This window comes from Castor canadensis, chromosome 3 (assembly GCF_047511655.1).
Source record: "Castor canadensis chromosome 3, mCasCan1.hap1v2, whole genome shotgun sequence".
Taxonomy (NCBI): domain Eukaryota; kingdom Metazoa; phylum Chordata; class Mammalia; order Rodentia; family Castoridae; genus Castor; species Castor canadensis.
Genome location: NC_133388.1, coordinates 133,484,105 through 133,546,608, shown reverse-complemented (window position 1 = coordinate 133,546,608; position 62,504 = coordinate 133,484,105). Strand labels below are relative to the sequence as shown.

Genomic DNA, 62,504 nt, shown 5'->3' with positions numbered 1-62,504 from the left:
TATTAATAGATTGAAGTTTTATATATGTATGTATATATATACATATATATGTGTGTGTGTGAGTTTTTGTAAGTATGAAAGATACCTTTGTTGTACAGGACCCTGGATTCAACCCCCAGCACCACAAAACCAAAGGGAGATAGACTAGGACTGAACCCTACAACTGGATACCTTCTAGTGTCCCAGGCTGTCTTTGAAAAGTGCACTAGGTGCATCTGTCAGTGAATTCTTCCCAGTGCTCCCACTCTCACTTCTGTCATCCAACTTGCTGGAAGACTGAGGGTGCTACTCCTGAGTTAAAATCCCTTAGCCTTTGTTCATGGAAAGGACAAGTTAAAAGCTAAGAAATGACTTGATTGGGAATCAAGTAAGGGTTTTTCAATCTTTTCTAGTCTACTGAACAAAAATGAGTGATCTTCTAGAGAAATCAAGACTCAGTGGAAATTGAAAGGCTTTTTAAAGATGGGAAATCACATACTAGTTGAAAAAGGCATTTAAATATCCTAATTTTTCATGTCATACTGTGATATGCAAATATGTGAAAAGGTCTTGTCCTCAGCAATTGCTAACTAGATATTTAAACATGGTTGAAAATGTCAAAGGATCAGATAGCCAATTTATTTCTTAGAATACTTTAGATTGAGGAAATATTCCTAGAAGATGGTATATTATCATCCAGACATTCATTGTTTTATTCCAAAAAGCATTTACTAAGCAGCTTTGCTGTGCCAGATTCCGGGAGGGCTCTGGAAGAAAAATAATTATCCAAAGATCAAGAAAGGCAGGCACAGAGTCTAAGGAAGAACATGGAGTGTCTAGAGTGGGGAGGTAGATGTATGAGTGACAGGAAGATATGAAGGAACTTTTTTCTTATAGAACAAAAAGAGACAAACCATTTTGGTGGGGATGGAACTGGTTAGGCAGATATCAGTAAGTTCTTGAAACTAGAAGGCATTTTAATATTAAGGTCATGGTGTTAAGGCGCTGGATTTTGAACAGGCTAGCATTAAGACTGCTTTGCTACCTGGATGAATTTTTAAGATTTTTCTTTTATAAATTTGCTAAAGATTCAACCCAGGGCTTCTCCCATGCTAAGCATGCACTCTGCCTTAGAGCTAAATACACCCCAAGTCCTAGGAAGAATTTAAGGGAAAGCAGAAAGACCATTATTTCTACTTATTTAGAAATAGTTACTGAAGTCTGAACTATGGTAGTGAAGAAAAGGATTTGAGAAGAGAGAGTAGAATTGAGAAATATTTCAATGATAAAATCAGCAGATTTTATTGATCAGACCTGATGAGTTGAGAAGATGCTAGACTAAATGTAAGGAAGGGTATATGTGGCTTTGATTCATTGTAATGTTTCTCATTCAATTGAATGAGAAAGAGAAACTAATAAGGTCCCAAGTCACTTTTCATGTCACTTTACCAAGTGCTCTACTAATTTGAAGTCATGTGATAACTACCCCTCAAAAACAGGCTTAGAGATGAGCAGCTATGCTTCACAAAATATGCTGACTTCTTCAAAACCATCCAATTAGTACCAAAGAGAGGAAAAAGGAAGATCCAGAACATCCTTCTAGAGCCATCCTCCTTCCACACAGTAGTGGGGAGTTGTTTCCTTGCCAGGACAGAGACACACACTATTTCTGCCCTGGTGATGGTGGTTCCTGCCTTCTTGCACAGATGATCGTCACCAACCATAGGCATTGCTGATCATGATTAGCATGAACATTCTTGTTATAGTGTATCACCTGAGGGCTCAACTAAGATATGTGTTATGCCTTCTTTTGCCTTTTGCCACATAAAGTCCACAAATGAATAGGAATTATCAGCCCCAGGAGCAGATGAACTCCTGTAACTTGCCTAGGATCTGTCACACCATATGCAATGGCAAACACCTTGTAAACGAAATCTATAAGTTGTGTTTGTTGGGTTTCTTCCACATGGAAAATACCTGAGAGTAACAATTTATAAGGAACAAAGGTTTATTTTCATTCATTGTTTCAGAGATTTCAGTTCATGGTTGCTTTGGGCCTGTGATTGTTCAGTACATCATGACAGGAATGTGTGGTGGAGGAGGCCTGTTCATCTCATGGTAGAAGGAAAGCAAAGGTAAAGAGGAAGGAGCTAGGGTCTCAATAGTCCCTTAAAGAGCATGTTCCCATTGACCTTACTTCCTCCCAGTAGGCCCCACTTCCTAAACGTTCTACCACCTCCAGTAGCACCACAGGTTGGTAATCACACTTTCAACACAGAAGCCTTGGGGGTGCATTCCAGATGCAAAGTATAGCAGTCTGCTAGGTCACTCTAAATTATCCAGATTAACCTGTGGCTAAAATAAGAACCTATAAATGGAAAAACCCGTACCTTTCCTAGGTGACTTAGCTAAAGGAATCCTCTAAAGGAGAATGCAGGAGAAAGGAGAAGGAGGAAAGAGAAAGTAAGTGTGTGTCTTTGGAAAACAGAGACAGAATAGTGGAGCAGGAGTAGAGAGGGAAGGGGCAGGTCTCAGGGGAAGAAAAGATAAAATCTTCTGGTTGGTATATTAATATCCACTGAATTCAGTCAAATGTCAATAGATGACATCCATATGACATAGAAATATAATGATAAAGCAAAGTAACTTCAAATGCTCCCACATCCCCAAACACACCCCAAATTGTCTAACTTAGGTAAGGACAGCATGGCATTTCCTCTGATGAGCATGATACCAGCTAGACTTACTGGTGTTACTGGAGCATTGTGAAAGGTGAGGTGAGTATCTGTACCTTTACTCACCAAATTGAAGCAATAGACTGACAAGTATACTACATTTCACTTCTCTGTCAAATTGTTTTCACTAACATGCAATTTCAGACTAACATATTTCCTCTTATAAGCAAAGGGAGAAATAGACTTGGCCCTAGTGAGGGAATTACAGGACTTTTTTTTCAATCAGATGTAAAGGATCCCTTGTGTCAAAAAAAATGACAGGAAAGTAGAAAGGAAAGATAACCACTTCTAACAGTTACATTATAAAAGCAAGCACATGAACATGAGCTTGAAAACACAGATGTTTTGTTTAGCAGAGTATCACTGAGCCCCAAAGTTTTTAGAGGGAGAATAACTTTAATTTATAAAGAGTGTTTCTGCTTCTCACTATTTGTTAGGGAGAGCATTTGATAAAGAATGTGGGAATTGTGAGCATATGCATGGATCAATAATGGGTCAGTAATGACATTTGTGTTTCACTGCAGAGGATACCAGATTTAATTAAATTAAAAAGAATAGAGATTGAAATATTTTAAGATCAGAACTGGGGCTCCAACATCTGATTTTCTGTTTTTACTGAATCTTTGTGAGTCCAAGTCTCTGATGTGGAGGAACTGGGGGAGGAATAAGAGGATGAGGAGTTTCTAGAATTGCACACCTTTGCTCTGTAGTCATTCATTTGATGGGCCAGAGGACAGGCAGGTTCACAGAGATGATGATGTGCAGTCATATCTCTTTCTTCCTCCTCTCCCTTCTTCATGACATAACATTCTTGGGAGCCAATACTTTCAAACATTGGGAGCTCTACATATTTGCAGAGAAGTTTCTTGCACACTTACAGAAGGTTTCACAAAGTTAAAGCATGTATATGTGGTAGAATCACGTGACATTTCTTCATTGCACAAATGCAACTTACTCGTTTGAGTAAGTGCCTTAACTGGGACAGAACCTGGCTTCAAGGAAAATATTCATAGAAGGAGATGTTTTGCATTAAGTGTAATATACATCCCCAGTGTCAGCACGATGGAGCATTCTGTGGTGTAGCTGAAATGTACAGGATGAGGGGCTGGAGGTGTAGCTTATTGGTAGAGTTCATGCTTACTGAAAAAAGTTCTAAAAAAGGAAAAGAAAGTACACAGTATGATAGTACTCCATTTTGAAGGGCAGTGATCTGGAGTCATGCATTTAGCCACTCTGAATTGATTTAGCCCCTAAAGAAATGGAAATAACCATAATACTGCCAAAGGGTTACCAAAAGACTCAAATTAGTCTTTACACAATGTAATCATACTACAAGTATTCAACTTCCTCAATTTTAAAATGACTTGAATAAGATGATTTCTAAAGTCTACCCTTGATTCCAACTTCTATGAGTCCATAGTTCCATGAAGGAGAGATTTAAGTGATCATTCTTATTGGCTAAATCAGACCATTTCTGTTTTTTTAAAATACTCAAAAAATACCACTTTATACAATACATATTTGCAAATATAAGAATTAGACCCCTCCTTTTTAGTCTTTATTTTCAATACATTTACATAATATTTGTAAACATTAGCCACATCACTTATAAATCCTCATTGTCCATTTGACTCTCTAAACCACTGCACCCTAGCAGTCACTCTGTGTTGGCAGTGGTCCACAAATAGACCTGCAGATGGGTCAAGATACCTACTTCCTCTGCCTCAGGAGGGCTTGGCAGGGGTAGGACAGCTAGAGTCCCTGAATATCCTAAATATATATCATCAGTGTTCTTAATTTCTTAGTGTGCCATAACTTGCAAAAGTTTGAGAATCATGGTCTAGACTAAATAGAGTTATCAAATAATTTCCATTCATGGTGGCTACACATAAATCGAATAAAGTATTATGGCATATGGATTCAGATGCTTTTCCTTCTAAACTTTACCAGTTTATCAGTGATCACTTGGGACTTTAGTGATTGCTACAGAATCAGGTTCACAAGTCTGAAGTTGTATTTCGTTTGTATATTCATTTGAGTTTTAAAATGCTATTTTGAGGTAGAATGGACATATACAAAACAAGTCATTTTATAAATTCTGAGGCACTGTGGAAAAGATGATCTCTTACAAGTGTAATGTGTCAGTGGTATCAAATTATATTACAAGTAATCAGATACCCAGAAATCAAGTATACTCTAATGATACTGACTTCATGATATGATGTCTTCACTGGATACACTTCTGTTTGGACAACTGCTGAAAGGAACATAGATACTGGGCAGCTGAGGTCATTTCCAATGAGGCTCTCAACTACATATAGGTGAGGCGTACTTCATCACACCAAGGACATCAACATCCCTACTGCAAGGTTACAGTACTCAAGGAAGTTCCTTTTTCATCACTATCAGGTTACTAAATGTTAAGACTCATAGCCCACCTAACTTACTGTGCTTCCAGAACTCCTTCCCCATCATCTGCCACAGTGCACCCAACCAACACCCTTCTCTGAGTAGCTCCAAGGTATGGCCTTGAAATAAGAGAGGGGGAAGAAAAGGGGCTTTCCTCCTCCCATTTCTGACAAATGGAAGTCTGAAACGGCAGTGCCCTGCCACAGCCAGTCACCACTGGGACATGGTTATTTTTGCCATTTACTAGACCTTTTAAAAAGCCTGATAACCTTCCATAGTGAATTTTACCCATTCATTCACTGATACACATAAGTACAAGGGCAAATAATTAATATGGGGGAGGGAAAAAGCCAATTCCCAACCAGGAATTAAATCACTACAAACTACGGATCCATTTAGGACAGCAAATAACCCTGTCTGAGCTGAATCAACCCAAACCAAAGGTCACATAGTGTTCAGTAATTGCATATATGGAGTTTAAAATGTATGTATATATATTTCCATATATAAAAAATCTGCAGCAACACGATGTTGCTAAAGTGGTAAGGGTTCTCATCTTCAACATTTACCTAGAAAGCAGCTGGCTCCTGATGCTGGTTTATGGCAGTAATAAAAGCAACAAGAAGCAAGTTTAAGTAAAAGTGCTCAAGGGATAAATAAGAAAAAAGGTGTACAGAGTTTGGAGGTGGGATTATCAAAGGAAATGAACAATGTTTCCTTAATGCTTTTCAGAATTTTCAGACCCAAGACATGATGTTTAGGACACACACCAAATGCTGTAGTCCTTTCTTATAGTCGAAACAAAACAAGTGATAAAAAAAAAATTTGCCTCTTCCTTTCTGTACTTTCAAGAAAATGCACAGAATAAGAGTTATTGAGATGCGCCATCTTGGGAGAAATTAAAATCAGGACATGAAGTGAGGCCGTGTGCTGTCAAGTCTCCAGGTTAGGGTTTCACAGCCAGTGTCCATGACCAGCAGGATGTGCTCAAACTGGACCACTTCCCATCTCTCATCACTGCACTTCAACCATCAGACCAGGTTTCATCCTGCCACAGACCTTCACAAATCATTGGCTCAATTGTAAGTATGGGGCCCTACTTCATCACTCCAACTATATTTTTGTCATAGTGTGGCACCTTGGGAGCTGTATGAAAAACAATGTAGATTCCATGTCCACAATAGCTTCAAACAACTGAAAATCCGTTGGCTTGGGCATGCTTCTGAATAATGCTTCCCAACACTCTGTATTGAAACAAGATTTCACTGCACCAGTGGCTTGCATCAGGCACTCACATGTGGTCCGAACTAGTTTCTGTGCTCCTTCATCCACATCTCCAACAAAAAAAAGTCTCATTCAGGTCCCCAGGATAACCATTGCAGTAAAGAGTGATATCCACATTAACAATGTCACCTTCTTGCAAAGGCCATCTATCTAGAATTCCATGGCAGGTGACTTCATTCACTGAGGTACAACAAGACTTTGGAAAATTATAATAATTCAGGGAAGAAGGATAGCAATTTCTTCCAATGCATGCCAGTGGACAATGTGGTCTCAATTTACAAGTATATCGATAACCTGCCCATGGGTCAGTGTTAATGTCACCTTCCACAGCCCAGGAAGACACCTCTTGCTTTGCCTTTTCATTTTTTGCTTTCTTATGTAGTAACTTGTAAGTGGCTCAACTTCCTTTAAAACATTCCTCCGGTCAGAAAAACAAGCCCTGGATGCCCAGCTTGAGGCAGGTGGGACACTGGAGCTTGGCCTCACTGCTGCAGCCGTCTGTCTCACACACTTGCATCTCCACAACTGCCATGCTGCCTGCTGCCTGCCTGAAGAGACTATAAATTCTTAAAAAATAGAGAATCCTTGAATTTTAAGAGTTTGAAGTTTTAAAAAATCCTTGCAATTCAAGTGAAGCCAGAATTCCTATTTTCAACTAAAATAAACTATTTCCAAGAGTGAGAAAGAAAAAGGAGAATGTCTACAATAGGCAGAAAGATAAGGGGGTTTTACTTTATTTGTTGGATTCTTCTTTTCTTTTGTGGTGCTGGGGATCAAACTAAAGCCTTCACACATGCTAGGCAAACACTCTATCACAGAGCTATATCCTGCCCAGATTTTTTTGTTGTATGTTTTGTTTTGTAGTGTTTGTTTTTTTGAGACAAGGTCGTCTTAGGTAGCCCAGGCTGGCTTCAAATTCTCAATTCTCCTACCTCAGACCCCCAAGTACTAATAAGTTTTTCTTGCAAATAAACGTGTGCCAATATTCCTGTACAAGAGTTGTTTTTGTTATGTCTTCGTATTAAACTTTGCATTTGGATAAGAAAATAGTAGACTATCCTGTCAATATTTTCTGAAAAAAAAAAAAAAAGAAAAAAAAATATTTTCTGAAAATATTGAATATTTCAGAACCTTCACATTGACAGAATTTTCACATCTTTTGATGTGAAAAACAAAATGTTACCATTTAACCTCTTTTCCACCCTTTGACTCTGAGCCACTGCTTGTTTTTTTTTTTTTCAGTGCTATGAGTCTCTTGTAAGCATCATGTGTTTCAGTCTTGCTGTTTAACCCAGTTTGCTGTTCTATGTCTTTTCCCTTTTGCAGCATTCAGTATTCTTTCTTTGTTCTGTACATTGAATGTTTTGATTATGACATGTCTAGGGGTTGTTTCTTTTTTGGTCCTGATGGTTTAGTGTTCTGTAAGCTTCCTGTACCTGGATGACTCTCTTTTTCTCTAGGTTGGGGAAGTTTTCAGCTATTATTTTATTGAATAGATTGTCTGTGCTTTTAGTTTGTATTTCTTCTCCTTCTATACCTATGGTTCATAGTTTGGTCTTTTCATGGTGTCCCAGAGGTCTTGCATGTTCCATTCATATTTTCTTAGCATTTTTTCATGATCTTTTACTGTTTGGTCTAATTCCTCTACTATGTCTTCTGTTCCTGGTACTGTATTTTCAACTTGCTCCACTTGGTTCACCAAGCTTTCAATTGAGATTTTTATTTGGGATATTGAGCTGTTTATTTCAGGTTGATTATTTTTTAGGATTTCTATATCTTTATTGATTTTTCTCTTTCATATTCTCACAGTCTTCTTAATTTCATTCATCTGTTTGTATTCTCTTTGAGATCATTTATTTGTTTAATCACATCCTCTCTGAGATCAGACACTAGCTTTTGTGTCTCTTCTTTGAGCTCATTAATCATTCTTACTATTACTTTTTGGAATTCAAGATTTGATATTTACTCTTCACAGTTGTTTAAATCCTTAGGGTGGAGTTGGCTTTTGAGGGCGAGCTGTTGCCTTGCTGCTTCAAGATTTTGTATTGAGATTTACACATCTGGGGTTGTTTTGGGTTCAGGGTTTCCAAACCCTTATGCCCCTATGTTTGGGGTTTTATGTTGAGCTCTGATGTGTTTTCCTATCTCTAGATGGTGGGGTAGAGGCTCGATAGTATTCTCTTCTGCTTCTTACTCTCGTGGGGCTGGATTCTATTTAGGGTAGGGAGGTTTAGCTGTTAAACCTACTACATTTGTGAAACTGCAGCCTTGAAATTACAGCAATCCCTCAAGAAGGTCAGTTATTACTACTGTTCCAGTGTTTTGGTTGTGTATTAGAGAAAGGATGTTATCTTCGAGGTCCTGAAAGGATAAAGGTAGTAGGGGTTGTGGTGGGAGGGAGACAGAGGGAAAGGTCTAGTGGGTTATATGAGGTGAGAACTTTATGGAGCAGGAAGGAATGGTAGCTTGGGTATTAGAAGAGTATGATTAAGAAGACTGGGATGTGATGAAAAGTGTCAGTAGATGTTGAAATGGGTGAGAAGAGGGGATAACAATAAAACAAGGTTGGACAGATGGACAGACAGAAATGGATACAACAAAATTGCAGGATTGACCTGGGGTTCAGTTTAACCACTAGCAGTGTGGGTAATGAAAGATGATTGTGGGTGTGTGGACAGTAAAGGGAGAAATCAAGAGCTAGAGAGAGGTTGTGGTTGTCGTTAGATGGAAAGTGTGAGTTGGGGAGGATGATAGAAAGGGGGAGAGGATGAAATGGTTGAAGGTTGAAGACTGAAATGCTGTCCTCTCATGATGACCCAGAGTGGGAAGAGCTTGAGAGAAAATTGGGGTGCAAGAATGTGTAGCTGCTGTTTGAATACACAGCACAAGAAGATATAGGTAGACAAATATAAAATCTACATTGCAGTCTTCACAGCAACAAACACAAATTTTACATTAAAAGATGGTAAATTTTCTAATGTTCTTCAGAGCAACTTATGTTTCTCTCCCTACCCCCCCACTTCGTGACTGAGTCTTTCACTACACCAGAAGGCAGTCTAATTGGATACCTGGCTCTGGAGCCATGACTCATGTTGGGGAGGAGAGGGTGTTTGGAGACCTTAGCTGGGTCTCTTGACAATTTGCCAGTCTTATGCCATCACCTGTTGCAGCTTTCCCCTCTTCCTGCTCTTCCTGTCTATAGGTGTGCCCAGAGACAGGATTTTGCTAGGTGTCCTCACTGACAGAAGACTGGTGCCAGCAGTTCCTTAGGGGCTTTCAGTGCCAAGGGCCCTGTGTTCCCCCAGCCCAGGGAAGGTCCTTGTTCAAAGGCACCCATGTGGAGCACGTCAGCTTTTTCTCTGAGATTTCCAGAAACTTTCCTCAGAGAGGCATGCTGGAAACCGTACCCCAGACACCATGCAAGGTTCTTGTGATGCACTTACTGCTTTCCCTCCATCAGTGGAGGAGTTGGTGGTCTGTGAGGATGAAGCAGAGACTCCCAGATGGTGCAATAGAGAGTACTAGGCTTCTGTGCACCATGGGAAAGTAGTCCTCCTGGAGCACCCAAAGTAGTAAAGCGTGGAGCATGGGGTCTGCTTGCGCTTGTTAGTGGGTTCCCTGTGCCAGTGCCTGTGGGGCAATGGAGCCAGCCAGTGTGTGCCTTCCAGCACCTGCAGGGCCCAGTTCCTGCTTGTGCATGGCTGCGGACTTCCAGGTGCTGAGCAGAGCAGCCACTGCAGTATGGGAAAACAAAGCCAGCGGGGGTGTGGAGCAGTGGGGCCCTGAGGTCTGCTTGTGCAGGGGTGCGTATTTTCCAGGCATTTCAAGGTGTGGGGTGTTGAGCTCTGGAGCAGTGAGGAGTGTGGAGCTCAGAGCCTCTTTGCATGCCACAAAGGGAGGCTTACTGCGCAGACTGAGGGGGACTGGAACCCAGGAGACACCAAGGGCGGGATGGGGGGGGTCAGGAGTACTGACCTGCGAGTATTTTTTGTAGTTGGTTGTTTCTCTCTTTGCGAATACACAGAAAACTCTGTTTCTCACAGGTTATAGGACCTGGTGGGTATCCATTGGGGTCCCCAGTTAGGCAGGGTCCCCAGCTTTTCGGGTTAGTTAGGCGCCACGGAGATTTAGGGCTATCAATAATCCACTATCTTGCCCCATCCACAGATAAACATGTGCCAACATTCCTGTGCAAGAGTTGTTTTTGTATTAAACATTAGAACTTTGCATTTAGATAATAAAATAGTAGACTGTTTTATCAATATTTTCTGAAAATAACATGTAGATTACATTTGGGAGTATAGACATTTTTACTATGTTGATTCTACCAATCCATGAGCATGGGAAATTTCTCCACTTTCTATAGTCTTCCTTAATCTCTTTCTTCAGAAGTTTATAGTTTTCCTTGTAGAGGTCATTCATATCCTTTGTTAAGTTTACTCCTAGGTATTTGATTTTTTTTAAGACTATTGTAAATGGAATTGTTTTCATATATTCTTTCTCAGTTTGTTAATTATTAGTGTATAGAAATGCTAATGATTTTTCTATGTTGATTTTATATCCTGCTACCTTGCTATAGCTGTTGATGGTGTCTAGGAGCTTTTGAGTAGAGTTTTTTGGGTCTTTAAGGTATAGGATCATGTCATCTGCAAATAGGGATATTTTGACAGTTTCTTTACCTATTTGTATTCCTTTTATTCCTTCTTCTTGCCTAATTGCTCTGCCTAGGAATTCTAGTACTATGTTGAATAAGAGTGGAGATAGTGGGCATCCTTGTCTACTTCCTGATTTTAGAGGGAATGGTTTCAGTTTTTCTCCATTAAGTATAATGCTGGCTGTAGGTTTGTCAAATATAGCTTTTATAATGTTGAGGTACTTTCCTTCTATTCCTAGTTTTCTTAGAGCTTTTATCATGAATGGTGTTGGATCTTATCAGAGGCTTTTTCTGCATCTATTGAGATGATCAAGTGGTTTTTGTCTTTGCTTCTTTAATGTGGTTTATTACGTTTATTAATTTTCATATGTTGAACCACCCCTGCATTCCTGGGATGAAGCCTACTTGGTGTTGGTGAATGATCTTTTTGGTGTGTTGTTGAATTCGGTTTGCCATTATTTTGTTGAGGATTTTTGCATCAATGTTCATTAAGGAGATTGGCCCATAGTTCTCCTTTTTGGAGATGTCTTTGCCTGGTTTTGGGATAAGTGTAATACTGACTTCATAAAATGTGTTAGTCAGTTTTCCTTCCCTTTCTATTTCATAGAACAGTTTAAGGAGGGTTTGTATCAGTTCTTCTTTAAAGGTCTGATAGAATTCAGCAGATAATCCATCAGGTCCTGGACTCTTCTTTTTGGGGAGACTCTTGATTGCTGCTTCAATTTCATTTTGTGTTATAGATCTATTCAGGTGATTAATTTCCTCTTGGTTCAGTTTTGGATGATCATATGTATCTAGAAATCTGTCCATTTCTTTAAGATTTTCGAATTTATTTGAGTATAGGTTCTCGAAGTAGTCTTGATGATTTCCTGTACTTCCATGGTGTTTGTTGTTATCTCCCCTTTTGCATTCCTGATTCTACTAATTTGGGTTTTTTTCTCTCCTCATTTTAGTCAGGTTTGCCAGGGGTCTGTTGATCTTGTTTATTTTTTCAAAGAACCAACTTTTTGTTTTATTAATTCTTTGTATGGTTTATTTGGTTTCTATTTCATTGATTTCAGCTTCTATTTTTAGTATTTCTCTTCTTCTATTTGTTTTGTGATTTCCTTGTTCTTGTTTTTCTAGGAGTTTGAGATGTATCATTAGGTCACTGATTTGAGATCTTTCAGTCTTTTTAATATATGCACTCATGGCCATAAACTTTCCTCTCAGGACTGCCTTTTCTGTGTCCCATAGGTTCTGGTAGGTTATGTTTTCATTTTCATTGACTTCCAGGAACTTTTTAATATCCTCTTTTATTTCATCAATGACCCATTGTTCATTAAGCAATGGGTTATTCATTTCCAGCTGTTTGCATGTTTTTGTCTTTATTTTTATTGTTGAGTTCTAGTTTTATTGCATTGTGATCAGATTGAATGCATGGTATAATTTCTATTTTCTTATATTTGCTGAGGCTTTCTTTGTGCCCTAGGATATGATCTAGTTTGGAGAATGTTCCATGGGCTACTGAGAAGAATGTGTATTGTGTAGAAATTGGATGAAATGTTCTGTAGACATCGACTATGTCCATTTGATCTATGGTATATTTTAGATCTAGGATTTATTTTATTGCTTTTTGTTTGGATGACCTATCTATTGATGATAATGAGATGTTAAAGTCTCCCATGACCACTGTGTTGGAGTTAATATATGCTTTTAGGTCCTTCAGGGTATGTTTGATGAAATTGGGTACATTGACGTTGGATGTATATAGGTTGATAATTGTTATTTCCTTTTGGTGTATTTCCCCTTTTATTAGTATGGAATGTCCTTCTTTATCTCATTTGATCAACGTAGATTTGAAGTCTACTTTGTCAGAGATAAGTATTGCTATTCCTGCCCGTTTTGGGGGGCCATTGACTTGGTAAATCTTCCAGCCTTTCATCCTAACCCTATGCTTATTTCTGTCAGTGAGATGGGTCTCCTGTAAGCAACAAATTGTTGGATCTTCCTTTTTAATCCATTTCCTCAAACGGTGCCTTTTATGGGGGAATTAAATCCATTAACATTAAGTGTTAGTACTGATAGGTATATGGTGATTCCTGTCATTTAGTTGTCTTAGTTGTTTGAAGGTTTGATTGTGTGTACCTAAGTTGAGATTACTGTGTACTTTCTTGCTTTTTCTTTTCCTTTAGTTTGGTGCTGCCTGTCCTTTCTTGGTTATGTTGGGTTTCACTTTCTGTGTGCAGAGTCCCTTGAAGAATCTTTTGTAGTGATTGCTTTGTGGTCACATATTGTTTTAGTTTCTGCTTATCATGGAAGACTTTTATTGCTCCACCTATTTTGAATGATAGTTTTGCTGTGTAGAGTATCCTGGGGTTGAAGTTATTTTCACTCAGTGCCAGGAAGATCTCATCCCAAGCTCTTCTTGCTTTTAATGTACTGTTGAGAAGTCTGCTGTGATTTTGATGGGTTTACCTTTGTATGTTACTTGTTTTTTCTCTTTTACAGCCTTCAATATTCTTTCCCTAGTTTCTGAACTTGTTGTTTTGATGATGATATGTCGTGGGGTAGTTCTATTTTGATCTGGTCTGTTTGGTGTTCTTGAGGCCTCTTGCATCTATATGGGAATAGCTTTCTCTAAATTTGGGAAATTTTCTGTTATTATTTTGTTGAATATATTACACATTTCCTTTGCTTGCACCTCTTCTCCTTCTTCAATGCCCATGATTCTCAGGTTTGGTCTTTTGATGGAGTCAGTGAGTTCTTTCATTTTCTTTTCACAGGTCTTGAGTCATTGAACTAATAGTTCTTCAGGTTTTCCTTTAATTACCATTTCATCTTCGTGTTCTGAGATTCTGTCTTCTGTTTGTTCTATTCTGCTGGATTGGCCTTCCGTTTTGTTTTGCAATTCTGTTTCGTTCTTTTTTCTGAGGTTTTCCATATCCTGGGTCGTTTCCTCTTTAATGTTGACTATTTTTGTCCTAAGTTCATGTATCTCTTTATTAATCATGTTCTTTGTTTCACTTTGGTGTTATTCAATGCTTCTATGGTTTCCTTTATTTCTTCTTTTGCTTTTTCTAATTCTCTATTTTTGTTGTCTTGGAATTTCTTGAGTGTCTCCTGTACATTTTGGTTGACCATATCCAGTATCATCTCTATAAAATTCTCATTGAGTACCTGTAGTATTTCTTCTTTTTGATGATTCTTGTGGGCGTCATTGGGTTCTTTGTCTTCATTTTGTTCATTTTGTTGGAGTCTGGGTCTGAGTATCTGTTTTCTTCATTTCCCTCTGGTTCCTGTACTAATTTTTTGCTGTGGGTAAACTGGTTTCCCTGTTTTTTCTGTCTTCCCGTCATTGCTCTTGCTGGTGTTATTGTCCCTGTACTGTGTGCAATTAAGTATTTTCTGGCTTGTAATAATAGCACTAGTGATATTTAGAATGGAAGGGTGAGAGGATATGGAAAGCAAAGAAGTTAAAGGAATAGGGAAAAACAAATAAACAAGTAGAAAAAAACAAACAAACAAACAAACAAGTTTCAAATATATAAATAGGGAGAGACAGTGTACTAATCAACCGTAAGCTGAAAAGGCATTAGAGAGACAGAGAGAGGATTGAAAATAAAAAATAAAAATAAAAAAATAAAATATAAATAAATGAAAAAAAAATATAAAAATCTCCAAGTTCAAATGCAATAAAGTTTCAGTCTTAATAATTTTGGTGTTCATCCCTCAGCATCCATTCCTGGCGATGGTGCCTCAGATGTTCTGTAGTTGTCTCATCAAAGGGGAAAAATAAAATAAAACAAAACCACACAAAGCAAAATAAAAACCCCACAAAGTGTCCCAAGTTCAAATGCAATACAGTTTCAGTAACTTTTTCAGCATGCAGGTGTAGTTTGGTAGTTGTCTCATCAAAGGTAAGGAGAGAGAAAAGAAAAAGAAAAAAAAAAAAGTCTGGAGACAGTTCTGTGAATGGCTATCTGAGACTGTGGCTTACCTGCCCGCTGCTGTCAGTCTGCTGTTGCTGGTGGTGTTATTTATGCAGATCTCAGGGGTGAGCTTAGCACTCACCTGGCCTCCAGGCTTTGTTTACTCAGAGTTCTCCTGTGCATGAGCCTCTGCTACAAGCTTTCCCCTTTCCAAGCACACTGGGGGAGGTGACACTGCACCCGCTTTCTCTGGCCTGCATGTTTATTTATAGCTCACGTGGGAAGTGGGTCTTTCCCCCTCTCCTGTGGAGTTTTCCTCCCTCTGCCACTTATACAAGCTCTCCTGCTCCTGGTTGCTGGGCATGTGCCGCTGCTCCTTCCTTCTCCACCAGGCTTCTTTATTTACAGTTCTGAGAGATTCCCCTCCCCCCCTCTTCGGTGCTCAGGGCTCCCTGCCCTCTTTGCTATGTGTCTTTATTGTTCTTATTGCTTATTACTCAGTTTCTCTTTTTTTCTCTGGGTGGGGGTCGGTCTGTCCAGGGGGCTATGCTGATCTGGCCCAGGGTTGTCTGTGGGAGTACTGTGTACCACTTAGCTCACCTTGTGGTCCGTGTCTTCCCAAGCCATCTGGGCACCGGCGTCTGGTGGTGGCCCAAGGGTCCTCCTTGTTTCTCCATTTAACATGAAGTGGAGATGCTCTGCGCAGGCTGGAGGTGTGGAGGGGTCAAAATTTTGCCTCTTCTCAGTGGTTTTTCCTGTAAGGTGAATCTCCAGCATCTTTCCAAGATTTTTCTTTAGGAGGCACGCTTTCTGCTTCCTCCCTCTAGCCGCCATCTTGGAATCAGGTCTCCTCTTCTTTTTAAAGAGACTTCAACAGATTTCGGTATTCCATGTTCATACTGTGTTGGAAGTACATCAACCATATTCATCATCTTTTACCCTCCCCCTTCCACTAGTGCCCTCCCCTTACCATGACCTGTTTTACATCCTGTCTTTCATTGTTTAAGTGTCTGTTTGTTGTTCAGTGGGGGTTTTGCCTTAGTATTTTACATGTAAATATTCTGCTATTGTGCTTAGTCAGTCTAACCCCCTCCACTGCTCTTCTATACCTTTTCCTAGTGACCCTGTATTGTTCAACAGTTTTCAGTGTGTTTCTTGTTCCTACATTGATGTATTTCATTATTATTCACTGTCTATCAGTTTTCTTCTTTTCCTCCTCCCTTAATATCCTCTAAGAGTCCCATTTTTGGAAATGTGTTCTGTATGTAATTCTATGTATATATGGTAATACTTGCATTTGCACTGGATCTGTCTTTCATATATAAGATGAAACATGTGACCTTTCTCTTTCTGAATTTGGCTAACTTCACTCAAGATGATGATGTTCTCCAATTTCATTCATTTACCTGGTAATCACAAGATTTCATTCTTCTTCGTGGCTGAATAATATTCCATTATATATGAGTACATATATATAATTTTCACAATCTATTCATCAGTTACATGGTATTGCTGTTTCTATATCTTGTCTATTGTGAATAATGATGCAATAAACATAGGTGTACAAGTGCTTTTATTGTATCTTGACTTACATTCCTTCAGATATATGCCTAGGAATGGTGTTGCTGGATCATATGGCAGTTCTATTTTTAGTTTTTTGAGAAGCCTCCACACTGTTTTCCATAGTGGTTGTACTAATTTATATTCCCACCAACAGTGTATGAGCATTCCTTTTTTCCCACATCTTCACCAGCATTTGTTGTTTGTGTTCTTGATGATAGCCACTGTAACAGGAGTGAGGTGGAATCTTAACGTGGTTTTGATTTGCATTTCATTTATGGTCAGGGTTGTTAGGCATTTCTTCATGTGTTTTTTAGCCATTTGTACTGCTTCCTTTGAAAAAGCTCTGTTCTGTTCATTTGCCCATTTTGTCATTAGGTCACTGATTCTCTTGGAATTCAGTTTTTTTGAGCTCCATGTACATTCTGCTTACTAATCTCTTGTCAGATATACAGTTGGCAAAGATTTTCTCCCATTCTGTGTCTGGCTGCCTCTTCAGTCTGGTGACTATTTCCTTTGCTGTGCAGGAGGAGTTTAGTTTCCTACAGTCCCATGTGTCAATCTTTTCTCTTCATTGCTGAGCCTTGGAGTTCTAGTTAGGAAGTTTTGCCCATGCCTATATGGTCCAGTGTTTTCTCTGCTGTTTCCTTCCCTAGTTTCAAAGTATTAGGCCTTATATTATCAGGCCTTATACTAAGGTCTTTGATCCACTTTGAATTGATACTTGTATTGGTGAAAGACATGAATCTTGTTTCAGTCTTATATGTGCAGATATCCAGTTTTTCCTGCAATATATTTTTAAATATGGAATGCTTCATGAATTTGCGTGTCATTGTTGTGCAGGGGCCGTGCTAATCTTCTCTGTTTTGTTCCAATTTTAGTATATGTGCTGCCGAAGCAAGCACTGCAGTATTTTTTGAAGAGTCTGTTTGTCTCCATTTATAAATTTGAGCAACTTTATCAAAATACAAGTGGGTATAGCTATATAGATTTATGTCTGGGTCTTCAATTCTGTTGGTCTTCCTGTTTCTATGCCAGTGCCATGATGTTTTTATTGCTATGGTTCTGTAGTGTAGTTGAACTCAGGTTTTGTAACCTCCAGTGTTGCACTTTGTGCTTACTATTACCTTGGATATTTGCAGTCTTTTGTGTTTCCATATGAATGTTAGGGTTGATTTTCAATCTCTGTGATGAATGTCATTGGGATTTTGATGGGGATTGCACAGAACATATAGATTGCCTTTGGCAGTAGAGCAATTTTCATGATATTAATTCTGTCAATCCATGAGGATGGGAGATCTTTCCATCTTCTGATGTCTTCTTCAATTTCTTTCTTCAGTGGTTTATACTTTTCATTGTAGAGGTCTTTCACTTCCTTTAAGTTTATTCATATGTGTATATGTGAATATATATATAAAAATATAAATAAATAAATATATATATTTATATATTTAAAATATATATATATATATTTATTTTATTTTTTTTTTGGCGGTTCTGGGGCTTGAAATCAGGGCCTCCATTTTGAGCCACTCCACCAGCCCTTTTTGTGTTAGGTATTTTCAAGAGAGGGTCTCACGAACTATTTCCCTGGCTGGCTTTGGACCTTGATCTTCCTGATCTTTGTCTACAGAGTAGCTAGGATTACAGGCATGAGGCACCAGTGCCTGGCTGAGGCTATTGTAAATGGAATTGTTTTCCTAAATTCTTTCTCAGTATGTCCACTGTTGGTATATTAAAAAGCTATTGATTTTGTATCCTACTACTTTGCTGAAAGTGTTTATGATGTCTCAGATTTTTCAGTGACTTTTTACAGGTCTTTTAGGTATAAGATCATGTCATCTGCAAATAGGGATTATTTGACTTTTGTTTCCTATTTGAATTCCATTTATTTCTTCTTCCTGTCTTATTTCTCTGGCTTTTAATTCCAAAATTATGTTGAATAAGAGTGGAGAGTGGACACCCTTTTCTTGTTCCTAACTTCAGAGGAAATGGTTTCAGTTTATCCCCACTTAGGATGATGTTGGCTATAGGCTTGTTATAGATAGCTTTTATTGTGTTGAGGTACATTCCTTCCATTCCTGGTTTCATCAGCGCTTCTATCAAGAAAGGATTTTGAATTTTGTCAAAGACTTTTTCTACATCTATTGAGATGATCATGTGGTTTTTGTTCTTGCTTCTGTTTATATGCTGTATCACATTTATTGATTTATGTATGTTTAATCATACCTGCATCCTTGAAATGAAAGTGACTTGATCATGGTGAATAATCTTTTTGATGTGTTGTTGAATTCAGTTTGCCAGTATTTTGTGGAGAATTTTTGCATCTATGTTCATTAAGGTAAGTGGCCTATAATTCTTTGTGTGTGTGTGTGTGTGTCCTTGTCTGGTTTGGGGATAAGTGTAATACTGGCTGTGTAGAATGAGTGTGTTGGTGTTCCTTCCTTTTCTATTTCATGGAATATTTGAAGGAGTGTTGATATTAGTTCTTCGTTAAAGGTGTGGTAGAATTTAGCAATAAATCCATTGAGTTCTGCTTTTCTTTTTTGGGAGACACTTTATTGCTGCTTTAATTTCATTGCTTTTTATATATTTGTTTATGGAGTTTATATCCACTTGTTTCAATTTTGGTTGGACATATTTATATAAAAATTTATCTATTTCTTCTAGATTTGCCACTTTATTTAAATATAGTTTTTTGAATTATGCCCTAATGATCCACTGGATTTCACTGGTATTTGTTGTGATATCCCCTATTCATCTCCAATTTAATTTTTTAAATCATCTTTTTCATCCTCCTTTTAGTAACATTCTCAAAGGATTTATCAATTTTATTTAGCTTTTCAAAGAACCAACTTTTTGTTGTTTCTTTGTACAGTTCATTTGGTCTCTATTTCATTATTTTCAGTCCTTATTTTTATTACCTTTCTTTTTCTATTGGTTTTAGGTGTAGCTTGTTCTTGTTTTTTTAGGAATTTGAGATGCAGTATACTTTTAATCCAAAAATATGATCTATTTTAGAGAAAGTTACATGGGCTACTGAGAAGAATGTGCATTGTATTGCTATTAGATGAAATACTCTGTAGATATCTATTGAGTTTATTTGGTCTATGGTGCCATTTAATTATGAACTCTCTTCATCGATTTTTTTCTGGATGACCTATCTGTTTGTGTCACTGTAGCAGTGAAGTCTCCCATTATGATTGTGTTGGGGTCTATCTGTGTTTTTGAGTCCAGTAGTATATGTGTAACGAGGTTGGGTGCACCAACATTGTATACATATAAGTTAACAATTCTTATTTCCTCTTGATGTATTGTTCCTTTTATTACTATGAAGTGACTTTCTATATCTTTTCTGACTCATTTAGGTGTATTAAATTTACACATAGCTACTCCTTCCTGTTTTCATGGTCATTTGCTTGGTAAATCTTTTTCTACCCTTTCACCCTAAGCCAATGTTTGTTTCTGTCAGTGAGAAAGGTAAACAACAAATTGTCAGGTTCTGCTTTTTAATCCAGCTCATCAATCTAGTCTTTTGATGGGGGAGTTGAGACCATTAACAGTCAGTGTTAAAATGGAGAGGAATATGGTAATTCCTGCAATTTTTGTTGCTTTTGAGTTGTGTATATGTGTGTGTTTGTGTTTGTGTATGTGTGTATGCAACTGGTTGATTCTTTGCTTCTATACAGTTGCTTATCTGCTCATCTCATGAGATTTAATTATTCCCATCCTGTCATGGTTATGTTTATCTTCATCTTCTGTGTGTAAGATTCCTTTAGTATCTTCTGGATAATCAAAAAGGGAAAAATGTTAGTGTCTGAATTTCTTCCTTGCCGTGGAGTGGAGTGGATTTCTTCCGTGGTCCATGAGTACACTGGAAGCTCCCCTGCATTACTGGTCAAGTTTTAGTCTGCAGTTTTCATATGTCCCCTCTGGGTGGCACCCTCCCAAGCCATGCAAGTCTGAGTCCATTTAGGCAGAGGTTTTCTCTCAGTCCCTGCCCCTCCTTGGGAAAGTTATACTGGACTAAGTGGAAAGCAGTGTACCCTTCCCTGCCAGGCAGGTTTAGGGGACCCTTCTCTTGTTGTTTAGCCAAATGCTCCTCTTAGTGGGTGCTGACAGTTTCAGCTTGCTTAGTTAGGAGGCCTCTGGGAAATGGTCACAGGGGACTGAGCAGGAAGCAGCTGCCCCTTTCCCCTGCTGGGCAAGTCTGAGAGCTTTAGCTCAGGTCATTAGGCCAAAAGCTCTTCTCTGATGGGCGCATTCAGATTCAGCTCGCTACTAAGCTTCTCAGAGGTGGTCGAATGAGTTATTTCTCACAGGCTGGGTTCAGGCTTGGCTAGCCTGCACCCACACCATCTTCCTTGCATAGAGAAGTTCAGGCTTAGCCTCAAGCCACAGCACCCCTTCCTCACCAGGCAGGGTGGGAGATTTCACTCAGTTTATTAGGCCAAAAGATTAATAAGCTGGCATGGTACAGTTAGATGCCCACAAACTGAGCTGGGCAGTGAGGTACCCCTTGGAACTGAAAGTGGTTAGCTCACTTGAATGGTTTGTGGGCACCTCTCTCTGGTATTGGCAGGTTGGCAGGTTGGCAGTCTGTGGTTGTTCCCTTTCTCCGCAGTCTGGGACTCCCCTGGCTTTTGGAAGTCTTGCAGTCCTGTGTGTGGATTTTTAGTACTTGTGAAAAACACAAAATGGATTATCATTCCATAATCATTCTATTTTGCTCTTGCAGTCTAAAAAAGCTGTCTTTTTCACATAATGACCACTAGCTAGCTGGTCACATTTGTGCTGAAGATGTGAGTGTGTCCACACTTGATCAGAGGCCTCAGAGATTGCTATGCCCAATGATCAGCTGAAATCCTTTTCTGTTAAAGATGAACATTGCCCTGGTACCACTTTTAAGTCACATTGTATTTATTTTCCTGCTTAAGAACTGCATAGGCTAGTTTTAAATATTTTAAACACCTCTAATAAGCTATAGAAATTGCTAAGACTAGAAGTACTCTGGTTAATGATCAAAATGATGTGGTCAGAGGAAAAGCAAGCGTTATTAAATATGAATGCAATCCTTACCAACATAAAATTAAACCATTTTTCTCAATAAAAAAGGCTAGTCCAAAAAAGGTCTCCTTCTATAAAGATTTATCATTTTCCAATCAGGGTAAAAGGAACATAGAGTAATTTACTAATTTTATTTTATGCTATGTGCCTGCCTTAAAGATATCTTACTAAAAACTGGTATCTGACACAACAGAATGACATTTGTAGAATGTAATATCAGAGTGACAGTACTGAGTTTGATTGTTACAGACCATTAAACTCTTTGTGTACTAAATGGTTACATCTTAATTATGTATATAGAACATTGGTCCAATAACATAAAAATAGAGAACAGCATCTAGAAATTTATCTCATTCAATGTTCAGAAATAAAAAGGCTGATATTCTTTCCATTATTTTCTGTAGGCAAGTCCTTGTTCAAACTGAAATCCGATGGCAATTAAATTCTGGGGTGTTTTTCAAGTTACTGCATAAAGAGGATGCTGAAGGCCATCGCTATATGGAATACTGCAACACAAGGACTCTTTTGCTCACCAATTCTGGTGCACTTCCAAAATATTCCCAACAGTCCAGTTTTATTTCTGTCCAGGAGGCTGGGTTCAAAGGATCTGATGTAAGCACATGTGCATATAAGCAGCAAGATTACAGTCAACAGAATCTGAAATTTGAAAATGGCAGACACAGTGAGGCCAGCAATGCCCCCCATATCACCCTTCTACCGCAGGCAGAAAAGGTGTCTAATTACCAATATTTTGATCTTTGCTCAGTGGGGAGCAGAGAAACCACTGTGCATTTTTAGGAAGAAAGGAATTCATTACAGGAAATTAGGTGTGCACAAAAGATCCAGAAGGGCTGGACAAATGGTCTTCATGAAGGATTATTAGAACACAGAAGATCCATCCTTCCAGAGAAGCTAGTACTTCTACAACCAACTGGACATTGGGCAAAGGCTGTAACAAGTCTAGTGACCACAGGACACTCTACTCTCAATACCCAGAAGCTGGAAATTCGATGTCTCCAAGACCTGCTTGTTGGCATGACAACTGAATAGAAATGGCCTACGCCTCATCCCATCTTCCAAAACTCACTAAAGTGTGTCAATTCTTAACCAGATTCCTATCTGCATGGTAGTCTGGGAAATAATTTTTTTTTTAAAAATTAACTTTGTAGTCTCCGCTGTTCAAGAAAGAACAGAAAAGTGGCAATGCACAACAAAGGCCGATCAACCATATCTAACACATTTAGATTTGTGTTGTCCTGTGCATTTCTTTTCCTGTGTTAGCCCTCAGGATGGAGGGAAGCCCTGTCCAAAGTTCAGGCTTTGGACTGGCTGCACTGCAGAGGATAAAGGAAGCTAGTGTGTAGGGGAGTAGGGGTGGGAATGTTCAGTTGGGCAGTGCCTATCAAGAACTGTGTGATCTAGGATCTGACTATACCTCCAAGCTCACAAGTTAGCCTGCTACTGTTTCATAGGTGCTGGAGAGAAGAGACTCTAGAGTCAGAAATGTTGCACCCCCAAGAGCCCATCACAGATGCCTGCACACACAGTGGGTCACATCTCAGGAGAGGAGTGCTATTTTCTAATAAGCACAAATAAGCCTGCTCTTTGACAGTCCTAAAGGTTTCCAACTGCAAAAACAACCCTAGGGACAGGCCTGGCAAAGAGTGGTCAGGGACTTGCTTTGTTGGCACACCCTAAAGGAACATGCAGAGGAGTGTCTCTCCTAATCTCCTTCTTTCCCTGTCCTGTCCACCTCCTTCTGTTTCAGGCTCAGGTGCAGTGGTGGTAATTATGGATGCTTTTCGGGGGAGCATGGATTTATTTTGGGGTAGAGGTGACTTCTATACATAGGAAAGAAATTGCCTTAATTTTACTAAGGGAGGTGGCAGGTTTTTAAGGACTTGTATTCTCCTGACTGACTCCCAGAGTTGCTGTCCAGCTACTTGACTCCTCTCTAGGGTGACCTATGGCCCAAGTGTCTATGTGACTATGGTTTCTTGGGGTATGAGACTTGCAGTACCATAATGAACACAGTTGATCATGCTACACCTTTAGTACTTGCAAGGATGCTCAAACCACAGGGCTGTGTTCACTATACCACAGAACCAGATCTGTCCCCCTCCCATTTTATCCACTTTGAAATTCACTTCTAAGTATGGGTATAAATGCAAAATTTGGTTAAGGGCTTACTTAAAGATAGAATTTTCCCTCTTAAACAATCAATACCTAATTCAGTTATACTACGTGTGACTATGTATTATGTTTTAAGCCCACAAAATATTCTAGACCAAAACTCAGTTCTTACTGTGTCTGAGAGACCTCAAAAGGGAGCCCTCTCTGAAAGCAGGAAAGAAAGGGATAGGAGAAAGGGCTTCCTCATGCTTTCCCCTGCTCTGATCTACAGAGCCCTTGGTTGTTCCAAAGACTATCCTCTTGTCATATGAAGATCAGAATGAAACCATCTATATATAAGTTACAGTGACTTAAGAGAAGCTATAAGCAACCTGAGAATTTGAAGAGTTCATAAGCTTGTGCTTCCTTCCCAGCATACCACAAGGCAGCCTCGCTATCATCTATACAGAGTGCAATAAGCCAAGGGGCAGAACCCTATGATGCAAATCCATTTCCTTCCATTAAACTGAAGTTTTAGGGCTGATGAAGGCATATGAAGGGTCCTCCCCACCAAAAGGCTCATGTATTAAAGGCTTTGCCCCCTGCCGGTGGATACAGTCATTAAGCAGTGGTTGGATCCTGAATCCTCTGACCTATTAATGGTTAATCCACTTATGCATTCATAATTTGCTGGCATTATTGGGAGGCAATGGAATCTTTTGGAGACGGGACCTAGGATGGAGAAGGTAGGTCACCTTCCTCCCTTAACTTGTTTTCTCAGGTGTTTGACACAGCAATGAAAAGTGACCAATACACTTGGCTTTTTTTAAAGTCATGTTGACAGCAAAGGAAATGCTTCTTGCATAATGTCTTCTTGCCTGTGTGTGGACAGAAAGTGGACTTTTAAAATTCTGTCTATTAAATCATGACCTTTCTACTAGTGGCAATCAAAGAAAACATCTATAGGTTCTTAGAGTTGTTTCTAGTTTCACTGTGGTAACTGAGCATGAACAACCACGTCACGTTCCAGGGATGTGTCTCTGGCTTTCAGTAGGGAAATCCTCTGCAGGTATCTGTGTAACAGATTGAATGTGCTATAACACAGCTGATGCTGGGGATAAACCTGAAATGAGAGAAGGGGGCACATAGCCTAGAAGGAGGCAAGAGAATGTCTGGAATCCAGGAAGAACTCTAAAGAATATGTGGTACAGGAAGTACCACCTATCTTTCCCACCTTATCAGTGGTAGAGCACTAAAGGCTGAGCAGGCATGATAGCTGGAGTCCTCCAGTCCGTTTCTAAAGATGTGCCATGGGCTTGATTGAGATTCGAGAACGGGGACCGTGTCAGGAAAGGAGGAAATGCATATCTCTGGCCCATTTGAATGGTCATTCTGGCAACTGCAAAGGTCAGTGCTGTCTCAGCATGGACTTTGAACATGTTTGAACTGTTCTTTGGTGTCTGCTGTGTGTAGATGTGATGGTTAGATAATTAACAGATACACATCAAGATGCTGCCCAAAGAGAGGAGAGGTATAAGACATTAGGATCAAGAGCATAGACTTTGGTTGCACATCACATGTGTCACATCTGTAAAGTGGAGTCAGTGCTGTTATTGATAAGGCTTCGGCATGGCAGCAATGGCCAGCATAGTGCTGGTACTTGTGGGCAGTCCCTTTCCTCCACCAGGTCCTCATTCGTTATCACCCTATTTAACTTCTCCGCAGCCTTGTGTGCTCGTACCTTCTTAAAGCTGCCTGCTCCATTGGATTCCATGACTCCTGCTCTTTTCTGATGCTTCCCATTCTTCTCTGAGTGCAATTTCTAATCTCCTTAGCTTCTTTTCTCTTAGGTCTCAGTGTTCCCAGGGCCTGTCTTCAGCCTACATCTCTTCTCAATTTGGATGATCTTCCCTATTCACTTAGCCTTTCTCATGCCACTTTCAGGATTATGACTACTAACCTGCATCCCTAGTCCAAACCTCCTGCGCATCCTATGTCCAGTGGCTTATGGCACATGTATGCTGGGATGTCCCAAAGGCATTTCAAATTCACCCATACAGAATGGGAGTCATCTTTCTCCCTCCAGCTCGTTTCTCCTCCATCTGTCATCATCATACAAGGATAAAACTCAGGAGTCATCCTACTTTGGCATTTCTCCCCATGCTTTAGATCATATGTGTTAGGAGGCTGGCTAAGTCTGCATTCTCAATGTGCTTTCAGTCAGCCCCTCCTGTCACTGTCTCATCATGCTTTGCTTCATGAGTGCATTAGCATAGGCAGGAAGGATGAAATACTAGGGCTACTTCCTAGACTGCATCCCTTCCAGGAGGCAGAATCATAAAATCCCTGGAGGTCCATATCTGGAACAATAATTGACATAATCGGTCACTCCTGAGTCAATGATTAATATAATGGCCCATATGTGGGCAGCCTCTGAGGGGCAGCCAGTTCACTTGGGTCAGACCACAAGAGGAGGGCCCTGATTTCATACCATTCAGTAACTCCGCCCTATTGGATAAAATCTCAAGCCCCGGATGGCTTCCTTATCCAACATCTGGCCTACCCGTGGAGTGTACTGTCCCTTGTTTGGGTAGTTGTTTCTCATTCCAATCTGGATGTATTTATGCTTTAGTAATTAATCACTCCTTACTGTCTCCTCTTTGTGGTTCTTTTGTTGTGTGGCTCTTCTGCTGTACCCAGAGAACTGTCCTTATCTTAGACGCTGTACCCAAGGACAGAGGGACATCTGGAGTGCCAGTAACAATTGCCTCTTAGGTTGTCTATGTGCCCACATGAGGTCTCTCTCCACTCTACCCATCACTGCCAAAGCCAGCTTTTTGGTGAGGAAGTCAGTATGTCATGGTCCCCCAGGATGACAATACACAAGTTATGAAACCTTAGAGTCCTCTTCTATTTGCCGCATCCCTGCACTTTTCCAACAACTCACCCACCTATTTACTTGTAGGACATGAAGGTTCTCCACTAGCATGCTGTTTAGATTCTACCACATTGTTTTAAGCCGTTCGTATGGGCGTTTTCTTCACAAGGCAAATTCCCTCACACCAGGGATCTTGTTTTGTTCATCTTTGGCCCCTAGAATCCACTAGGGTAGATAAAGATATGGTACATGCACAAGGCACGGAATAAAAGAACAGAAATAAGTTCTTTATTCAGAGTAGGCCCTCTGCCCCAGCTGCGGACTTTTTAAGAGACCCACTCCTCTGGGGTTTCAGCACTTCTCGCCCTGATAGAGGGTGCAAGTGAAGGGCAGCATGGTGGCCAGCTTGCTGGCTGGGCTGGGTGGCTGCTCCCACACCTGCGCTCTTGGCTGCTCCAATCCTGGCGCTTCTCTGTGTGCGGGTGTTTGGAGAGGAAAAGCTCGGGTGACAGGCTATGGGTAGAAGGAAGAGTTCTGCTGGAGTTGCAGTCTCATTCACTGATTTCTCAGTGGCGGGATGAGGTGGCAACGGCAGGCGACTCGACTCCCAACTATCTTGCATCTCCTTAGTCCCCATCTCCTGCTGCTCCACTGTCAGCCAGGCAGACCCTGGACAGACGCACTAGTGAGTAGCTGTGGCTTGTGCGCAGTGGTGGCACGTGGCGATTTGTCCCTGGCAGTTCTGTTCCCCCCGGGGATGTATGTGTGTGTGTGTGTGTGTGTGTGTGTGTGTGTGTGTGTCCGCATGCGCAAGGGGTATCCCTGAGATTCCACATCTGCTCCCTGTTGGAATCCGTGTGTCCATTCGAGACTGCGATGCAAGGCCGGTGCTAGCTCAGACAGGGTCTCCAACGCCGGAATTTTCCGGGGCGCACTGGGGCTGGTGGGGTTCCCTGAGAAAAAGCCATGGTGAGCCTGGGCGCGCAAGCTTGTGAGTCTCTGGCAGGCCAGGAATCTGGGAGCAGGTCCCGCCCAGCACAGCCTAGGGACGCTGGGGCGGCCACCCCTGGCCTTCTAGCTCCCTCGCCTTTCCCCCTTATCGTCCTTCCTTTTTTTTTTCCCCAGCAGCATCACAAAAAGCCGCCGCAGAATGAAACCCAATGCAGCGAAGCCTGACTCCTTGCCATCTGGTGCACATGGCTCTGGGCAGGAGCACTGGGGCTCCCCACGATTAGGGACTGGGGCTTATTCCCGGGACCCACCTGTGTTCGACTCTCGCTGAATTCAGACTGGACGCTGGATCCCACGAGCGGTTCCAATACGTGTGTGTGTGTGTGTCCGCACAGCACTCCAGGACTCACGTTCATGGAGAGCTTTTGGCTCGTGGGGGTCGGTGGGCTCCTCGCGCGCTTTGCGCCAGCATCATTTTGGTTGTGGCTTTCCCAGCCATCTGCAAAGCAAATTGATTTTCAGTTGCGCTTGACTCAGAGTGCTGGGAATTTGCGTGGGCCATAACCTCGAATGCCCCTGGTATTTGTAATTGAATAGTTCTTTGGGCCCTGGGTTATTTTTAGGGTTGGGAATAAAGACTCAAGCACCTTGACTTTATTTTTGCTTTTGCGTTTGGATTTGAGTAGGAGCAGTCCGATTCACATCTAGTCGGGCACAAGTGTTAGCACACAAGTGTGCACACACATTTCTACACACGTTCTTCTCCTCCCCCCACACACACATTGGGATTGGGAATGCATTGTGTGTTTGTAAAAAACAAACCTTTCCTTGTTCCTTTGGGCATTTCCTATTTTGAGGAATGGAGTAGGAATATAAAAAGGTTGTAATTAGTTCTTTGGAATAAAGACGGTGCTCTGAGTCAGAGCTGCCAAGTTGATAATCATTAAAGCAAACGCACTTTAAGGCAAAGGGGGCGGGGCAGGGCAGGGAGTGGGGGCACATCTGCTGCAGACGATGAGCAGTAGGCTCTGTCAACAACCTGCTGCTTATTGTTCAGGGATTCCAAACCGCACCCACCGCTAGCTGCTGCATCCTGTGGGGCTTAGATCGTCTCTTGCCCCTCCATCCCACTCAGGCCTGCCGTCCCAGAAGCGCCAGGACGCCAGCCCCAGCCGCCCTTCACTGACCGTCCTCTCTTTGCTTCGCAGGTTGGCAGCTTCGCTCCTAAGAGTGTGGCAAGCCAAGACGGTGGGGACCCAGCGCCACCGGGACCACCAGGCCGGATGTGCGGATAGCTGCGCTAAGTGAGCCCTGGCTCCTGGTCACCGGCCAAGCAGTGGCAGCTGAGGGGATGCACCCTGGACGTACAGGCGCCTGAGGCGAGCTACTATCCCCAGGTGGACGCCCAGCAGGGTTCACCGCAGGACCGCCAGGACCTTTGCACGGGCACATGGCTGCAGAACCTTGGGGCCGAGCCTGCCGTCAGTATGCTCCGGCCGCCTCTGCTGGTGAGATGCCCTGCTGCGCAGCTCTGCTGCCCTCAGCCCAGGTCTCAAGTATACACGACTGAGTGGGCCCTGCTTCAGTCTCTTCAGCCAGTGGATGAAAAGCGCCGGAGTCCTGGTGTGGGATCAGTCGTCGAATCTGAATGCTAGAAGTCGTGGACGAAGGTACGGGGCTGTAGCCCCCCGCGGGAGAGCAGCCGGACGCAATGGCCGCAGTAGGAACTGTGCAAGAGAAGAGCGAGTCAGAGACTTTAAGGGCTGAGTTTACAGGTCCGGAACAGCGCCACCTTCTGGCCGAACCTCATCCTGCGAGTGCAGACCTCAAGCTGGCCTTTGGCATATGAACTCTTTGGGCCACCTGGAGTTGAAGCAAGGCAGGAAGCCATTGGACCCCAGACCCTCAACCCCGGCCACTTTAGTGGAGATGGCAGGAATCATAGACTAGAACCACAGATGGACGCCAACTCTGGCCACACTATAGGGCAGAAGGTGCCTCTATGTGATCCTCACTGACCCTCTGCTTTCTGGTTTGCATGTGTTTCCTGACCTTCACTTAGTCGTTAATGGTCTCCGGGTACCTGAGCGATTATCATCACCACAATTGAAAGGCGCACAGTCTGAAGAGCTTTGGGTCGGGGGCTTCTGGTCAGCTACTGGTCAGCTGTTTTGACATCAGGAAACTGGTGGTGGCAGCTATTTTGGTGGCAGGGGTCGGCGGTGAGCCTGCTCTTCATCACCATCTGGGCGGCCCTCTTCGCCTTACCTCACTCCTTTCACCTCCCTACCAGATCCAGGAGTTGAACACCTCAGCTTCCCAGGGCAGCCTGTGTCAGAATGGCAACTCCATGGCCACTTTGGAGCCTCCCCTGTGTCCGAAAGCCTCGGGAGGAAGTAATCATTGGGTCTACGTGGCTTTATTCGTTTGGGTTCAGATTCTCATTGGAATGGGCTCAACGCTTATTTACACCCAGGGACCAACCTACTTGGATGACAGTGTCAAGAAAGAAAATGCCTCCTTTGTACCTAGGTAAGATTTTCCTATTCTTCTGGATGAGTTTGACTCATGCAGAAACTTTATTTTCCTTCCAAAACCCAAAGGAACCATGGTCTTTCCAATACATTAAAATTTTAATATTTTCCAGTATATTAAGCATTAATGTTCACTTTACGTTTTAGCCTTAGTGTGGTGTGTTTTCTGTTTGGGGGAGCTCTTGAAACTAAATTTCAGACTTCGTGTTTGTCTCTTCCCAAGTCATAAAAACTTTTAACTCTGGTAACGTCAGGATCTCTCTCCCTCTTGCGGGTGCTCTCTCTCCTTGCCTATAGCCATACTGCATAAAACACTGTTTCTCAGCCTACAGCCATATTTCTTACATATCACCTGTATTGATATTTGAAAAAGCCAAGCACCAACAAAAACCTGAGAGGCAGCAGATCACTACACTTATCCAAAGCTATTTTTATTGTAAGTTGAATACCCTCAGTGACAAGAATTTGGAGACAAATTTGGTATGTTGACTTGGTATGCTTACATTAAGTACAAGGTACTAACATGAGGCCAGGCAGTTAGGATTAGGGCTAATTAACTTCATAGAAATTAATCTGTGTGCTGGCCAGCATGTCTTTGCAGTACCAGCTTCTTCAAAACTGTCCTTTTTTTCTTTTTGGCGGCACTGGGAATTGATCTCAGGGCCTCCAGCTCAGTTGTACTACCACTTAAACCACGCCCAGCCCCTCTGCTTTTAGTTTGTTTTTCAAGTAGGGTCTCCTGTTTCTCCCTGGTGGGCCTTGGACCAGTATCCTCCTACCTCCATCTCCTAAGTAGCTGAGTAGTGGGAACTGCTCTTCTAAAGGGTGGATTTGAACCCATGAGAAGGATCAATAGCTGTCACACTGCATGAGACCTTTGTTTTCCTATTTCTCTACAAAATCCAATTAAAATTTGATAAAGGATCTTACTTTAAAAAGGTTAAGAGGTGACTAAGCAGATACTACCTACATTTAGTCACTTAGAGGCATGTGCTGATGGGATCCTTGGTGTGGGAGTAAAGTTTCCAAACAAAGTGAGAAAGACACTCAGTGTAAGAGGGCTGTGTGACTGTTTGTTGCTCTCAGTCCACTCATCAGCCCCGAGCTGTAAGAGAGGGTGTTTGAGTTCCAGGACTCTCCAGTCACTGGCCCAGTACATCAGGACACAACTTTACAACTTATTTTTGTTATTAAATGAAAGAAAAAGAAGTTTTCGTTCTGGACAGAGAACACTTTGTTACCTTGCCTCCATGTCTTCTAACACTTAAGATGAAATTTTAAATGTACAGACAAGTTGAAACAATAGTATAGTGAACTCTAGTACACCCACTGCCTAGATTTCATAATGGTTCATTTTGTTGTGTTTACTTTATCAACCTGAGTGTGTGCGTGTATATGTGTGTGTGCAGGCGTGCATGTGTGTGAACTAAGCCCTTTGCAAGTAATTGCAGATACCACTAGGCTTCAGCATCTTCTAAAGATAAGGGTCTTCGGGGGGTGGGGGGGGGTGGTAGCTCAATAGTAGAGAACTAGTCTCATGGAGGAGGCCCTGAGTTTGGTCCTCAACACTACTTAAAAAGTAGGCATTCTTTTCCAATAATGAACATGCTTTGACATCCTAAGACAGTTAGTAATCATTTCCTAAATCATCAACTATCCTGTCCAAATTCAAATTTCTTCATTATCTCCCCCAAAGTTTTTTATAATCTTGTAAACTGAAACTACTCAAGGCTCACTTACACATTGCCTTTGGTTGTTTGCCCTTGTAGACTTTTATGATCCAGACAGTGTCTCAACTTTTTTTCTTTTCCTATGACATAGACTTTTTGAATGGACAAAGCTAGTTGACTTGAGAATGTTTCACATTCTAGATTTATCAGACTGTTTCCTTCTGATGCGATCTTTTACCTTGTTGCTCCAAACCCTGTGTATCCTATAGACTGCTAGTTCAGTCTAAGGCTTGATTAAATGTAGACAAAACAGGTAGTGCTGTGTGTTTTTTATTGGACACACCAGGCTATTCACTAATGAGTTAATTTAATTACTTGGTTGAGTACACAAGTATCAGACGTCTCATTGTAAAGATACTTTTTCCTTTTGAAAATTATAAGTAATCTTTAGATTACTACATTGCTAATGAGATACCTTGAGTTTAATTATTCCTATTGTTTTTCATATTCCTGCTGATCTCTGCCTTTATTTACTTTGAAAATCTGCATCTCCCTTTCATCCCACTTCTGAGTACCACTGACACAAACTTTCCTCATCAAAATCACAGGCCTCATTGCAAAGGGACCATCTGCTAATGACCTTGAGATTGAATTTCTGGTAGTGGTTACTCACCAACAAGAAAAGCAGCAAGTGCATTTTATTTTATCTTTAGATTTTTCTTTTTAAATTTTTTTTATTGAACTGAGGGCCTGGCTCAAATGATAGAGCATCTGCCTCGCAAGCTCAAGGCCCTGAATTCAAATCCTAGTAGTTCCCAAAATATATTTATTAGCATGAATTAATTGTACAAAAGGGTTTCACTGTGATATTTACATACAAGTATATAATGTAGTTTGATCAAATTTACCCTGTCTATATTACTTTCTTAGTTCTCCTTCCTTTTCCCCTGCTTTGTAACTGTTTTTAATGGTCTTCATTATGCTATTTTTACATATATATGTATATATAATATACTTTGATATATATCATATATATAATGCACTTTGATGATATTCAGCCCCAGTCACCCACAAGCGTATTTTAAATATACCTTCTGTGCTAGGCATTGTGATAGGTGTGTCTGTGTGTGTGTAGTGCTGATGATCAAATCCAGAGTCTTGTACATGCTAGGCAAATGCTCTTCTACAGAGTTATTCCCTCAGCCCTGTGCTAGTTTTGAGAAGATCAAAAATGGCACATAATTCAGCATTTGAGAAGCTTGCAGTGTATTGAAGAAGCATTGCCAATTCAAGTCAGAGGCGTAAAGGGACATGTTCCAGGGGAGGAGAGTTGTAGATATGGTGTTGCTTTTATTTCCTTTCTCCTTTTACAAAATACACTGACCAACTTGTTTTTTTGAAAAAAAAATGATGAATGACTAAGACACATTCTTGAGGAAACCCTTGAGAATTTTACTTTGTATTAAATAAATCTCAGTAAAACTACAATGGTTTGTCATCAGGAATCTTACATGTATTATTTTATTTAATGCTCTCATTGGCCTTATGAGGTGGGAGTGGTTTTCTCTGTTTTATGGAGGAGGGAACTGAGGCTCAGAGAGTTAGAGTACTTGTTTAAGGCCTTCAAATCAATGCTGACCTCACAGCCTTGAGCCCCCACTCCCCATCTATGTGACTTTCTGACAAGAGGCCCTGAGAGCTAATGGAAATGGAGGATGCGCCATGTTCCACTTCGGGTATGGTGCAGAAGAATGCAAAACTGGCCTGAAGGGATCAAGACAGGATCAAAACAAGATTATGCTAGAAACAGCAACAGGTTTTTTTTTTTTTTTTTTTTTTTTTTTACAAAGTCTAGGCTGGTCTCAAACTCTTGGTCTTTGTGTCTCAGCCTCCTTAGGGCTGGTATTATAGGCATGAACCACCACACCTTGCTCAAAACCTTTTAAAGTAAGTTTGCAGGATATTTCTGTACAAAATAAGATCAGAAGGACTACTATGTTCTCAGGACATGAGCAGTGTTAACCCATCTTGATCTGGTAGTTTTTTTCTAATAAATCATGGTTAAAATATCTAATTTTTCATGAAACTGCTCTTCTATATTACCTTTTTCATGCCCATTCCTTTCTCCATCTTCTTGTTTGTCTTTCTAACTCCTCATTACAACCACAGAAGAAAGAAAAAAATCAGGTAGCACATTAGTAGTTATAGACAGGAACAATACCTGAAGTAACCTTAAAATCATTGAAGGAGAATACAATTGTGTATCTTAATCATTTGAAAGTTCTGTGTTAGCATCCTGGCAGCTTTACTTTGGAAAAGATGTGGTTACAGATGAGAAATAGCAAGGTTTACACTCACTCAATGCCCTAAGTTCCCTGCAAGAACAGAGTCTTTGTGTTGGCCCCAAGCACAGAGAAAACTTAGTAGATATTAAGAAGTGAGTCAGCAACTACACTGTATTTGTAATTATATCTCAAGGAGAAAGAGAAAATGTGATACTTTGGGGGCAAGAAATTCATAAATGAACAGGGAAAGGAGAAAGAAAGGGTAACCAGATGGGAAAAGGAAGAAAAGGATGCATTTCTAGAATAAAAAACCCCACAGCTCCAATTGGATGATATTCAGGTAAGTGATGATTACAGTAGATCAACCATGAGTCCAGCAGTGTGGGTACCAGCTACTCCGCCACCTCCCGGGTGTGCCCCTGACTCACACCCCAGAAAAGGGTTAGAATTGACCCAGGACCTTAGAAAGAGTGCTGGAGAAGGAAGCAGAAAATCCATACTTTAGCTCCTCTCCATGAATGAGTGCTTCTGGGGCTTTGGACAACTGTTTCACTTTCCTACCTCTACTTCCCAGTGGGGATTATTATATTTTCCCCTCCTGTTATATTTGAGTACTAAGAGGAATTCCATGAGTGTAAGTGCTCTGCAGATCTTAAGGGATGGAACTGCACTTGTCAAAGCAGAATTCAAACTCATCCAAGAGGGTGGGCATATGGGAGTAAGAGAAGTTTTGTTCTTTAAATATGTATTTTATATAACTGGATAAAAGAAAGAAATGTTACATAGGAAATCAAAACATTGTATAGGAAAGCATTCTCTTGAGGCCTTACACAGGAGAATTTTGATCAGTGTTTCAGTAATGTTATATTCTGATTAATTTACATTTTCTGAGGACTCAAAGTTTTATCAAAATTTTCTACATGGCAGCCTTTGATGACCGTCTTCCTTTAATGTATGAACATTTAAGTGATGTACATTTGAATATCCAGGTTATACCTGGAGAATGCTCTTCTGAAGTATGAAGGGCTTGTGGTATCCCAGTTTAACCACTACATTTCTCTTTGGTCTATACCACTGTGGCACATTGTTTGGTGAACAAAGACCAACCTCAGGATATGTTCAGAAGTAACTGTGGTCATCCCTTGGTATCAGGGGAGATTGATTACATGACCCAATGGACACCAATATCGTCACATTCTCATGTCCCTTATGTAGAATGGCATAGTGTTTGCATACCTATGCAATCCTCTCATATAATTTAAATCACTTCTAAATTACTTATATCATCTAACAGCAATGTAAGTGCTATGTAATTGCTGTTATACTGCATTGTTTAGGGAATAATGACAAAAAGTCTGCAGATGTTCAGTATAAGCACAAGTTTTTTCTGAACATTTTAATCAGTAATTGACTGAATCCATGGATATGGAATCTGCAGATGCAGAGGACCAACTGTGTATATTAAAATTATAAATACATTTATCTGCAGATGTGGAATATGTGCATCCAGAGAGTTGAGTGGATTATTGTATCTTAAATGAATCCCATTTGACCACTTCTTTTTAACATTTTCTTAGCCTTTTAAAGTAGAGGAAACTGAAATTACTTGTTCTAGTTTATTGAGGTTTTGTAAACAGAATACCTAAGAAATATGAACATTAAATATATCTGTATGCATATATATCCACACACATTTATTATATATTGCATATATATTTGATTTGGGGGAAGGTTTTTCTCTTTCTACATATAGACACCCTTAAATATTTTTTTGTTTTTTTCGTTCTGGAGATTGAACCCAAGACCTTGCACATGCAACATAAGCACTCTACCACTTTAGCCATGCCTCCACACCTTTTGCTCATATTTTGTTTTTGAGACAAGGTCTTGTTAACTTTGCCCATGCTGGCCCAAACTTATGATCTTCCTGCCTCTGCTTCCCAGGTACCTGGGATTACAGGTATGCACCACCATGCTCTACTTCTATCCTCTCTTTTTTATAGTTAGAAAGAAAGGTCGTATAGTAGTAATATAAGCAATGAAAGATACATATATGGATCTTTGAATTTATGGTTACCTGCTAGACAGGTAAACCAAGTTTACCGGTAGCTGCTTTGTCTGGAGTCATGAGCCTTCTGAGTAGTCCAGGCTGGTCTAGCTTTCAGTGATGTTAAGGTCCTTCTCCCTTCTTGCTGGGCTATCCTCAGGAATGACTACTAAACCTCAGGTGTCACATCTCTGTCCTCTACAGAAGGAAAGAGCAGAGGAAGCAGTGTTTGCTTACTCTCAAGGTTGTCCTGTTTGTCATAAAAAGTTCCTTGCCTACTCTAGCTGACATGATTTTGGGGACTTAGGCTGTAGATTTTTCCCATCTTTAAAGTAGAGGAAGGCAGGAGAAATGTGGGTAGAGTAGAGAATGGCCCCTTGTCGTATTTGCTAGACTGGTCCTATTTTCCCTTTTGCTAGAAGATTCAGGACCTTTTTTCTGGCCAGTATTAATAACCTCTCTTAAGTGTTACCAGGCACCATCAAGCATTAGTTTTCCTTATCTTTTTGTTGGAATTTTGAAGGGCCCAATAAATAGCATCTCTTTCCCCAACTTGGGTTGAGAATTAATTGAGAAATATGACAAAAGGCTAAATAAATGAAGGCCAAAATACCACTTTTTCAAAGCAACGGCAGTGAAGTTGAAGACTATAGGTCATGTCTTTAACTAAGTGGACTTCCTACTAGTCAGAATTAAATGGATTTTCCTGTCCAGACACAGGCAATGCTGGGTACATTAATTCCCTTCTCCTGTCTGAGGAGGGGCAGAGGGAGCATGGAGGAGGCAAGAAAGGAAAACACTGAGAGTGGGAATATACATTATCCCCCTAAGAATTTTAACCAGTTTTTAAATTCTGCTTTAATTTTGCTTGTCCTATTTATAGTGTGTTTATCTTTTTAGCCACATAAAATCCTTTATGGAAGTAGGCTCTGTCCAAATCATGAATAAAGAAGACAAATAATCTCCACTGAAAACTAACATGAAGGAGAATGGTGATGAAGGATTTGAACAGGTGATTCCAGGACACACAGAGAATCCCCTGAAATGATGTTGTCAGCCAGTGGCTGACCACATGGCCTGAGTATCCCACATACCTGGGACAGTTAATCTGTGTCACAAGTGGATCTTCTCTATGCTTAATAGTGACTGACTTTATATCAACAGTGATGGTCAATTTTCACCTCTAAGACAAATTAATTAGTTTAGGGTGAAGAGAAATAATTGACTTCTGGGTCTAACTGAGCAGCATTGGGTTTTCCTGATGTCTGTGGGAAAATCGATTGGGTAACAGTGATTTATTTAGCCCACCTGCAAATACAGAGAACAGTCTTTCTAGTGGCACAGTGGTACAGTTTTTGAGCATAGTTTGTTTGTTTGTTTATTTTTGCAGTACTAGTGCATGCTAGGTAAGTGCTCTACCACTTGAGGCATGTCTCCAGCTAAGCTTGATTTTATTGATCTCCCCTCCCTTTGCTATGGATTCTGTTATCTCTGTTGTTTAAAATAGTTCTTCTGAAACCCCAATGTGGGGTGAACCACGAGGGGCTCTTGTCAAAATGCAGATTCTGTTTCTGTAAGTCTGACTTGGGCCTCAGATTCCCCATTTATAATATTCTCCTAGGTGAGGCCATTGAAGCTGGTGATCCAAGGTCCACTTTTTTGGGGTGGGGGTGGTATGAGGGTTTGAACACAGGGCCTCCTTTTTGCTAGGCAGGTGCTCTATCACCTGAGCCATACTCTCAGCCATACAAATAATGTGGGTTCTACTCATAAACTACCTAAAGTATCAAATGCAGAGAAACAGAAAGTAGAATGGTGGTTGCTGGGGCAAGGGGAGGCAAATGAGGAGTTGTTTAGTAGGTATAGAGATCAGTTTTGCAAGATGCAAAATTTCTAAAGAGCTATTAGATAATGATGTAAATATACTTAGCACTACTGAACTGTATGCTTAATAATGTCTAAGATGGTTAAAAAACTAAAAGATTTGTTCAAATCATACAGTTCCCACAGTGGAACTAATGTATAGTCTGTAAACCCACGTATGTTTTAAAAAGTCATTTTATATAGAAGGAAATTCTGAAAAGTCCAAGTTCTCAGAGAGTCACATGATATTCTACACAATTCTAGCACATATTGACTATGCTAGAGTCAACTAAGTACTTCAGCAACCAGGATTATTTTTTCAGGTGTGTGGGAAATATTCATCCTTTTTGGTATAATATTTAAAAGAAGGAATAAGGGTTTGGATGAAGGGGGAGGCAAAGTGGGTTCTAGAGGAGATTTTTTAGAACCTTGAGGGAGAGTACTGAGGGTGAAGAAACATATGTCAGGTTTTGGATTTTTCTACTGAGTCCTTTGGGAGAAAGGGATTGGAATATTTGGAAGCAGAGACTGGGTTTATGTCTTTGTTCTGCTGTGTTGCCTGCTCCTACTAGTACCTGTGCTTTTTGTTTCCCTTTGCTAGAAAAAAAGGGATAGAGATTCCACAGCTGCCTGGTCCTTCTTGAAAACCATTGGCAATTTTGTAGGATTTGAACCTTGGTTCCCATAAAGAAGTGTATAGGTTTCAGGTCATTCTAAAACAATGGTTCTCAATCAGGGATGATTTTACCTCTTTCCTGGGGAAAATTAGCAGTGTTGATTGTCACAATTTGGAGGGACCACCCAGCATTTAGTGCTGTTTAGAGTCTGGGAGTGCTGCTAAATATCCTACAGTGCCCAGGAGAACCCCCACCCCCAACACACTACAGGACTGACAGTAGTAATGCGCTAAACTTTTTTCACCTTTTCAAGTTATTCTACTTCTTGAGTTCCTTGAAACTGCAGGTCAGAATCATAAACATCTCCAGGTCTATAGTATCAGAAAAATATTTAACATGTGATGGAGGAAAACCAGGGCAAAAAAAATTCTTTATAAATAGGAAGTTCTCATAATAAGCAAGAGAGAGAAAATAGAAATTATGTGTTCATCACCTTTGGGTACATCTTTCCTCAGTAGATAATATAATGTCTATACTCTACTGTGCTGTTAGCAGATTATAGGAGTTAGTGTTATAGTGAATTATTTTTAGTGGGTGCAAATATATTGAGGTTTTTATGGTTTATATGATAACTTCCATTCCCATCAGCTTAAAAAAAATGTTTAAGCATGGAGATCTACTGGACTATGCTCTTGGAAAGAGCATAGGAAAGTGCCACACCAACTCCAATGTCTTTGGTGATGGTGACTTCAGTAAAAGAAAACACTGAAGCAAGAAATTCTGGACAACTATGGATCCATTAATCAATATTCATATAATCAACTCTTAGAATCTTCAAATGGGGAATCTAATAAGGACTGTGTTTCACCAAATGCTTTTTAGTGTTTAAAATATGCTGTACATAACACACACGCACAGGAAATTAATAGCTATCCTTATCTCAACCAGCAAAAACCCTTGTTCCTTCCTATTATGGCTTATACTCTCTCTACAACAAAATTAGAAATAAGGGCAAAATAGTTTCTGCTGGGTATTGAGGGGGTAGGGGGGAGAAGGAGGGGGGCGGAGTGAGTGGTAAGGGAGGGGGTGGGGGCAGGGGGGAGAAATGACCCAAGCCTTGTATGCACATATGAATAATAAAAAAATAAATAAATAAAATAAAATATGCTGTACATTGTGCTAAATACTTTATCCCATTCTATTACAAACATCTGATTAGGCCCTAACAAGATATGAAGAAGTAAAACACAAACTTGTTCAATAGTGGGACAGCATGTGATCATGATTTTTTTCACCTGGCCATCTGCCAAAAAATAATAAGGGAGTCTGTTTCCCATGAAACAGACTAAACATTTTTAGAGATAGAGCTAAAAGTATATGAAACATGAAAAATTTAAGAATTGATTATGCAAATAATAAAACTGCATTAATTTAAAAGGAATACTAATTATAATTTCTTAGTCCAATCATACTGTTTTAACAAAATATCTCTAATTAGATAATTTATAAAGAATAGAAATTGATTTCTTACAATTTTGGAATCTAGAAAGTCCAGTGTCAAGGCACTGGCAGTTCTGATGTTTGGTGAGGTCTGTTTTCTGCTGCCAAGATGGTGTTTTGTTGCTGTGGCTTCACATGACAGAAGGCAGAAGAGCACGAGGGACCAAGTTAGTTCCCTCTGGCCCTTTTATAACAACTTATCCAACCAGTGAAGGCAGACCCTTATGACCTAATCACATCCCAAAACCTCCACTTCATAATTCATTGAGGATTAAGTTTTACCATGAATTTTAGAGAGTATGCAAACATTCAGCTATATTATAGTGATACCTACAAATAATAAGTGCAAAGAGTAAGTACTCTAGAACCTAAAATTAGAACAGCAGTTCAGAGTTACAAACTATTCATCCCCTCAATACTCATCAAATAGGAACCCTCAGAAAAATATTCTATCTTCCATCCTTAGTCACCAAAAAAAGTAGTAACATAAAACACACCTGCCTAGTTAGAAGTATTTATTTAAAATCTTCTGAATGGAGGTTGGCAGAGTGGCCTAGCAAGTGTGAGGCCCTGAGTTCAAACTCTAGGACTGTCAAGAAATTTTTTCTGTTTAAAGAATTATATATGTAAATATTTAAAAAATAATAGAAGCAATAACATTGAAAAGAGGCATGAGCAGCTGTGAATCTTTAGTTTCAAAGTATCTCAGATACCCCAGTAAACAAACAAAAATTTAAAGAAAGCTAGAATACCAAACTGACATTGAGAAAGAAGTGGATCACAAAAGAAAGGAAATTACTGTGATAAAAATGGTTATTAAATTATTTATTGTTAAGGGTAAATTCATTAAGAAGAAATAGAAATCCTAATCATATGTGCAATTAGCAGCAGAGCTCAGAATTCATGAAGTACAAACACAAAAGAACTGAGAAGAAAAATAGAAACATATGCCCAAAAGACTTCAATATTCCTCTTAAAATCAGTGATATGACAGATGAGAAAAAAGCAAAGATACTAAAAGTCCTATTAACCAACTTGAGCCAACTGATAGTTATAGAACATTCTGCCCAACAACAAACAGAATACACATGCTCTTCAAGTACATATGGAACATTAATAAATATAGACATATTCTTAGACATAAAATAAAACTCTATACACTTAAAGTCATACAAATGATATGTTTTGACCATAGGAGAACTAAACAGTAGTAGAGTGCCCACTTTGTAACTGTGAAGCTCTGAGTTCAAAGCCCCCAGAACAAACAAAAGAAACAAAAATTAACAATCGAAAAATGAATGGAAAATCCCAATATTTGGCAGAAAGCATCATATGTCTAGAAAATTCATGGGACAAAGACGAAGACTCAGGAAATAAGAAATTATTTTGAGCTGAATGGAAATGTAAAGAAAACATCAATTTTTGTGATGCTAGAGCAGTGATTAGAGAAAATTTACACTTTAAAATGCTTATATTAGGAAAATGGGTCTCTGCACAAGTTTCAAATATCTGCTCAATCCTTTGATTCTCTTCCCCTGTGAGAGGCAGTACCCCTCTTCTTGATTTGAAGAAGCACTATAAAGATATAGTATTTAAGACAAGGCAATATTGGTGTCAAAATAGACAATGGAATCAATGGCCAAAATAGACAATGGGATCAATGACCCAAATAGACAGTCAGAAGGAGAACAACACATAGATGGTTAGCTAATACTTGGTAAAGACACAAAGGCTAATTCTTCTTGATCTAACCTTTTCTCTAGTTCCTGGTCTCCTTCTCCTATTGGCCTCAGTTGCTTTTAAGGTATCTGCTTTAGTTTCTCTGCGTTGAGGGCAACAAATGCTAACTAATTTTTTAGGTGTCTTACCTATCCTCATATCTCCCTTGTGTGCTCTTGCTTTTATCATGTGATCAAAGTCCAATCCCCTTGTTGTGTTTGCACTTGATCTAATGTCTGCATATGAGGGAGAACACACGATTTTTGGTCTTTTGGGCCAGGCTAACTTCACTCAGATGATGTTCTCCAATTCCATCCATTTACCAGCGAATGATAACATTTCGTTCTTCTTCATGGCTGCATAAAATTCCATTGTGTATAGATACCACATTTTCTTGATCCAGTCATCAGTAGTGAGGCATCTTGGCTGTTTCCATAACTTAGCTATTGTGAATAGTGCTGCAATAAACATGGGTGTGCAGGTGCCTCTGGACTAACCTGTGTCACATTCTTTTGGGCATATCCCCAAGAGAGGTATTGCTGATATGGTAGATCAATGTTTAGATTTTTAAGAAGCCTCCAAATGTTTTTCCAGAGTGGTTTTACTAGTTTACATTCACACCAGCAGTGTAAGAGGGTTCCTTTTTCCCCGCATCCTTGCCAACACCTGTAGTTAGTGGTGTTGCTAATGATGGCTATTCTAACAGGGGTGAGGTGGAATCTTAGTGTGGTTTTAATTTGCATTTCCTTTATTGCTAGAGATGGTGAGCATTTTTTCATGTGTTTTTGGCCATTTGAATTTCTTCTTTTGAGAAAGTTCTGTTTAGTTCACTTGCCCATTTCTTTATTGGTTCATTAATTTTCGGAGAATTTAGTTTTTTAAGTTCCCTGTATATTCTGGTTATCAGTCCTTTGTCTGATGTGTAACTGGCAAATATTTTCTCCAACTCTGTGGGTGTTTTCTTCAGTATAGAGACCATTTCTTTTGTTTAGCAGAAGCCTTTTAGTTTTATGAGGTCCCATTTATCTATGCTATCTCTTAGTTGCTGAGCTGCTGGGGTTCCATTGAGAAAGTCCTTGCCTATACCTATTAATTCCAAAGTATTTCCTACTCTTTCCTGTACCAACTTTAGAGTTTGGGGTCTGATTTGAGTTCCTTGATCCATTTTGAGTTAATATTGCTATAGGGTGATAAACATGGATCTAGTTTGTTTTTTGCAGACTGCTAACCAGTTTTCCCAGCAGTTTTAGTTGAAGAGGCTGTCTTTTCTCCATTGTATATTTTTAGTGCCTTTGTCAAAGACAAGTTGGTTATAGTTGTGTGGTTTCATATCTGGGTCCTCTATTCTGTTCCACTGGTCTTCATGTCTGTTTTTGTGCCAGTATCATGCTGTTTTTATTGTTATTGTTTTGTAATATAGTTTGAAGTTGGGTATCGTGATACCTCCAGCATTGTTCTTTTGACTGAGTATTGCCTTGGCTATTCGTGGCCTCTTGTGTTTCCATATCAATTTAATGGTAGATTTTTCAATCTCTTTAATGAATGTCATTGGGATTTTGATGGCAATTTCATTAAACATGTAGATTACTTTTGGGAGTATAGACATCTTTACTATGTTGATCCTACCAATCCACGAGCATGGGAGCTCTCTCCACTTTCTATAGTCTTCCTCAATCTTTTTCTTCAGCAGTTTATGGTTTTCCTTATAGAGGTCATTCACATCCTTTGTTAGGCTTACACCTAGGTATTTTATTTTTTGAGGCTATTGTAAATGGAATTGTTTTTATATATTCTCAGTTTGTTCACTATTAGTGTATAGAAATGCTAATGATTTTTCTATGTTGATTTTATATCCTGCTACCTTGCTATAGCTATTGATGGTGTCTAGGAGCTTTTGAATAGAGTTTTTTGGGTCTTTAAGGTATAGGATCATGTCATCTGCAAATAGGGATATTTTGACAGTTTCTTTACCTATTTGTATTCCTTTTATTCCTTCTTCTTGCCTAATTGCTCTGCCTAGGAATTCCAGTGCTATGTTGAATAGGAGTGGAGATAGTGGGCATCCTTGTCTGGTTCCTGATTTTAGAGGGAATGGTTTCAGTTTTTCTCCATTAAGTATAATGCTGGCTGTAGGTTTGTCAAATATAGCTTTTATAATGTTGAGGTACTTTCCTTCTATTCCTAGTTTTCTTAGAGTTTTTATCATAAAATGGTGTTGGATCTTATCAAAGGCTTTTTCTGCATCTATTGAGATGATCAAGTGGTTTTTGTCTTTGCTTCTGTTAATGTGGTTAATTACATTTATTGATTTTCATATGTTGAACCACTCCTGCATTCCTGGGATAAAGCCTACTTGGTCATGGTGAATGATCTTTTTGATGTGTTGTTGAATTCGGTTTGCCATTATTTTGTTGAGGATTTTTGCATCAATGTTCATTAAGGAGATTGGCCTATAGTTCTCCTTTTGGGAGGTGTCTTTGCCTGGTTTTGGAATAAGTGTAATACTGACTTCATAAAATGTGTTAGTCAGTTTTCCTTCCCTTTCTATTTCGTGGAACAGTTTAAGGAGGGTTGGTATCAGTTCTTCTTTAAAGGTCTGATAGAATTCAGCAGAGAATCCATCAGGTCCTGGACTCTTCTTTTTGGGGAGACTCGATTGCTGCTTCAATTTCATTTTGTGTTATAGATCTATTTAGGTGATTAATGTCCTCTTGGTTCAGTTTTGGATGATCATATGTATCTAGAAATCTGTCCATTTCTTTAAGATTTTCGAATTTATTTGAATATAGGTTCTCAAAGTAGTCTCTGATGATTTCCTGCACTTCCATGGTGTTTGTTATTATCTCCCCTTTTGCATTCCTGATTTCACTAATTTGGGTTTTTTTCTCTTCTCATTTTAGTCAGGTTTGCCAGCGGTCTGTTGATCTTGTTTATTTTTTCAAAGAACCAGCTTTTTGTTTCATTAATTCTTTGTATGGCTTTTTGGTTTCTATTTCATTGATTTCAGCTCTTATTTTTATTCTCTCTCTCCTTCTATTTGTTTTGTGATTTGCTTGTTCTTGTTTTCTAGGAGTTTGAGATGTATCATTAGGTCATTGATTTGAGATCTTTCAGTCTTTTTAATATATGTACTCATGGCTATAAACTTTCCTCTCAGGACTGCCTTTGCTGTGTCACAAACGTTCCGGTAGGTTGTGTTTTCATTTTCATTGACCTCCAGGAACTTTTTAATTTCCTCTTTTATTTCACCAATGACCCATTGCTCATTAAGTAATGAGTTGTTCATTTTCCAGCTGTTTGCATGTTTTTGTCTTTATTTTTGCTGTTGAGTTCTAGTTTTAATGCATTGTGATCAGATGGAATGCATGGTATAATTTCTATATTCTTGTATTTGCTGAGGCTTGCTTTGTGCCCTAGGATATGATCTAGTTTGGAGAAGTTCCATGGGCTACTGAGAAGAATGTGTATTGTGTAGAAGTTGGATGAAATGTTCTGTAGACATCGACTAGGTCCATTTGATCTATGGTATATTTAGATCTAGTATTTCTTTATTTTTTGTTTGGATGACCTATGTATTGATGATAATGGGGTATTAAAGTCTCCTATGACCACTGTGTTGGGGTTATTATATGCTTTTAGTTCCTTCAGGGTATGTTTGATAAAATTGGGTGCGTTGACATTGGGTGCATATATGTTGATAACTGTTATTTCCTTTTGGTCTATTTCCCCTTTTATTTGTATGGAATGTCCTTCTTTATCTCGTTTGATAAATGTAGGTTTGAAGTCTACTTTGTCAGAGATAAGTATTGCTACTCTTGCCTGTTTTCAGGGACCATTGACTTGGTAAATCTTCTTCCAGCTTTTCATCCTAATCCTAGGCTTATTTCTGTTGGTGAGATTGGTCTCCTGTAAGCAACAAATTGTTGGATCTTCCTTTTTAATCCAGTTTGTCAAAAGTGCCTTTTGATTGGGGAATTAAGTCCCTTAACATTAAGTGTTAGTATTGACAGGTATGTGGTGATTCCTGTCATTTAGTTGTCTTAGTTGTTTGAGGGTTTGATTGTGAGTAGCTAAATTGATGTTACTCTCTACTTCCTTGCTTTTTCTTTCCTGTAGATTGGTACCACCTGCCCTTTCATGGTTATGTTGGGTTTCACTTTCTGTGTGCAGAATCCCTTGAAGAATCTTTTGTAGTGGTGGCTTTGTGGTCACATATTGTTTTAGTTTCTGCTTATCATGGAAGACTTTTATTGCTCCATCTATTTTGAATGATAATTTTGCTGGGTAGAGTATCCTGGGGTTGAAATTATTTTTATTCAGTGCCCTGAAGATCTCTCCCCAAGCTCTTGTTGCTTTTAATGTTTCTGTTGAGAAGTCTGCTGTGATTTTGATGGTTTTACCTTTGTATGTTTTTTGTTTTTTCTCTCTTACTGCCTTTAATATTCTTTCTAGAGTCTGTGTACTTGTTGTTTTAATGATCATATGCCATGGGGTAGTTCTATTTTGGTCAGGTCTGTTTGGTGTTCTGGAGGCCTCATGCACCTATATGGGCATAGATTTCTCTAGATTTGTGAAATTTTCTGTAATTATTTTGTTGATATATTACCCTTTGCTTGCACCTCTTCTCCTTCTTCAATGCCCATGAGTCTCAGGTTTGGCCTTTTGATGGATTCAGTGAGTTCTTGCATTTTCTTTTCAGAGGTCTTGAGTTGTTTAAGTAATAGTTCTTTTGTTTTTCTTTTAATTACCATTTCTCAAATTCTCTATTTTTGTTGTCTTGTAATTTCTTGAGTGTCTCCTGTGCATTTTGTTTGACCATATCCAGTATCGTCTCTATAAAATTCTCATTGATTACTGGCAGGATTTGTCTTTCAGGTTGTTCTTGTGGGCTTCATTGGGTTCATTGGCATAGTTTATCTTCATTTTGTTGGAGTCTGGATCTGAGTATCTGTTTTCTTCATTTCTCTCTGGTTCCTGTACTAATTTATTACTGGGGGGAAACTGGCTTCCCTCTTTTTTCCATCTTCCCATCATTGCCCTTGCTATTGTTGCTGTTCCTGTACTGTGTGCAATTAAGTATTTTCTAGCTTGTAATAATAACAGTGGTGATAACTAGAATGGAAGGGTGAGAGGAGTGGGAAAGCAAAGAAGGTAAAGAAAAAGGGAAAAACAAACAAACAAGTAAAAAAACCCCAAACAACAAAAAACCAGTGTCAAAGAAATAAACAGGGAGAGATAGTGAACTAATCAAAAGTAAGCTAAACAGGAATTAGAGAGACAGAGAGAGGCTAAAAAAAAATCCCCAAGTTCAAATGCAATAAAGTTTCAGTCTTAATAATTTTGGTGTTAGTCGCTCAGCCTTCAATCCTGCAGATGGTGTCTCAGAAGTAGTTCTGTCGTTGTCTCATCAAAGGGAAAAAACCAGAAGAATACAAAACACACAGAAAAAACAACAACACAACAAGATATCCCAAGTTGAAAAGCAATAAAGTTTCAGTAATTCTTTCAGCATGCAGTTGTAGTTCAGTCTTTGTCACATCAAAGGAAGAGAAAAAGAAAAAAGAAAAAAAAGTTCTGGAAATAGTGAATGTCTATCTGAGGCTGCGGCTCACCTGCCTGCTACTGTCAGCCAGCTGTTGCTGGAGGCTTAATGATTACAGATCTCAGGAGTGAGCTTAACACTCACCTAGTCCCCCAGGCTTTGTTTATTTAGCATTCTTCTGGGCATGACCACCACTGTTACAAGCTTTCCCCTTTCCAAGCACACTGGGAGAGATGGTGCTACACCCGCCTTCTCCAGCCAGCGTGTTTATTTCGAGCTCACGTGGGAAGTGTCCCTTCGCCCCTCTCCAGTGGAGTTTTCCTCACACCACCACTTTTACAGGCTTTCCCGCTCCAAGGTTGCTGGGTGTGTGCCACCACTCCTGCCTTCTCTGGCCGACTTGTTTATTTACAGCTCCGTGAGGGATTGCCCCTTCCCCCCTCCACGTGCAGGGCACCCTGCCCTCTTTACTACGTGTCTATTTTTGTTGTTGTTGTTTATTATTCAGTTTTTTTTCTTTTTCCCTAGGTGGGAGTCAGTCTGTCCAGGGTTGTTTGTGGGAGTACTGCGTGCCGCTTAGCTCACCTGGTGGTCTGCTTCTCTCGAGCTGGTAGAAGTTGGTGTCTGGCAGCGTGGGAGCCCTCCTAGTTTCTCCATTTACTGTGGAGTGGGGATGCTATGCATGGGCTGGGGGTGTGGAGGAGTCGGGGTTTTGCCTCTTCTCGGTGGTTTTTCCTGTAAGGTGTATCTACAGCATCTCTCCAAGATTTTACTTTAGGAAGAATGCTTTCTGCTTCCTCCCTCTAGTCGCCATCTTGGAATGTCTGAAAATAATTTTTAAAATGACTACACACCATGAAAAAAGAAAAGATATATTAATTTTGATTACTAGGAATAGCCCAGATCCCACTTGTGTATTACACAATGTATAATGCTTACTATATTATCTTGATAAAACCTGAGAAATTTGGAGTTCCTAAATATATCAGACTGCAAAGGTTTTGATCAAGATTGTAGAACAATATCCTCTACCTACTATGGGCATTTTTCTCCTACTATGGACTTTCAGATCTATTTCTGATCAAAGATCAATTATAAAGAAAAAGAATCACACTTATAGGTGTTCCTTTATAAAGCAGGGACTCTCCTAAAGCTTACACAACACCATCTGGCACATATAATATTGGCTCTTCTGACACATCAGCAATATGACATATGGTTTAAGTTGGTTTCCCAGTAGAGGCAATAGATTCACATTGATTTCCTTATATTCCTTTCTACTCAGACCTCTTTGGAGAAACTGGATTTAGAGATACAGGCCATGGCAAGAAAAAAAAGCTAAATAATACTCATAAAGCTACTGACTATTACCATTCTCCAAACTCACTCCTGCTCTAACCAATTAAGTTAAGTATTTCACTCAAGGTTCTTTAAGAAATAAACTATGGGCTGCGAGTGTGGCTCAAGTGGTAGAGTGCCTGCCTAGAAAGTTCAAGGCCCTGAATTCAAAGCCTAGGACCACCAAAAAAAAAAAAAAATAGAAATAAGCTATGATGATCTGAATGAGTGAAACTAGCAAAAGGAAGATGATTATATATGAATTCAGTGACAACCTGTCTTTGTAGTTACTGTGTGATTGATAATGCGTTAAACACTTTACATATTGTCTCATTCCACCTTCATAATAAACACACATGGTAATGTAGTATTTCCATTTTAGAAATGAGGACATCAAAGCCAAGATATGTTAGGAAACTTCAAAGGGTCATGTGATTACTAAGTAGAAATGGTAGGATTTATCACATATCTGTCAAATTACACTCTATTGCCTCTTGCCAAATACTTTTTGTTTTTGGTGGCACTGGGGTTTGAACTCAGAGTTGCACACTTGCTAGGCAGGCACTCTTACCAGGTGAGCACTCTGTCAGTCCTTTTTTTATGATGGGTTCTTTTGAGAAGGGTCTCATGAACTGTTTGCCCAGGGCTGACTTAAAACTGCTATCCTCCTGATCTCTGCCTCCTAAGTAGCTAGTATTATAGGCATGAGTCAGTGGCTTGACAAATACTCTTAATTCTATGTACTAAGCTATGTTCTGTGCTAAGGATACAGCGGTGAGAAAGACAGAAACACCTCTGACTTTAGTTTTGCTTTGGTTTTGTGCATTAAACCCAGTACTTCACACAGGCTAAGCTAAGCTAGTCCTGTAAAAGTGAGCAACACACAGCCCCAGGGAATTTTAAAAGCAAACAGAAATCTTTGAGCATCTATAGTAAACTCTCAGTTATACAAACTTAAACCAAGAAATGGAAACTGGCTTGCTCAAGGTCATACCAGTGGGTAGTACAACAGCAAGTATAGTGGTTAGGGATAAGACTCTATGTTGTGGAATACCTGCCCAGCAAGGCCCAGTGTTCAATCCTCAGTACCACAAGACAAAAAAACAACTGCAGTGTCCTGGTCCCTAAGCAACTGATTAGTCCACCAGGGGCAGTTCTGCTCTATGAACTCAGGTAAATAGCAATGCAAAGCAAGAGTCTGCATTCTGTCCCTTCCCAATCACCTACCTCCAAATGTCAAGTCCATTAGAGTGCAGCTTCTGCTATGGATAATGATGCAAGCAAAAGAAAGACTCGACTCTAACTTTTTAAAAATTATTTTTATTATTATTTTTATTCTTTTATTCACATGTGCATACATTGTTTGGGTCATTTCTCCCCCCTACTCCCTCCCCCAATCTTTCCCCCTTTCTCTCCTCAGTTCCAGGCAGGTCCTGTTCTGCCTTTATCACTAGTTTTATTGAAGAAAAGATACAAGCCTAATAAGGAAGACAAAGTGTTTTTGCTAGTTGAGTTGAGGATAGCTATACAGAAGTATTCCTAGCATTGATTTCATGTACACGTGTTATGACCCATGTTGATTCATCTCTAACTAATCTTTACCCTGGTTACTGATCCCCTTCTCATGATAACCTCTGTTAGTTTAAGGTTTCTGTATTAGCTCCTCTGGAGTGGGGACATCAAATGCTGTCATGTTTTGGGTTTTCTACCTTTTTCTATATCACCCAAATGTGTTCTCCCCATGTCATGTGGTCCCAGTCCAACTACATTGCTGCATTTGCCCTAGATCTAAAGTCTGCATATGAGGGAGAACATACAATATTTGGTCTTCTGAGCTTGGCTGACCTCACTCAGAATGATGTTCTCTAGTTCTATTCATTTGCCTGCAAATGATAAGACTTCATACTTCTTCATGGCTGAGTAAAATTCTATCGTGTACAAGTACCACATTTTCTTGATCCATTCATCAATAGTGGGGCATCTTGGTTGTTTCCATAACTTGACTATTGTGAATAGCACTGCAATAAACATGGGTGTGCAGGTGCCTCTGGAGTTATCTGTGTTGCATTCCTTTGGGTATATCCCCAGGAGTAGGATTGCTGGATCATATGGCAGGTCTATGTTTGGATTTTTAAGAAGTCTTCAAATTTTTTTCCAGAGTGGTTGTACCAGCTTGCATTCCCACCAGCGGTGGATTAGGGTTCCTTTTCCCCACATCCTCACCAACACATGTTCGTGGTGGTGTTTTTGATGATGGCTATTCTAACAGGGGTGAGGTGGAATCTTAGTGTGGTTTTGATTTGCATTTCCTTTATGGCTAGAGATGGTGAGCATTTTTTCATGTGCTTTTTTGCCATTTGAATGTCTTCTTTTGAGAGAGTTCCATTAAATTCAGTTGCCCATTTTTTAAAATTGGTTAATTGATTTTAGGAGAGTTCAGTTTCTTAAGTTCCCTGTATATTCTGGTTATCAGTCCCTTGTCTGATACATAGCTGGCAAATATTTTCTCCCACTCTGTGGGTGGTCTCTTCAGTTTAGAGACCATTTCTTTTGTGGTGCAGAAGCTTTTTAATTTTATGAAGTCCCATTTGTCCATCCTTTCTCTTAGTTGCTGGGCTGCTAGGGTTGTACTGTGGAAGTCCTTGCCTATACCTATTAGTTCCAGAGTATTTTCTGCTCCTTCATGTAGTAACTTCAGAGTTTCAGGTTTGATATTTAGGTCCTTGATCCATTTTGAGTTGATACTAGTACAGGGTGATAGACATGGATCTAGTTTCAGTTTCAGTTTCTTGCAGATGGATAACTACTTTTCCTAGCAACATTTGTTGAAGAGGCTGTCTTTTCTCCATCATATGTTTTTGGCACCTTTGTCAAAAATGAGGTGGGTATAGTTATGTGCATTCATATCTGGATCTTCTATTCTGTTCCACTGGTCTTCATGTCTGTTTTTGTGCCAGTACTATGCTGTTTTTATTGCTATTGCTTTGTAATATATTTGAAGTCAGGTATTGCGATACATCCAGCATTCCTTTTTTGGCTGAGTATTGCTTTGGCTATTCACAGTCTCTTGTGTTTCCAAATGAACTTTAGATTTTTCAATTTCTGTGATGTAAGTCATTGGGATTTTGATGGGAATTGCATTAAACATGTAGATTGCTTTTGGTAGTATAGCCATTTTTACTATATTGATTCTACTGATCCATGAGCATGGGAGATCTTTCCATCTTCTGTAGTCTTCTTCGATTTCTTTCTTCAGGAGTTTGAAATTCTCCTTGTAGAGTTCATTCACATCTTTTGTTAAATTTACTCCTAGGTATTTGATTTTTTTGAGGCTATTGTGAATGGAATTGTTTCCATATATTCTTTCTTAATTTGTTCATTGTTGGTGTATAGAAAAGCTAATGATTTTTCTAAGTTGATTTTGTATCCTGCAACTTTGTTGTAGCTGTTTATGCTGTCTAGGAGTTTTTGGGTAGAGTTTTTTGTGTCTTTAAGATATAGGATCATGTCATCTGCAAATAGGGATATTTTGACAGTTTCTTTACCTATTTGTATTCCTTTTATTTCTTCTTCTTGCCAAATTGCTCTGGCTAGGAATTCCAGGACTATGTTGAATAGGAGTGGGGAGAGTGGGTACCCTTGTCTTGTTCCTGATTTTAAGGGACATGGTTTCTGTTTTTCTTCATTAGGTATGGTGTTGGCTATAGGTTTGTCATATATAGTCTTTACAATGTTGAGGTACATTCCTTCTATTCCTAGTTTTCTTAGAGCTTTTATCTTGAAGTGGTGTTGGATCTTATTGAAGGCTTTTTCTGCATCTATTGAGATGATCAAGTGGTTTTTGTCTTTGCTTCAGCTAATGTGCTGTACTACATGAATAGATTTGTGTATGTTGAACCACCCCTGCATCCCTGGGATGAAGCCAACTTTGTCGTGGTGAATGATTTTTCTGATATGTTGTTGGATTCGGTTTGCCATTATTTTATTGAAGATTTTTGCATTGATGTTTATTAAGGAAATTGGCCTATAATTCCCCTTTTTGGAGGTGTCTTTGTCTGGTTTTGGGATGAGAGTTATATTGGCTTCATAGAATGAGTTAGGCAGTGTTCCTTCCCTTTTTATTTTTTGGAACATTTTAAGGAGAGTTGGTATTAGTTCTTCTTTAAACGTCTGATAGGGCTGGGATGTAGCTCGGTGGTACAGCGCTTGCCTAGCATGCATGAGGCCCTAGGTTCGATCCCAGCACCAAAAAAGAAAAGACAAAAAAAAAAAAAATAAACGTCTGATAGAATTCAGCAGTGAATCCACTGGGTCCTGGACTTTTCTTTTTTGGGAGACTCTTGATTGCTGCTTCAATTTCTTTTTGTGTTATAGATCTATTCAGGTGATTAATATCTTCTTGGTTCAGTTTTGGGTGGTTGTTAAGTTTCTATAAATCTGTGGTGTCTTGGTGGTCATATATTGTTTTAATTTCTGCTTATCATGGAAGACTTTTATTGTTCCATCTATTTACTCCTTTGCTGGGTAAAGTATCCTAGGATTGAAGTTACTTTCATTCAGTGCTTGGAAGATCTCACCCCATGCTCTTCTTGCTTTTAATGTTTCTGTTGAGAAGTCCGCTGTGATTTTGATGGGTTTACCTTTGTATGTTATTTGTTTTTTCTCTCTTACAGCCTTCAATATTTTTCTCGAGTCTCTGTACTTGTTGTATTAATGATGACATGTCATGGGGTAGTTCTATTTTGGTCAGGTCTGTTCGGTGTTCTGGAAGCTTCCTGTACCTGAATAGGCAGAGTTTTCTCTAGAAAACTCTGATGAAATTCTCTAGATTTGGGAAATTTTCTGCTATTATTTAGTTGAATATATTATGCATTCCTTTTGCTTGCACCTCTTCTTCAATGCCCATGAGTCTCAGGTTTGGTCTTTTGATGGAGTCAGTGACTTCTTGCATTTTCTTTTCACAGGACTTGAGTTGTTAAATAATAGTTCTTCAGTTTTTCCTTTAATTCCATTTCATCTTCAAGTTCTGAGACTCTGTCTTCTGTTTGTTCTATTCTGCTGGAATGGCCTTCCATTTTGTTTTGTATTTGTTTTATTCTTTTTTCTGAGGTTTTCCATATCATGGGTTACTTCTTCTTTAATATTGTGAATTTTTGCCGTTAATTCATTTATCTCTCTGCATATGGTGATCTTTGTTTCAGTTTGGTGTTTGTTTGGGACTCCTATGATTTCACTTATTTGTTTCTGTATTTTCTGATATTCTTGAGTTTTGTTGAAAATTTTTTGAGTGCCTCCTGTACATTTTGGTTGACCATGTCTAGTAGCATCTCAGTGAAATTCTCATTAATTACTTGTAGAATTTCTTCTTTCAGGATTTTCTTGTGGTCTTTGTTGGGTTGCTTGGTATAGCTTATCTTTGTTTTGTTGGAGTCTGGGTCTGGGTATCCATTTTCTTCATTTTGCTCTAAATCTTGTACTACTTTATTTTTGGGGGGAGAATGATTTACATCCCTTTTTCTTCTTCCCATATTTCCACTAGGTGCCATTTCTGTCCCTGGACTATGTGTAATTTGTTATTAGCTGGGTTACAATATTAATACTAACAAAATCGTAAGAGAAGGATAAAAAAAGAGAAAGAGAAGGAAAGATAAAAGGAAGAGAGAAGAGAGGGGAAAAAAAGAAAGAAAGAAAAAAAAATGGGAGAGCTGGTGGGTGATCAAACAGCAAACCAGGCTGCCAAATCCTTAAAGAAGGGAGGAAAAAAAAAATTACCAGTTCTGGAACAGTAGGATTGCAGGCTTAGTTGTTTTTACTTCTTTAGTGTCCAGTCCAGTCTGTGTGTGTCTCTTAGGCATGCTTGGAGCCCTCCAGTGGCAGCCCAACTGGGAGCCTGGTATAGCGGTTATCTGGGAAGCCTGTAGAGCTGAGGCTGGCTCTGCCCAAGGGCCGGGGTTCCTGGCAGGCTGGTGGATGCGGCTGTCTCACTCCAGGCTGGTGCCTGTCCCAGCAGGGCAGGGCTCCAGTTGTTCCACATGGAGCTGGAGCCCTGCAGGGCCTGATGGGCAGGGGGAGTCCAAGGGGACAGGTCCAGTCATCCCACGCTTACCTGGGGCTCAGCAGGGTCTACAAGGCAGTGGGCTCAGGGGAGGGAGCTGTTATCCCCACGAGCTGTGGGAGAGGCTCAGGGCTGGGGTCCGGCGTGGACTGGTGGTGGGGATCCCGATGGTTGTGGATCCGGTGGCGCAGCTGAGAGGCAGGTATTCCAGCGTGGTGTGGGTCTAGAGGCTGGAGGCCAGCACAGCTGAGGGGTGGGTATCCCGCCGTGTGTGGGTCTGACGCAGGGCTGTGGCCTGGAACAGCCTGAGGGTCGGAGAGCCTGGCAGAAAGGAACAGTAGCACTGCAGACCTACGGGGCAGGGATTTGGCAGGCCAGCTGTTCTTTTATTAGATAGTGGTGTGGAGAAGCCTTCCATGATCTAACTGTTTAGTGTACCATGTTTTTGGCTCTCCTTGGAGCTTTACCTCAGTCAGGCATGTCTCCAGCTTTTTGGCAGGGTCTCCGGGTCAGGAGCTCACGAGGTCTGTGGCTCTGTCTCTGTTGCCATCTTGGATTTCTTGACTCTAACTTTTAAAGTCATATTTAGTTAGCAGTACTGGCTGAAAGCTAAACTACAGCTATCACACAACTTTGTTACATTGTTGGTACTCCTATCTGTTTAACAGAAATCAGTGCTTTTATAAAATATAGTATTCAAACTTGCACTGAGTGCCCAGTAGATGTAAGACTAGTATGCAATCATCCCTCTCCTCAAACAAATCTAAAAAGGAGGGAGCAATAGGGGACTTACAGTTAAGAATATGGGCTATATATATGACAGACCTACATTCAAATCCATGCTCTTGCCATTTCCTAATTGAAAGAGCTTGGCAATGTTCCTTGTCCTTTTCAACCTTCAGCTTCTTATATATAGATGAACATAATACACTGACCTTGAAGAATAAGTGAAATGGTCCAGTGTAATAACCCAGATGAAGTATCAAAATAGAGGAAAGGAGCCAGGTGTAGGGGTACATACCTGTAATCACAGTTCCACAGGTGGAGGCAGGAGGATTTTGAGTTTAAGACTAGACCAGACAAAGGTAGCACCAGCCACTATCTTAAAAGCAAAATACAAAACATAAGTGCTGTTTTTAGGGTGTAGCTCAAGTGGGAGAGTGCTTGCTTAGCAGAATGAGGTTCTCGGATTAATTCCCAGTACCACAAACAAAGAAACAAAGCCCTACCACAGAAGAGACAGTTGACAGAATTGCAGACACAAAAATAATTATTTCTACAATTAACAGTATTCTCAAAGAGCCACATGGCAGCATGTTTAGTGGATATACTTAAGATCAGTAGACTTACATACTTTTTCACAGGATTTATTAAGAGATTGCAAGGTTAAAAAAACATGTACTTATTAAAAATTATGTAATGTACTTAGCAGAATACCGGGCTCCAAGTAACAACTCAATAAATGGTAGCTGTTTTTATTTAAGTGTAACATCTATGGTTTTATTAAAACAAAATGATTTCCAAAATTATGACTTCTTTTGAGACAGGGTCTCAATCATGGCTAGCCTAGAACTCAACATCCTCCTGCTTCAGCCTTCTAAGTGCTGGGATTATAAGTGTGTGCCACCCTGGCTTGATGTTATTTATTTTTTAAAAAGGAAAACACTACCTTGGCATGGTGGTTCACACCTATAATCCCAGCTATGTTGAAGATGGAGGCAGTGGGATCAAACATTTGGTCCTAGCTTGGATTATATAAAGAGTTCCAACTAATCTCAGCTATATATCAAGATTCTGATTCCAAAATAAACAAACAAACAACAAAAAAATGTTGGGAACCAAAAGCTACAGTCTGACAAGGTCGCTGTGGCTTAGCAGCATTCCGACAAGGTTGGAATCTGCAGGTGCACCATGTCTCTATCACGGTGGGAAGGAATGCTAAATGGTTTCCCTTGACTGAAAAGAAGCTTATACTTAGTCAAGGACACTGGCAGTAAGAATGCAGGGTGGCAAAAACAGAAAGGTTGTAACTAGGTCAGAGTGTTGTGATGTTTAAGCCTCTTCCTCTTGTATAAAGCTTGCTAAGAAAAATAAAATTTTGCCAGTTGGTCATCAGCCTGCTGGCCCTCTCGATATGTGTTTTGTCATTCCCTTCCTGAGTGAGTGCGTCCTTTCGTATGTCCTGTCTTGTTCATTCCTTTCTTGAGCCCTTTTGGGTCAAGGACCTCTGCGATGCCAGCAAAAAAACCAAAGAATATAAAGAATACTTACCTCTCAATAAGAAAAAGACACCCAACGAAAAATAGGCAAGGCTATGGAAGTAACTCAGTGGTAGACCACTTGCCTTGCATGCATGAGGCCCTGGATTGGATCCCAAGCATTCACCAAGAAAAAAAAAAAAGGGCAAGGGGAGAAAGGGTGCAAAGGACCTGAACAGACATTGCTCCAAAAAAAGATATACAAATGGTCAAGAAACAATGAGAAAATGCCTAGTATTGTTAGTCTTATGAGAAGTGCAAATACAAATCAAAACCATGAGATACTACTTTACACTTACTGGGAAGGCTATAATCAAAAAGATAGATAATAAGGAGTGTTAGAAAGATGTGGTGAAACTGAAGCCCTCATACAATGCTGGTGGGAATGCAAAATGGTGCAGTCACTTTGGGAAACAATGGATTTTTGAGAGGAAGGTTAAACAGGGCTGTGGATGTAGCTCAATGGTAGAGTGCCTGCCTAGCATGCACAAGGCACTGGGTTCTATCACCAGCCTAGCAAATTAAAAGCAAAAAAATAGGTTACACACACAGTTACACACCACCTAGTAAATCTACTCTTATGTATACATCCAACAGAAATGAAAACTTATGTCCTTACAAACACAGGTACAGGAATGTTCTTAGCATTATTCATATAGCCAAAGGTGGAAACAGCCCAAACACACATCCAGTAGACTGGACTGTTATTCAGCAACAAAAAGGAATGAGGTGCTGAGACAGGATATCATCAACTGGCCTTTAAAACACTGTACTACGTATGGAAATTTCACAATGAAACCAAACCGCCCTGGGAAGTTGAGATCTGGAGGATCAGCCCAGGCAAACAGCTCACTGAGATACCATCTCCAACATAACCAGAGCAAAATGGACTACAGGTTTGGCTCTAGCAATAGAATGCCTGCTTTGCAAGCATAAAGCCCTGAGTTCAAACCCCTGTCCCATCAAATTAAAATAAAAAATGTGTGAAAAAAATCCTAAACATTGTACTCAGCCAGGAGGTGGTAACATGGGCCGAAATCAGCTACTCAGATGGCTAAGGCAAGAAAATCAAGAGTTCTGGGGTTAGGCTTGGCAACGTGGTGAAACCCTGATCCAAACCAAACCAAAACAACATTGTACTAAGTGAAAGAAACCAGTCATAAAACATCACATATTGTATGATTTCACTGATAGGAAATTTCGAAAACAGGCAAAGATACAGACACAAAGTATACAGTAGTTCTCCTGGGAGTTTCAACTTTTTAATTCTCATTTCTAGGATGGGGATAATACTTATCTTGCAGCGGTGTCTGAGTAATAAAGAAGATAAGGTAGAAAATACTGGAACTTAGCAGAATATCAAACTCAGAGTAACAGCTCAATAAATTGTAGCTGTTTTTATTTAAGTGTGACATCTATGGTATTATCAAAACAAAATGGTATCCAACAACAGCATTCAAGTTGTCCCCTTCCCAGCAAGTGCAAGGCCCTGAATTCAACCCACAGCTCCGACAGAAATAAACAGAAGCCTCATGTGCTGGGCATGGAGGATCCCTCCTTCCAACACTTAGGAGGTTGCAACAGGAGGATTACAGGAGACCAGTAGTTAGAAGCCAGCCTGGGCTACATTATTGGACCCTGTCCCACAAAAGGAGGGAAGGGGAGACTCATAAGAGAAAATCTAAAATCACAGAAAATAGAGAAGCAAGTTTACCAAAATCCTACAACTCCCCTGTCCTCCCCCAAAATCTGTTAATTTAGTGAACATTTGGAAAGCTATTCGTGAGTTGATTATGTACTTTGGGGAAAGGGAAGGAGAGGCATTCTGAACTTTCTCTTTATTTCATCTGCCTGTTTAAATTTCAAAAGTATGGGGGAGGGCCTGTAAATGAACCAATGTTGCCTTTCTTTTTGGGAGCAAGTTTTCAAATTTGTAAAGTTTTGAACAATCAAAAAACTTAAGAGTTGAGATGAAGAATTGGACTTGAGACTATCCTGGCATTTATCCTTATTCTTTCTCAGATGAATGTAGAGAAAGCTTTTACCCCTGAGTGCTTCTATTGTGGAAGTCTAGGAATCTCCAGGCAGTGAGAAATAACAGCAACGTCCAACCTAACAAGAAGCCGGTCGTCATCATTTGCAGTGGGGAAAGGGCAGGCTCAGTAAGAAAATGAATGGCACCGTTAACATCTGAAAACAGGAAGTACTTTCAAAGGTCCGGGGACTGAACGCTGGGCAGTGCACCGTGGAAGGAGGCGGGCAGAGGCTGCTGGAAGTCCGGCGTGTCGGGCGCTCACGCCGACTCCGGCCGGCGGAGGACGCCCGCCGTCCGCGGCCACGCCGCCCGGCTCGCACGGCCCTGGTCTCCGACCGCCTCTGCACCGTAAAGCCGAGTTACAAAAATGCCGGCTGGCCGAGTTACAAAAATGCCGGCTGGCCGAAGTGCCGTGGAAATCAGCGTCTCCTTTCTTTCCCTGTTAGCTCGACGTGGAATTTACTTCATGGACTTACTTAAAAATCACCTCGGGTACTGTGACCCTGACAATGTGGTGAAGCAAAGGGATGGAGAGTGGCACACGGGACGAAAAGTAGAAACGGGCCACATGAGGACCTCATCTAAACCACAGGAAGCACGCTCGCATAAACACACATCGGGGAACAAAACACCAGAGGTGTTAGTCAAACGCCACTTACAAACGACCTCGCGAGCTTCACTCGGGCGCCACCGCGGACGCTGCGAGGGGGCGGGGCGAGCGGAGATTCCTCCTGGAGGGCGGAGGCTCCCCCGCTCCCGCCCTGAGGGCGGCGACCAATGGGGCGGCGCGGCTCCAGCCAATCGGGGACGTGCTTCGGCACGCTCTCGCCTCTGGTCCCGCCCATGCACCCTGCGGGGTTGCGCTGGCTGGCCCCTGCAGCCTGGAGAATGGCTGGAAACGAGCGCGCGGTGGCTGGATGGCACTCTGGCGGGCTTTAGTCTCTGGGAACCCAGCACCTTCTCCACCTAAATGGCTCCTGGGAAAAAGCCCCCTCTCCCTACATCGCCCATCAGGACACAGATTTGACTGATTAAAGCGCCTTAATTTTTAAATTTACGTGATGCCTAAGCTCCCTGAGGACTGAGACCCGATCGTGGACATAGCAGTTTGAACATAGTTTGAATAATTGAGAGAAATCTGATCAAAGATGTTAAATAAACCATCTCACGTGCTGATGGAAATCGACAAGGAATTTGGCGTTCTTAAGAGTTAACAAAAACAACAAAAAGCCAACGTAGAAAATTGGCAGTATTGGAGAGCTGGGGGTCCTCCAAAGGTTTTGAACAATTACGCCTTTTACTGCCAATTCATGATTTTTGCCAACCCCACTCAGGCTGAACTAACATTAACCAAAATCTACCACCTAACCATGTTCTTTCTCTACTGACATGGCACGTTTTTCCACGTTTTCACTGTCTGGGGGAAAGAATCCTTTGTACAGTTTCTCTATTTCATTTTTAAATTACTTTTTCTTATTAGTATTTTGAATTTACCTTTTGATAAGAATATCGACAATAACTGATATCCTAAGATATTTATTGAGAGTTGTCCATTTTTATAAATATCCTATGTGTCCCACACTGGTCAGAAATTCTATTTTTTTTGATACTCATATTTCTGTTTGCTGTCTGTTTGCTGCCTCAGTTAATGAATGTTTTTAAAAATCCCTTTATGGTTAAAATTTGCCCTTTTAACTGTTTGAAAATATACCATTCAATGACATTTTAGAACAGTGTTATACAGCCATCACGACTAATACTTCCCGTTTTCCAAAATGTTTCATCACCTCCAAAAGAAATCCCGTGTAATTATGTGCTCATTCTTGACTCCCTCCTTCCAACCCTTAGCAACCATTAATCTGGTTTCAGTGTCTGTGGACTTGAACATTCTGAATATTTCGTATGAATTTTGGAATCATGATATATGCAACCTTTTCACTTAGTGAGATGGTGTTTCTCAGGTTTACTTATACCTACACTGCAGCATGTATCAATCAGTATTTCATTACTTTTTGTGGCTGAACTGACTTTATATACCAACCACATTTTGTTCATTCTTTAATCAACTGACTGACTGGCAAATGAGTTACTTCGATCCACATTTCACTACTCCACATTATCACTCTTTTTAAAAAATAATTTTATTATCATATTATTGTTGTAATGGGTGTGCCCTGTGACATTTACAAAAGTGCTTACAATATATCTTAGTTAAATTCCCCCCCATCATTCTTTCAAACTATTTGCCCCAGGTGGCCTAGAACCTGGATCCTCCCAATCTCAGCTTCCTAAGTAGCTAGGATTTCCAATGTGAACCACCAGCCCCTGGCAATTTCTTTCTTTCCCTCCTTCCTTCCTTCCTTTCTTTTTTAGTGGTAGTGGGGTTTGAGCTCAAGAATTTGTGCTTGCTAGGTAGATGCACTACCACTTTCACCACACCTCCAGCCCTAAAAATTAAGCTTTACCACAAATATGTATGTATAGGAAGAAACATAGGCTATATAGGATCTGGTACCATCTGCAGTTTCAGCCATCCATTGGGGGTCTTGAAACATATCCCCCTTGGGGACTACTGTTATCAGAGAAGTCTGGAATGGATAGTGTGAATGGAATTAAGGGGGCCCTTACTGCCTTGATAGAAATTAACTATGAAGAAGAATCAGATTTAGTGGAGGGCAGAAATAAGACCTGTGAGCAATTATAAGAAAGCAGATTTCCACTTAATGAAGGAAGGATTCCCTAAAAATTCAGGTGTTTGCAAATGGAACTTTTCACCAAGAAATTGTGAGCCCTCTGCTGGTGGAAGTGTTTTACTGGTGATTAGATGGCTAGAATTGCCAATTTTGCAGGGATAGTGTAGAACAGTCTAAAAGTTGGGATGAAAGGCTCTCCTCTGAGTTTCGGGTTCCCTGACCTTAAGAGGAGGGAGATGACAAGAGTTGGGAGCTAAAGGAGAGGCTGACTTAAGCTGAACTTCCATCCAGGTGTCCCTGCCTACCAACTTGGGAGCATACCACAGGTTTCTTAGCTCTTATCATGCAAGCCCAGGGCCCCTTCATTTCTTGCTCTTTTATCTGTAATACCTACCTGTTGGGACAGCCTGCTCTCCCAAGCTGCAGCCTTGTTATCTGAGCTGCTGCTTGGTTTTAGTCTCTGTGGATGTCTCAGTCTACCTTACCCTTGCTCCTGCCCCTGACCATAGCTTCCCCGAATTCTGTCCATGATCTGTTTGACAGGAGGTCGGCAGATCAGGGAAGTATAGAAGACAGAAAATTAATGAGTGCATGCTATTGTAACTAGATAAATTATTATTTGGCTGGAGAGGGAAGCATATTCAAGGCAGTGCTTAATTCCTGGGTCATTTCTAACATGGAAAGTGATGCCTAATAATGTCTTCAGTCCTAGACTTTGTCAATATTTTAATTAAAGACTTAGGCAAGTATAAGTAAAGTTTAGTGATCAAATTTGAGGATAACATGAGGTTGAAGAGGGTTACAAATA

General features: G+C 40.2%; 1 non-coding gene and 3 pseudogenes across 1 annotated transcript; 1 reads left to right on the top strand and 3 right to left on the bottom strand.

Annotated features, from left to right (window-relative positions):
• Positions 1-5,987: 5,987 nt before the first annotated feature.
• Positions 5,988-10,229, bottom strand: LOC109702818 (methionine aminopeptidase 1 pseudogene; annotated as a pseudogene).
• A 7,101-nt stretch (positions 10,230-17,330) lies between these two features.
• Positions 17,331-17,437, bottom strand: LOC141421992 (U6 spliceosomal RNA). Its single transcript, XR_012446661.1, has one exon. It is a non-coding gene; the product is annotated as a U6 spliceosomal RNA (small nuclear RNA).
• Positions 17,438-22,061: 4,624 nt separating this feature from the next.
• Positions 22,062-22,458, bottom strand: LOC109702819 (protein kish-A pseudogene; annotated as a pseudogene).
• Positions 22,459-29,251: 6,793 nt separating this feature from the next.
• LOC109702820 (solute carrier organic anion transporter family member 5A1-like) lies at positions 29,252-59,355 on the top strand (annotated as a pseudogene).
• Positions 59,356-62,504: the final 3,149 nt, after the last annotated feature.